The following is a 72,089-nucleotide window of genomic DNA, read 5'->3' as shown; positions in this document are numbered from 1 at the left end:
TGGAAACAACAAAACTTGGTTGTATCCCTCTTGGATATGTCTTTTCTGATTGGGGTTGGTCGTCTAAAGGAAAATGTAGTATGGCTGGCTTGATACACTTCAGCTCTGCTATCGACCAGGGTCGTGTAGTTAGTGAACCTCGACTCGTATCTGTTCTGCTTAGGACACTTGTTATCAGATGTCACCTGCTCAGTGTTTGCCCTTTTTCCTCCATTCTTACTATTACTTTTGTCATTGTTGTCGTTGGATTTTCTAGACCCACTAGTGGCTTTGGTTGACTCTTCCTTCTTGCCCTGGTCAGCCTTTGGGGACTTTCCTTCATTGGCGATAGCCTCCTCCAGCTTGATGTACTTGTCTACTCGATCCAAAAATTCTTGAGTGGTCTTGACTCGATTTTTCCGTAGGCTGCTCCAGAGGGGAGATTGGCGTTGCACTCAAGCTGTGATGGCTATCATCTTTCCCTCATCTCCAATAGTGTTGGCCTGAGCAGCTGCTCGCATAAACCACTGTATATACTCTTTGAGAGACTCTCCTTCCTTCTGTCGGATATCGACCAGCTGATTAGCCTCTATCAGATGTATTCGACCAGCATAAAATTGTCTGTAAAATTCTTTTACGAACATCTCCCATGAACTTATACTGGCGATGGAAACTAGAAGTGCCATTCCTGGGCAGGATCAGATAAAGTAGCAGGAAAGATTCTGCATCGAGCTTTTTTGGACAACTTCTGCATGTCCATTTGTATCTCAAATTTATCCACATGAGATACCGTGCCTTCTCTTCCTATAAAATTGGGTAGCACTGGAATTTCGAATTTGCTTGGGATTTCTGCCACAACAATTCTCTTGATGAATGGGGTGCCCTTTCTCCGGTCATATTCTATATGGGACATTTTATTCCCGACCAGCTGTTGCACAAGGCATCTGTTTGAGCCTGAACAACATCTGGTATGGCAGGAGCGGCCGGAGCTGGGGGGAAGTACTCATCGTGTCTTTACCTTCGGTCATTAAGTATGTCCCTTAGATCATCATCCCTATGTCTCTGCTCGCTGGCACCTAGTCGGTAAAAGACTTTGGGTTGTTTGGGCTGCCCCTAGCGCTCTAGCTTGTTGGTCAGTTGTCCATCGAAGGAGGATTTTTCAGCCCATTCCTTTCCTCTTGTTGTCGACCATTATTTCTCCTATCATAAATAGAGTTTGCTTCATTGTAATCATGGTCATTTCTGAATTGTGAACTGTGAATGTGCGACTTGCTGTATGCATTGTTCCTCTCTCTTATCCTTGGTCTGTCTTGGTAAGCAGGTGGAGGCCTACGCTGGTCGTTGGGTCCCCAGACATTGCTCTATTTTGGGAGTCCCGGACCGCAAAGCCTGAGTCCATTTGTCTGCTACTTCTTGAGGGACGTTGTCCCCTGCCAAGAGGGTTCTATTTGCCAATTGTTTGATGTCTAGGGCTTCCAGGAAGCTTCTCATCCCTATTCTGTTTGTGCTGGTACGTATTATCTCGACCAGCACGAGAGGGTGGTTACTGATCATTATTTATGTTAGGACTCTTGGTCTACCTTTCCTATTGAGCAGCTGGGTTTTGTTTTGCTTGCTATGGACTCCTTGGGTATTGTGGATTTTGAGGAGACTGGGGGTGAGGGTTTGGTGGCAGATCTGGCTGAGAGGTTGGTGCAGGTGGAGCAGGTGGTTGTCCTCAAGCCAACTGAATGGCTGCCTCTAAAACTGTTGTAGCATCTCTCTGCTAATGATCCATGTCTGCCTATCATTCGTTCAACTCTCAGTGTTGTCAGTCGATCTCCATCTGTTGCATCACCATAATTTCAGCCACATTATCTTGGTTAGCTTTTAGAGTGGCTAACTCGTCTTGCAACACTCCCAAATTTGTTAGCAAGGTTTCAGCATCCATCTCCTCCTCTTCCAATTCGACTTGTGGCTTGTCCTCCGCTGGTGGAGGAGGCGGATTTGGCACATTTCTAGATGTCTGTCCAGCTTGACCCGCTCTCCTAGAATTCTTCACACATGTTATTTTGAAGTTCTTGAGTTCAGCTCTCAATGAAAGCACCAAAATGTTGACCTTCAATTTTTTCAACGACACAAAGCCACGAAAAATGATAAGGATTACAGAAATGAATGCAAGAATTAAAACAACACAATGATTTATAGTCGTTCGACGCCAAAGATTGCTAATAACCTATGTCTACTTAGTGTTTTTATTGATGTAGACTGCAAAACCTGCGATCAGCGAACTAGGGTTCACTAAGTTTCATAAGCTCTGAAGTTGAATACCAAGATTGTGTATAAAAGCACTTGTTCTCTATGAATACAAAATATTGCGTATGAAATTAATGAATCCCATGAGTCCTATTTATAGGCTCAATGATGTACATACGGGCCTATGGGCCGTCCTTAACTTTTGTTACAAGCATAACAAAATAGTAATAAAAATAATGATATTTACATATAATAGTAATCAAATATCTTGGGAATATCTAACATATAACCGTTCCTGAGTGCTTGCCCCAGTCCTAAGAGCAGATCTAGACGCAAAAGTCAGCACATCTTCTTTTCCTGCTGCTCAGCATATTCCTTGCGCCTATCAAGCAACTCAATTTCCTCTTGATATCCTGGTCGTTGGTCGACCAGGTCTTCAATAATAACCAATCACGTGTTACCCATGGACCTCTTAAACATGCCACATCATCATGCAAATATTTTAGGGAAACATTCACATAATTAACCGCCAAGAGAATGTATAAATTACCAAAAGAATGTTGGAATGGTCCCATGAAATCTATACCTCAAACATCGAATATTTCCACTTCTAAGATGTTGGTGAGAGGTAATTCATGTCTTATAGAGATATTTCCCACTCGTTAACACGATCACAATTCTTCACATATTCATGAAAATCACGATGCAAACTAGGCCAATAAAATTCCCTTTCAAGAACCTTTTTCGTAGTCCCTACACCTCCAAAATGTCCACCAACGGGTGAAGAATGGCAATGGAACAAAATATCACTTACTTCATCTTCAGGAAAACATCTTCTAATTACAAAATCAACACATTGCTTGAAAAGAATAGGATCATCCCAAATATAATGCTTGACACCATGGACAATTTTCTTCTTTTGTTGAGAAGATAGCCCCAGTGGCAAAATCTTGCATGCTAAATAATTGACAAAATCGGCATACCAAGGGATTTTAGTTGCTATCACAAATAATTTCTCACCCAGAAATATTTCCAAAATTTATGAACCTTAATTAATATCACTTACCCCCTCAATATGAGATAAATTATCAACTACTACATTTTCATTTCCTCGGTTATCTCGAATCTCCAAATCAAATTCTTGGAGCAATAAAACTCATCTAATCAAGCGAGGTTTAGCATCCTTTTTCTCAAACAAGTACTGAATAGTTGTATAATTCGTATAGATAATCACCTTAGATCCAATGATATATAGTCGAAACTTGTCACAAGAATAGACCACCGCTAACATCTCCTTCTCAGTAGTTGTATAATTTTCTTGAGATTCATTCAAAGTACGACTCGAATAATAAATAGCTCTAAAGATCTTGTCTCTTCACTTCCCAAGAACTGCTCCAATGGCATAGTCACTAGCATAACACATGATCTCGAATGGTTCACTTCAATCAGTCACAATAAGAACGGGAGCCAATATAAGTTTCTCTTTAAGGATGTTGAAAGCTTTAAGGTATGACTCATCAAAGAGAAATGGCTCATTCTTCTCCAATAACTTGCATACTGGCTTTGTGACTTTAAAGAATTTGTTAATAAATTATCGATAGAATCCGACATGGCCTAGAAAACTCCAAATTTCCTTCACATTAGTTGGTGGTGGTAAGTTCACAAAGTGGAAATTTTTGCCTTATCCATCTCCAAACCAAAAGAAGAAACTCGATGCCCAACTAGAATCCCCTCCTTAACCATGAAGTGGCACTTCTCCCAATTAAGAACAAGATTCGTCTCCACACATCTTTTAAGAACTATTCCAAGATTGCATAAACAAGAGTCAAAAGATGAACCAAAGACTGAAAAATCGTCCATAAATACCTCCATTACACAAACCAAATGGCCATCATACACCTTTGAAAAGTGGCTGGTGCATTACACAAACCAAATGGCATCCTACAAAACACAAACGTACCATATGGATAAGTAAAGGTCCTTTTACTTGGTTCTCCGGAGAAATAACAATTTTATTATATTCCAAATAACCATCTAGGAAGCAATAGAAATCTTGGCTTGTCAAGGGATCTAACATTTGGACAATGAAAGGGAAGGGAAAATGGTCCTTCTGAGTTGCCTTATTAAGCTTCCTATAATCAATACACACTCTCCACCCTGTCACAGTACGAGTTGGAATTTTCTCATTATTCTCATTTTTGACGACAGTCATGCCACCTTTCTTAGGTACCACGTGTATTGAACTCACCCATGAACTATCTGAAATAGCATAAATAATTTCAGCATTCAATAGCTTCAATACTTCCGCCCTCACAACTTCCTTCTTAGCCGGATTAAGTTTTCATTGATGTTCAATAGATGGCTTATAAGAATCTTCCATAAGAATTTTGTGCATACAAATAGACGGATTAATGCCTTTAATATCATAAATTGACAAAGCAAAAGCAGATAAATACCTCTTTAGAGTGTCTATCTGTTGGGTTTTATGCCTTTATTAAAATACATTTCTTATATAACACTTTTGATTATCAATAAAGAAGTAGAAATTATTTTTGTTTATCAATTGCATTGTTTGCTTGTATTTATTACATGATTATTTACTTAATACAAACATATATAAAATCTCCAACATATAAATAAGTGTAATGTCCTAATTTCTCATACTATTATAAAAAACATAGCATTGGATCATAAACATAAATATTGTTCTTTTATTTAAGAAAATCAGAATAAGCAAAGAGATCCCATGTCTTTAGAAAAATAAAATAAGGTTTGTAACAATATAAAATGAGCAACATTAAGATAAAAAAAAACTTAAAAAAAAGGTTTAATAAATAGGCATGCTAGATCATTCCTCAGTTATATGGTTCCCACGAATACATCACTAAGCTCTTAGGTCCCACTCGTCACCAACCTTTCTATAAAAAATTATCTGTACAATAACATCATAAGGAGTGAGCTTCCAAACTTAGTAAGGAAAATACAAACAAGTAATCATATAACCACATAGTCATAACAAACATACCATAAGTTCATACAAGAGTTCATAACAACGCTAATTTAGACTAATCATACAAGATCATAATATATTCTAGGTCATAACGTAGGTCATAATAACTCATAATAACAAGACAGGTATAAGAAAAAGATAAGTGCTTATACAAGGGTGGTAATTAAGCCCTGGACATAAGTCCATCATACATTTCTAAACGCCTTAGGTCCAACCACACTTATCTTCTTTTTGTACCTGAAATGTTAGGGTCATACATATCACAAACTAGGTTATAAACTAAATTACCTAATTTTCCTTACCTCGAGTATGGAATGAGAAGAAAAGGAGAGATTGCTTTTGCTATAGAAAATCACCTGAAACCTTATATATGACATACACATTTAAGATTAAAGACTTATTAAAACTATACTTCCAAAAATTCTAAACCTCATATAGTCATACCTTCACCCTAGAACCAAAAGATGAAATCCCAAGCCTTCACTCTAATGCCTTCTCCAACAACGACACCAAGAGTGTTAATACTTGAGTAGCTTTCAACTATATATTGGCTTGATAGGGTGTAGTGTTTCGGCTATAGGGTTTATAATGGCTATATTGTTTTGAGGCTTTATAGAGAAAATATAAGAAAAAGAATTCCCGAGAACTACAAAGGCTATAGTGGTTCAGCTATATGGTGTGTTTGTGGGGCAACAAGATGAGAGATTTTGGGGACTATAGAATTTCAAAAATGAAAGAGACTTGAGAGCTTTTTGAGTGTGAGAAATGAATGATGAAAGGCTTTATTTATAGGCTCCAACCCCAACTCATTTCTTTAAACTTATCCACCACCATTCAACTAGTTTTTCAAATTCAAACCTTCCCTCCATTATGTAGTTTCGGCCAGCCCCTTTCTTTCTCCCTACAACATGTCCATTGATGCCACCTACACTCTTATGTAACAAAATGTAGTCAAAGTCTCCATCGGTTTCCTTCTTAGTCTCACATGCATACACCTATGCATCTTTAAATTCAATTTTTTTCAGAAAGCTTCAACTATCACCAACTTGGTTACTTAGTTTAAACTTAGAGTGACACCTATCTTTTAAGTTCAAAAATGTGTCAAAACCTAGCCTAATTTTATGCCGCACGCCTATGACTAGTTTGGTCTTCTCAACTTGGTTCTTCAAAATAACTCTTTTATATAATAAATAAATTCACAAAAATTCCACCTAATAAAACTATAGGGAATTTCGTCCATATTAGCTCATTTTAAATAATTGGGACTTAATTTAATGCCACACGTATACTTCTTAGACCACCAAATAATATGTACATTATTCTTTAATAAAACTACATTCTAATTTAATAAAAAAAAACTTAAAACTATATACTAAAAAATATCTCATAAATTACTAGCTATAATAATTATAATTTATCTAAATTATAATTATTTCTAAGCTATAATATCATACCTTAAAATAAATAATTTAAACTTAAAAGCAATCTTTTCAATTTCCACCACTCAAACTAAACTATAAAATATAATAAAAACTAACATATAGTCATAATTAAGGAGAAAATAATAACCTTGGTTATTATAATAAGTTACACTTATAGTGGCTAGGTCACAATGGATTATAAATGTAATTATATGCTTAAAATAATTAGTCCTAAAATTAAAATATTGCCCTAGATTTTTACTGTTTTGTTAATCTACGATGTGATCTACTTATACACTGGGTGAAATGTCTAGTCCATGACATTGGCTAAGTAGATAAGATCGAATGTATTTTGTTACATTGGACTAGGATCGACACTAGTTATTGATAGATAATTAAATTCACAATGTTGATCATAGTTCAAGTAGATCTAAATTCTAAGTGACAATATTTCTATTAATTATATTATGTGAATCTGTTGATTTGTTCGCTAAAAGCTTACCCTATGACATATCATATACTTACATCTTGGAGGTTCATTAGTATAATTGAATGAGAGTATGTATCATATATATGAAATCTATAGCTTCTATATGAGAAGTGAAAAGATGACTTTCTTAATAGCTTAGTCCAAATGGTTGAATGATTGGGTGCTCATATCTATGATTAAGTTGATGGATTTATCTTTTATTAGGGAGTTAGTGGAATTTAAGGATAAAATACTAATGAGGAGTAAGACGGTAAATTTACACCCAGCTCATTAGTAAGTCATCGATAGATGATTGACTGACAGTAGTGATTATAACAATGGATAGCTACTTTATGCGAGTAATATCATTCTATGAATTCAAGAGTTCAATTCTGAATTTATAGTGGAGTCATGAGGAATTAATAAATTTTGAGATAATTTATTTAATAAATAAACTTACAGAAATTTATTGAAACTTGTATTCATGGATCCATGGTCTCCATGTCGTCTCTTATAAAATTAAGTTTAATAGTCTCAAACAATTGATATAATTATCAATTATAAATATTAAATTGACTAGGTCAATTACATGATATTTACATGCATTAAGAATTTGGGAATAAAAAAAAGGGGAAAATTTATTAATATTGACAAATTGGTGTCAATATAAATAAATAATATTAAATTAAGCTTCAAATTATGATTTGTTCATTTTAATAAGGATTTAATTAATTTTTTAATTAAGTAAAAGACAAATAAACAAAAGGCCTTGAATTTAGGCTCAATTGGGATTAAATTCAAGACAAAGAGATTGGACCCAAGTACTTATGTGGGGTGCCCAAGGATCTTGGATTTTTGTTCATTACTTTAATTAATTTATTTAAAATAAAGCCCATTAAGTTTCCTATGTAAAGAATACAATGCTAGGGTTTTAAGAGATTGACACTGTGTAGTTTCATTTTGAGGAAGTGAAAACCTAGACAGTATAATCTCTTTCTCGGCCGCCCACTCTCTTGCTCTACCCTCTGTAATTTTGTCTCATGTGTTGAGAACTAGCCCACCCTTTGTTAGACTTGATTTAGAGGTAGACTTTGATAATTCATATGTTAACATATTTTGGTGCATTCTATTTTATATTTTGTATATGAAAATAGGAAGCATGCATCTAGATAAAAGATATTAGATCATACACTATCAACTTCCTCTCATCTTCCTCATTCAAGGATGTTGATATAATAATGCGTTTGGTAGATTCATTTCCAAAAAATTGCATAACAAAGATGATCGAGTAATTGCTTCAAAACAAGCCCATCACTAGTTGTATTCTTTTTCTCTGAGCTATTATCATTAGTTGGTGCCTTGTAGATATCTTCCTTCTTTTACACCTCATTTTCTTCCAGTATTGCCTCCAAAGCAAAGACACAATCAATCTCCTCTACATCATTCATGCCCAAATCCACTCCAAGGTTTTCTTTAGAAATTAGTGTTGTTAGACATAATTCCAAAGGGTCATTACTAAACATGTTCTTAAAAAAGTCTCTCAGACATGGAGTAACTACATCCAGTCTCTTACAATTCGCTTGCTCCTTAGGAAACTTCATGACATTACTAATATTGAACATCACTTCTTCACCATTCACCCTTAGAGTCAAGTTACCATCATGGACATCTATCAAAGCTTTTCTGGTAGCAAGAAAAGGTCTACCCAAGATTATGGGAATTTCTTGGTCTTCCTCCATGTCAAGCACAACGAAATCAACCGTGAAAATGATGTTGGGATTTGTGCCCTTAAAGTGCATTTTTGTATGAACGATTACTGTTAATTAAATAAAGTTAATATTTTTCACTCATACTTGTATTTAATTATACATGTCATTTATCATGAAGACCAATATTATTGATGTGGTCTTGAATTAAATATATGTATACTGAGATATATACAAGAGGATTTAATTCAAGATAATAATATAAAAATAGTTTGTAATCGTTAAATAAAGTGGGAGCTTTATTTAATAAAGATTATGAGTACAGTCTATCTTCTGTTTAAGATAGAACAATTTATCCAGACTGTTAAGTGTAGCGACACAAAAAAGGTAGAGGTACCATATAAAATATAAATTATATTGGATTGGATTGGGACACGAGGAAAGAAATAACTTTTGATAATCTTCATTAAAATATAAAAGTTCAACATTCTTCAATCGATTTTTGTTTGAGACTTGACCTTAATCCTAAAGTGAGTAATGAACTTTTATTTGTGCTTTATGACTTTTGATTTATCGGGTAAGGTCAATATTCCTACGACTGAATTCTTGATATCTTGGAGTCATAGAACTACAACTTGTTGGGAACATACTACACAGATGTGGAATATACTCCTTACTTAAATGAAAGCAGATTAGTTGTTCCTTTTAGTGTTGATTAGGGGCTTAAACATAGACCGCTCAATTTTTGGTATAGAATAGAAATTTCATTCTATAATTAAATTTATAGAATATTTTTCATTATAGGATCAATGGAACTAATTGATAAAAACATAATTAGAGAGGTTAGCGGACATTAATACCTAGCTTTTATTATGAACAACTAGCAGATGGTCATAACTCATGCAATGATTAAATCAATGGACGAATTTATAATTATAGCTTCTGTTGACGGTGAGAACTCGTCAACTAAGTTAAGTCGGAAAAATCACAGAGCTAAGATTATGCAAAGAAAAACTCTCAGAATCTAAGTATCAACTCTAAGAACAATTGTAACAGAACAATGGAGAAATCAATTTTCATTCACTAAGATGCACTTGCTACAATAAATTTTCCAACCCCCCTACAGGTGGAGTTAGAGTCCATTTTATAGTAGGCTCTAATGGCCCTGGGTACATGGTGGTTTAGGGGACTAGATGGTACACGAGTACACTAAGAGGAGAGTGGTTCCAGGGGTAGTGGTGTCGGCTCTGGTACATGGTCAGAGTCCATGGGAGCACCTCACCTTTTGTACCCGGTCATGACTCCACCACTCGCTTTGTACCGGTGTTAGAGACGTGGTGGTGGTGTAGCCACTCTTCGTACTATTTCCAACCGCCACTACTTGTCGGGCACAGGTGTCAGGCCAGTCCCCTGATCCTAGCAGGCATGTACGTACCCCTTTTGAGGTACCTTGTTCGTACTCTTTTTGTCTCTTGTGGGCCATCTCGACCACTGTCATCATGCACGCGGGGCCTTGGGACGAGATCCATTGGGGCGAGGTTGTCTCACACGTGTAGCTCTTTGGGAGAGGGCTTCATGAGATGCCGAGAGGGCGGCATGACCTCGCGGCTGGGCTATGATGAGGGCCTCGCACGGGCGAGGCAGCATGGCCTCGCACGACCGAGGCAACATGGCCTCGCCTAGGTGTGGCCGAGCGAGACGGGGCGGTGCCTTTCGCCTGGGCATGGCCGAGTGAGGTAGGGCCTCATGCTTAGACATGGCCGAGAGAGGCGGGGCCTCGCGCCTGGGTGCGATCGAGTGAGGTGGGGCGATGCCTTGCACCTAGGCATGGCTGAGTGAGGCAGGGCCTCGTGCCTAGGCATGGCCGAGCGAGGCGGGGCCTCGCGCCTGGGTGTGGCCGAGCGAGGCGGGGCGGTGCCTTTCGCCTGGGCATGGCCGAGTGAGGCAGGGCCTCGCGCCTAGGTGTGGCCGAGCAAGGCGTGGCCTCGCGCCTGGGTGTGGTCGAGCGAGGCGGGGCAGTGCCTTTCGCCTGGGCATGGCCGAGTGAGGCAGGGCCTCGCGCCTAGGCGTGGTCGAGCGAGGCGGGGCCTCGCGCCTGGGTGTGGTTGAGCGAGGCGGTTGCCAGAGGATGGTGGCCCGAGCGTCTCGCGACTCAGACACTCATTTAGGCCTTTATGGGACCTTAGCACGCGTCTTGGATCTTTTATGGGCATGGAATATTGAGCATCCACACTTGCCCCCCAATCTAGGAGAGGACCTTTAGGTGCTCTTGTAGACTATTCTCCTTGATTCTTATAAATAGGCTCTCATGCAAGGCTAATTATTTACACCTTACTTCCTTAGCTTAGTGGTATCTAGACCCTTACTCCTTTCAAGAGGTAAGTGGTTCAATCCCCCACAACCTCACTTTTGCCATAGTTTTCTTTATTTTATTTTTTCATTTGAATTTTTTTTTTAAATATGAGCTAATTTCTTGGTATGTCTATTTGGAGGCTAACACATCCTTTTTGTCTATTTTTGCAGACGTGTATTTTCGACCATTTGGTGCTTTTGGCCCTCGACCTCCTTTTTTGGCCTCGACAGCCTCTAATTTCTACATCTTGAGGTATATTCCCTTTTTCCCTGGTCTTTGTTGGGTCCAAATTAGCGTTACTCGGGATGGGGTACCATGGCCTGAGCTCGCAGTGAGTTTGCCCAGTTGCATTCCCCTCTTTTTTATACTCTATAGTGGGTCATTTAGGGCATTTGCATCTAGAGGTATTAAGCCTATTCCTTTGTGTTTTGTAGCCATCCCCTCAATTATACGTGAACCCCTTTTTGCTTTCGGGATGAGGTCTCATGGCTAGTGACGGCCCGTCCGACATACCTCCGGGGGTTGAATTTATTGACCAGTCCTCAGACCCAGAGTCCCCTGAGGAAAACCCTTACCAGGACTATGACTCCTTAAGGCAGGCCCGTATCCGCCATCTTGAGTACATGGCTGAACTTAAGCATAAAATTTGGGTGGTGGAGAGCGAAATTGACTCGGTGTCGAGAGGAGACGGAGCACCTTTCCCCCCAGACCTTAGTGACCATGTAGCGAGCCTTAGGGTGACCCTCTTAGAGTTGCAGAGGGAGTTGGAGTTTATGGAGGGACACTTTCCACCTGAGCCCTCCAGCCCATCCTCTCCTGATGACTGTCATGGGGCTGCCTCCGCTTCTCCTCAGCCCCTAGTCTCGGTTTTTCCTAGCTCAACACTTCCGCAGTCGCTCCCTCGATGGAAGACTCTTGCTAGGAAGAAAAAATGGAGGGTCAAGTGTTCTGTCTCTTCCTCACATTTTTCTTTTGATTTTGCAGATATGCTGAGGGCACGACGATAGGTGGCTTCCAATGAACTGGACGATGCTCCTTTAGTGGCAACCGAACTGGTGTCGCGTGTGTCCGAAAACAAACTGAGGGACATCGTGGATCACTATCGCGTCCCTCTGGAGTATGCATTATATGCTCCTCATGAGACATACCGGGCTGACAGTCCTAGGCCCGGCTTCGCGGCCCTCAGCGAGCACATCCTGAAGGCGGGTGGTACCATCCTGTTACACCCGTTCTTTGTTGCAGTCCTCAACTACTTCGACCTTGCCCCGCTTCAGCTACCTTTTCGTTGCATTTACGAAGCTGTTTAAACGCGCTCCTACGGCGACAGAGGTGCATTTCCTCTACAACCTCATGCCCCTTCCCAAGTCCAAGGGCTTTTACTATTTACAAAAAGCCAACAACGAGGCCTCTTTGATAGAGGGCTCGGTGTCCAACCCGGGGTCCTGGAAGCAGGACTTTTTCTTCTTGGAAGGCCCCCTCTCGGTCCGCGAGGACTTCTGGGCCACTCTCAGTAAGTACCCTGAGCATCACTTTCTCTCTTTTACTTTCTTACAACTTATTGTTTCATGACTTACGTTCATATCGACCATGGCGTGTATTATGCAGAGAAATTCGCCGAACCCACAGTTGTCGGGTCAAAAGCAAGAGACATGAGAACGTTCCTCAGCGCTGACCCTGCTATGAAAAGGGCGGTGTGCCTATTCACCGTGAAGAATCTGAACCGCCATAAATTGTCCCTTGTCTCGGACCCCAAGTTGCTGTGGATCATCTCTGGGTCCACGGAGATGAAGGGGGCCTTGGCCGAGCCTTGCCCAGATGAGGATGAGGAAGAGCCGGAGGAAGCCCCCCTTGACCGCGGGGGATCTCACCAGCTGCCTCCATCTCCTGGGGGATGCCCTCCATGTGCCTCCTATGAACCGGACATAGCCCCTCATTCTCAAGACCAGCAGGCCGTTCCGGGGTGTTATGTTTGCCCTGACCCTGAGGGCAACGACGCCTTCACTCAGGCTCCTCTCGACCCTGGACCATCAGGGACTTATTTTGCCAACCTTCCGGAGCCTCCCTCTGATCTACCAGATCCTCAGTTTTCCACTGTCACCGCGCCCCCTCCCATTTCGGCAAGCGGGTTGTCTGTCCTCATCCAGTCAGGTGCCCTTGGTGCGAATGGGGAGTCATGGGTGACTCGGATGGTGACGTCTTACGGGCAACGATACATCCAACTTGCCTCGAGCCTCCCCGTATCTGACTGGAACGGTCTTGGGAATGTTTCTCAGTCGGACCTTGGGGAAACCCTAAGGTGCACCATGACTTGGGTGAGTTCCCGCACCTCGCGTCAGCCCTATTATGTATAGGTGTTCATGCATATATTTTTTGTTTTTGTCACTTATTGTTGCTGTTGTTAACTTTCTTGTGCAGGCCTATACTGTGGCTCTGCGGTTTGCTGACTCGGCTGGCAATCTCTCCACGTCGTGCACCGACAGGGACCGTCTCGCAGCACGGGCTCAGGAGCTTGAGAGAGATCTTAATGAAACCAAGGACAAATTTACAAGGGTTCGGACCAAACTTGCCAACTCGTTAATAAAGAGGATGAAAGTGGTTGCCAAGGCCTCGGAGCTGCAGCCGCGGTTACCAAGCTAGAGAACGAGCTCCAGGGTGCCCAGGCTACTGCGGCTGCTGCACAGGTGAGGGTCTCCTTCCTAGAGATCGATCTTGAAGCTGCTAGAGATAAGGTTGCTGCGTCACAGGAGAGGGTTGCCTCTTTAGAAGCGGAGAGGGCGACTACTGAGCATAGGTCTATAGAGCACGCCCTCTATGGCGTATGGAGGCAGGACCCCAATTTTGACTTCTCCTCCTTTGGCGAGTATGCCGTGACCCGGGCGGCTGGGTGGAGCGCCCGGGGCAAGAGGCCCTGAGGTTGCTATTTCATTACCTCTGCTAGCCCGTAGTAAATGTATGCTCGCTTGAGTCGTTGTAATATTATCGTTCTTACTATTTTTCTTTTGTAAATCTTGTACTGTCTTCAAAACTTTCTTTTTCAATGTATATATACATGTGTTGCTATTTATCTCTTATTCTACTGCATTTGAGGTCCTTTTGAGCCTGTATGATGGGGTTTGGTTGGTTCCCTCTTTTATTTACCAGGCTGGAGGTCCTTTGGAGCCCATGTGAAAGGGTTCACTGGGACCTATTTTGGTGCCTCTTGATTACTTTTATAAGGATATTTTGACCCCTTGGGTCCTAGCTATCCTTTTATATATTCTTGTGCACGCTTATTATTTTTTTGCGAGAAGCGTCCTTCTCATCATTATTCATAGTACTATTTTTGCAAGGGTCTCTTTTAGGACCCTTTTTGGCTAGACGGCTTGGTGGCCGCTCTAGACTTATTATTGTCGTTACCATATTTTTTTTGTTAGTCCCTATAGCCTCCTTGATGTTCACAAGGGTAGCTAATCCTTGTGATCCCAGGGGATGCCTTGTAAGGACTTTTCTTAAGGCCCTGATATAGGGGGTCCCTCGTTAAAGGGTCCGTTTTAGGGTCATGGTCCCTTTTGGGTGCTCCTGATGGAGGTTCCTTCTTGGGATTCTCCCCTTTGTTGTGTGCTTTATCTTCACGGGCATGGTCCCTTTTGGGTCCTCCTGATGGAGGTTCCTTCTTGGGATTCTCCCATTTGTTGTGTGCTTTATCTTCACGGGCCACTATTGCCCCCCAAGTGTCTGGTGAAGTTTACTTCGGCAGGCACTTTGATTGATGCTCACGTAAAGTAAAAAAAAATGGAGTGCGAAGGTGTAACTAGTTTCATTCATAGAATTCCGGCTACAGCGATACATATAAGATTCTCATAGGAAATAAATAAAACACTTACACCTACTCAGGAGGTTATCTAAGTAACCTCTTTGATTCTTCTCTACCATACTAAGATAACATGCAACACTTTTGAAAACCTATCCTTTTAGCACTGGGCGTGGGCGCCTTACTGGTAGTACTTCCTAAGGTGCTCCGCGTTCCATGCTCGAGGTATGATGGTGTCGTCCATGTGCGCCAGCTTATAAGTGTTTGGGGGTATGCACTGAGCAACCTGGTAGGGCCCCTCCCAGTTTGCCCCAAGCACTCCTGCCCCTGGGTCTCGCCTGTTGGGGAGTACCTTCCTTAGCACCAGGTTGCCAACTCTGAAAGTTCTCTCTTGCACCCTCGAGTTGTAGTACCTTGTTGCGCGCTGTTGGTATACCGCCACCCTCATTTGTGCTTTTTCCCTTCTCTCTTCTAGCATGTCCAAGCTCTCAGCCATAGCTAAGTGGCTGGCCTCGTCTCCATACGCCTGTACCCTGAAGGAACTCACCTGCCTCTCAACTGGGAGGACGGCCTCGCACCCATATGCTAAGGAGAATGGGGACTCTCCAGTGGTCGTGCGAGGGGTGGTCTTATAGGCCCATAGCACTTTCGTCAGCTCTTCCACCCAGGCTCCTTTCATCTTTTCTAACTTGGTTTTCAGGTTCTTTTTAAGAACTCTGTTAATGGCCTCCACTTGCCCATTGGCCTGTGGGTGTACTACTGCTGAAAAACTTCTCTTTATCCCTCTTCCCCTACAATATTCCTCAAAGGCTCCCCCCTCAAACTGGGTGTCGTTGTCAGAAATAATCTTGCAGGGCACTCCATATCTACAGACAATGAATTTGTTGACGAACGAGGTGATGTGTTTGGCAGTTATCTTCACGAGTGGCTCCGCTTCAACCCACTTGGTGAAATAGTCCACAACTACTACTGCGTACTTCGCCCCTCCCCTACCTGCAAGAAGGGCGCCAATCAAGTCTATCCCCCAGATAGCGAAGGGCCAGGGGCTAGTCAGGCTAGTTAACTAATTTGGGGGTCTCCGAGTGTAGTTAGCGTGTTTCTGGCATTTGTCGCATTTCTTGGCAAAGTCGCTTGCATCTTTTTCCATTGAGGGCCAGTAGTACCCTTGTCTTATGGCCTTCCTGGCCATTGATGGTCCGCTCTCATGGTTACCACACTCTCCTTCATGTATCTCATGCAGTACTTTTAACGCCTCCTCCTTCTCTACACATCGCAAAAGCGGCATTGAGAACCCTCTCTTGTATAGAACCCCGTCTATCAAGGTGTACCTAGCCGCCTTATACACCAACCTTCGGGCCTCTTTCTTGTCCATAGGCAAGGTTCCTTCCTCCAAGTATCTTTTAATCGGCTCCGCCCACGACTCCTTTGGGACACTAACCATATGTATGTCCGCGCTTACGATGCTGGGTTTGGGTAAGTACTCCACGAGTATTGACTCCAGGATATCCCCATCCTTGGTGGAAGCCAACTTCGTGAGTGCATCAGCATGGGGATCTGCTCTATGCTATATGCTACTAACCGTCCTAGATAACCTTTCACCCTTTCCAAGTAGGCTGCCATCTTGGGTCCCCTCGCCTGATATTCCCCCTTTACCTGGTATACCACCAACTGAGAGTCGCTAAAAAAATGAAGGCGCGTCACTTTTAGCTCCTGGGCTAAACGCAAGCCAGCCAGGAGCGCCTCGTACTCTGCCTCGTTATTGGAGGCCTCGAACCTGAACTGGATCGCACAATACATCTTGTGTCCCTCGGGTCCTATCATCATGATACCTGCTACAGATCCTCCTTCATTGGACGCCCCGTCCACATGCAGACTCCATTCCTCAAGATCCCTTCGTTCTTCCTCTATGACAGGCTGCTCCCCTTCTTCACTTCTTCCTCCATTCGGCTGACGGGTGAACTCCACTATAAAGTCTGTCAGTACCTGTCCATTGATGGAAGCTCTTGGGGTATACACGATATCGAATTGACTCAACTCGATCGACCATTTCATCAGCCTCCCTGAGGTCTCAGGTTTATGCAAGACCTGCCTTAAAGGACTATTCGTGAGAACTTCAATTGCGTGCACATGGAAGTAGGGCCTCAACTTCCTCGAGGCCACAACTAATGCATATGCCAACTTTTCAATCTCTAGGTACCGGTTCTCCGCGTCCACCAAACACTTGCTGATATAGTACACGGGTTGTTGCTGCTTCTTCTCCCCTTTAACCAAGGCTGCGCTTATGGCATGTTCAGACACTGCCAAGTATAGGTATAGCTTCTCGCCTTTCTCAGGTTTCGCCAACAGGGGTGGCTTCCCCAAGTGCTCCTTCAACTTGATAAATGCCTCTTCACATTCCTCATCCCAAGCGAACTTTTTGCTCCCTTTGAGGATGTTAAAGAAGGGGAGGCACTTATCGGTTGACCTTGAAATAAATCTATTAAGGGCTGCCACCCTTCCCGTTAAGCATTGCACTTCCTTCTTGTTCTTAGGTGGGCTCATCTCTATCAGGGCCTTTATCTTATCAGGATTGGCCTCGATGCCTCTGGAGTTGACCATGAAGCCCAAGAATTTTCCTGAGGATACACCGAAGGTGCACTTGACGGAAGTCATCACGGAAGTCAACACTGAAGGTCCATGTACTCAATTTCTTGGTTCATGGCTTCGAGCCAAAAATCCTTTTCAAAACTAACCATTTCCTGTTTAAAGGACAATGGATCATCATCACGTGTGTCAGTTACTACCATATTGGTTTCGCCATCCATCCCGTAGCGTTCCGGGTTCCGAGAAACCCTCCCACTACGACGAGGCACCGTAACTGTCTGACTTGGACTAGCTGTCTGTTCTTCTTCAATGTTCTTGTTGATTTGCATTGGTATGGGTTGAGCATTTCTTGCTGATTGCATTTCTTCCAACAATATTTTACTCCGAGGTTTGAAGTTTTTCATGTAGTCGTTTTCTAGAAAAGTAGCGTCTGTGGAAACAAACACTTTCTTGTCAACTGGACTATAAAACAAACCACCCCGAGTACCTTTAGGATAGCCTACAAATAAGCAAACCTCAGTTTGCGATTCTAGCTTTCCTTCCTTTTTCCTCAGGACATGAGCAGGACACCCCCAAATTCTATAATGGCGTAGACTAGGTTCACATCCATTCCATAGTTCTAGAGGCGTTTTGGAGATAGCCTTAGACGGTACAACATTTAAAATGTTGTTAGCTGTCTAAATGGCGTACCCCCAGAAAGACGGTGATAGAGTTGAATAACTAATCATTGAACTCACCATTTCTAACAACGTTCGGTTCCGACGCTCAGTAACACCATTTTGTTGCGGAGTTCCTGGGGTAGTGAGTTGAGACAGAATCCCACATTCAGTAAGATGATCTTGGAGCTGATTATCCAAATATTCTCCACCCCTATCAGATTTCAAGATCTTTAAAGTTTTACCTAGCTGGTTTTGGGCCATTGCTAAAAATTCTTTAAACTTGTCAAAAGTTTCAGATTTTCTTTGCATTAGGTAAAGCCATGAATATCGAGAATAATCATCAATGAAAGTGACGAAATATTCATTACCACCTATTGCTTGAACATTAATCGGTCCACAGACGTCAGTATGAACGAGCCCTAGGGGTACTTTGGCCCTTTCTCCTTTTGCAGAGAATGGATGCTTGGTCATTTTACCTTCCAGACAAGATTCGCAGGCAAGTAAGTCACCCATTATGAGTTCCTTCAAAGGCCCAGCCTTTGTAAGTCTTTTAATCCTATCATAGTTAATATGACCAAGGCGAAGATTCCAAAGGTATGTCATGGGGTTGGAGGCCATAGAGCTACAATTATCAATAAAGGAGAAATCAACACATTGTTCGACAAACATTCATTCATACAAGTTTCAGAAATAGCATAACATATAAACAATGTTTAAAGATAAGTAAATACTAAAAACTTATCTTTCTATTTCTTAGGTTTTTCAACTAGACATGAACCTATGTGTCCCGGTAGGCGAGAGTCACAAATATTCACTTAGTCAAATAGAGAAACAACTCAATTAATAAAACGTCCCAGACTTTTATTAATAACCTATCCATTCGATCAAAGTAACAAAAACACATGTGTCCTGGTAGGCGAGAGTCACAAATATTTCTTACTTTATGAGTTTGACCCACGATTTTGATTATTATAGACTTAATTCCTATAGTCACCGTAGGGATAAGTCTATAGAAGGTCCATCTATCCTAAGAAATTTAACCATGTTAAGAGTCTAGTGAACACCTTCCGCAGGGAGACGAAATCAAAGCGCCATTAGGCCCCACTAAACCCTAACCTCGTTAAATCAACGGTGGAGATCGAATTCAAAATTTAAAAAAACTCATCATTTAATTTTTCTCGATTAAGTATTTTATTCTTTTGAAAATTACCAACTTAGGTTTGCCAAATTATTAAAATAATCAATAAACCATAGTTTATAATTTTCCCATTAATTCTAAAAATACCCATTGAAAATTAATCCAACAATTAGAATTAATTTGTTTCTAATCAATTATTAGGTCCAACTAAAAGGAATAACCTAATACAATTAAGTCCAACTTAGGTAAATGGGCCTTAACAATTCGAGCTTGCATGGAGGAGAGCTGGGTTCAGTATGTCGGACCCACTACTAAGGCTCCCTAACTTCCACACAAAGCCTAAAAATACAGGAATTTGAACTTTCGTTTTATTAATTGTTATTCAATTGATTAAGTCCAATCTAGTAATGCAAAACAAAATAGCCTTCACAAGTGGAACCACCCACAAGAGAGGAATTTAAACTTTACATGTTCAATTGGGCCCAAATAAAACCTAACATTTTATGAAAGTTTTATTTGATTTTTTCCCACATTTTTCAAAACAAAAAAAATGGGCCATCATTATACTTATATTTAAAGCCCAAATGCAAAAAATAACTTAATAATGATTCTAGATATTTTAATTTTCTTATTAATTGGATGGGTCTAACATGAAAACTGACATGTTACACATCTTTATGTATCATTACATTTATCACCAAAATAAATAAATTAATTGCTAAAATAAATTAATCAATCAATATCTAAAACAATCAATTGAGTTATCAAAATTAATTTATTTAATAATTAATTACCATAAAGTTTTACCCAATTGAAAACTTACCACATAATTAATTAAACATAAAATTAATTTAATTGTCATCAAAGAAAATATTTCAAATTTTAAAAATTGGATACTAAGATATTTCTTTACCACAAAAAAAAAATATCTTAACCAACTTTTATATTATATATAAATATATATAAACATATATATATACGGTAAGATTTTTTTTTTATTATTATTTTTAAATTATATATATGGTTATTTAAAAATATATATATAAACATATATATATAAAATATATATATATACGGTTAGGTTTTTTTTTTATAATATATATATATATAAATATTTATATTAAAAAAAATGGGCAACTACCAAAAAATAAAAAATTGTGCAATTTTTCAAAGAGCATTTTATCAAGCACCAATTAAGATATGAAAAGGCATGAAAAAAAATGACAACTTAAATTAGCAATATGACACATAAACATTCAAAACATTCATATCAAATTTCATGTACCATCCAATTCAACTTTTAAAATCAAACATGTCAACAAACATATATAATCATGCATTCTTAACATCTAGATCTAGGCAACCTGTCTCTGATACCAATTGTAGGATCTTGGAATTTAAATCTAGATGCATGCTTCCTATTATTTTTCCAAACACATAATAGAAACATAGAATAACATGACATACATATGAATATTAGATTCGTAAATTAACATAAACACAATGATGTAGAAACTTACGAATACGCAGCGGAACTGGAACAACTCCTTCCTTCAATCTCTCTAACTCTTGATTCCTTTCTGTAGCAGAGTATTATCAAGAGATTGAACTAGATCAGCAACACAGTCTTCCTCACCAAACCTTTGATCAACCTAGAACTAGTGTGGGCTGGTTCTCAACACATGAGATAGAGATCTAGAAAAGAAGAAGAGATAGTGGCTTAGAAAGGATTAGAGTGTTTAGGTTTTCACTTACCAAATGAATTAACTGAGACTTATTTTGGAAAACCCTAGATATCATATTCCTTATATAGAAAACTTAATAGGCTTTATTTAAATTTAAATTTTGAATTAATTAAAATAATAAACAAAAAGATAAAAGCCTTGGGCTCCCACAAATGGACTTGGGCCCAATACTTTTATTTTGAATTTAAATCCTAATTGGGCCTAAATTCAAAACCTTTTATTTATTTATTTTAATTAATTAACTAAATCCTTATTCAAATTAACTAATTATAATTTGAAACTTGATTTAATTTTTATTTATTTATATTGACACCAATTTATCAATATTAATAAATTTACCCAAAGATTCTCTTTTATTCTCTAAATCTCATATCTCTATAAATTTTCCAAAATTGACCTAGTCAACTTTAAAAAATCCTAATTGATAATTAAATCAATTAATTGAGACATTCTAGATGATTTACTCAAAGGTGATGCGGGGACCATTGATTAGTGCTCAAAAATATCATTTTATTAATCTTAAAGTGTAAAATTAATTAAGTTTTAATTAATATTTTCATGGATTTATTGTCATATATTTTATATTTGAAAATATTAATTTTAATTTATTTTGTGTTTAATTTTCAGGAAATAAAATGATTTTTGACACAAAGAAAAAGAAAGAGGAAATAAATAATTAAAATTGAAGAAATCATGAAGAAAATGGCATTTTTGAAGATGGAATGGCCCAAAATTAAGCCCAAAACAGCCAAAGCCCAAGCAAAATTCTGCTCTCCCATGCTGCCACATGGCAGCTTGCCATTCGTCCACCCGAGCCAGCCGAGCCTCCAAGCCGAGCAGCCAGCCGCCAGCCTCCCTGACACGCCTGACGCCGCCCTGCCACGCTGACACATTCTGACGCCGGGGGTCCCATCAGCCTGACGAGCCTCTGACAGCCGCACCTGCCCCCTGTCCCAGCCGCCAAGCCGCAGCCGCCAAGCCGCCACTGCCCCACCTGCCACGTTCTGACGGACTGCACCTGACGCGCCTGCTTTGTCTCCCACGACCCGACCGTGACTGACGCCTCCAGCCCAGCAGCGAACCGTAGCCCGCCACGCGTCCCACTCGTCAGCCCATGCTCCCTAGCACCCGACCACGACCAGTCCGTGTCTCCCATTTTCATCAGCTTTTTAAGCCACTTTCCCACTATTTTATACACGGTTTTACACGATTTTGAGTCCTATTTACACTATAAATAGAGTACCAAATGGTGTAAAATGACATCAGATGGTGTAAGGAGAGTGTAGAGAGTATTGGAGAGAAAAATACTTACTTTTCCTATTTTTCTTTTACATTTTCTTGAGTGAAAACAATGCCTATTTTAGGCTAAATTTTCTTGTGGAAAGGCTAGAGTGGAGTTCATGTGTTACATTATATTTTTAATATATTGATTCTTTATTTTGTTCTTCATTTCTATATATTTGTTACAATTAAATTTATTTTCTTCTCATTTTTATTCTAAATTTATTATTATCTTTTACATAAGTCTAGTCATGCTCTTCTTATGTAATTTAGGTTTTTAATTTAATTTAGAATATTTGTTATATTATATGCTTTTTACTGCATTCTGCCAATGGTATTTTGTCGCTCTAAAGTATATAATATGATAGGTTTTTAAAATTAGAAGTTAGTATAATTTAATTAAAGAACATATTTTAAGGTGAGCTTTAATATATATATTTTCCAACTATAATTAATGGTGTAGAATTATAGTTGAGTATAATGAATCAATTTTATTAAAATATATATATATATATGTTTACATGAATGAAACTTATGCCTTCCATACTTTCTTTCTGATTCTAATCCCTTGATTTTATTCATTTAATGTTTATATTCCTTTTCAAATTCACATTTTTCCAAAGTTTATTATTTTTAATTTACTAATCTTTCTTTTAATTTTGTACTTTACCTCTCTGTGGATACGACATAGCCCGATTACTACTGCGACCGCTTAGGAATTTATTGGGCGATATCAACCATGGATCCATGAAATCAAGCTCCAATAAGTTACCGTGAATTTATTTACGAATAATTTCACTACCTTATTAATTCCTCGTGACTCCACTATAGACTTGGAATTGAACTCTTGAATCCATAGAACGTATTTTCCAAACCATAAATACGTTATCCATTGCTATAACCATTACAGTTGGTCAATCCTCTATCGATGACTTACTAACAAGCTGGGTGAAAATTATCGTTTTACCCCTCATCAGTATTTTATCCTTAACTCCCACTAAGTTCCTTATAAATGATATTTCCGTGAACTTAATCATAGAAATGAGATCTCAATCATTTAACCTTTTGAACAAAGCAATTAAGGAAATCATCTTTTCACTTCTCATACAGAAGTTATAGATTTCATATCTATGAATAATACTCCCACTCAATTACATTACTAAATCTCCAAGATGTAAGTATGGGCTAGACCGTAGGGTAAGCTGGTAATGAACAAGTCAAAAGATTTAAATAATATAATTAGCAGAATATTATCACTCAGAATTAAGATCGACTTAACCTATGGTCAACGTTGTGATATTGATTAGATTCGATAACAACGATACTTATTTATCAATCAATAATCAATATCGGTCCTAGTCCGATGTAACCATTCACATCCGATCATATCTACTTCGTCAATGCCTTGGACAAGACATCACACTCCTAATGTGTAAGTAGATCATATCGTAGATTTCCTAATCAGTGAAAATCCAATGCACTGATCTAATCTAGGACTCGTTCTTTTGAACATATAATTACAACTATAATCCACTGTGACCTAGTCACTATAATTGTAACTATCCATATGCTCAGGATTTTATGAATGCTTGTATTAATTGAATAAACATGTAATAAAACAAGAGAATAATGCAATTGAATAAACAAAACGATTTCTACTTCTTTTATTGATAATAATAATGTGTTACATAAGAAATATGGTTTTATTAAGGGCATAAAACCCAACAGCTCCCCCATGGTGAGTGCCAATTCGATCATCCCTAGGGGTTGCACTGAGTCCCCCGTGAATCCGTATAGGGAAGATTAGCAGGGCTTTAGATGACGAATGCTCAGTCCCATCTTTTCCAAGGCAGGGCGATACAGGATGTCCACCGAGCTCCCATTGTCCACTAGGACCCGATGCACACGCATATTTGCCAACTGAAATGTCAACACCAACGAGTCGTTGTGGGGAAAATGTACCCCCCGCGCATCCTCCTCAGTGAATGTGATCGAGTCATTTTCCCCCTTGATGCTTTTTGGGGGTCGTTGTTCCAAACTCATGACGCAGGGTGGTGGACTTCGTCGGGCCTCTCTTGCATATCTATCTCGCCCCTTCCGAGAGTCTCCCCCAAATCCTGGACCTCTGAAAATGGTTCGGACCTCTCCCTGTATTTCTGGGGCTCGTCCTTGCGTCTGAGGTATCACAGGCTCGTCCTCTAGGTTCGGCCTTTCTCTCCTGACATAATTGCCTAGATTCCCCCTGCGGATGAGCTCCTCAATTTCCTCCTTCAAGTGGATACACTCCGCCGTGGTGTGCCCGATATCCTTGTGGTACTGGTAGTATCTACTGGGATCCCTTTTGGACCAGTCCTTTCTCATTGGTGGGGGCTTCTTGAAGGGAACTCGGTCTTCATTGGTGAGGTAAATATGCTCCCTGGTATCCGTAAGTTTCGTATAGTAAGTGTAAGCCGCTTGCCTATGATCACTCCCTCGTTTGGTCTTTCTCTGCTGATCATCTCTCGACCCATCATACGGCCTTTTCTTCTTTTTTACATTCGACCCGTCGTTGGCTGGGGGCTTCGCGTTGGACTCCTCCTTTCCTGCCTTTAGGTTTGCGTGGCCATCCTCCACACGAATGTATTTCTGTGCCCTCTCGTAGAAGTCATCTAAGTCGGTGACTTCCCTCTTCAGCATGTTGTCCCACAACTTGCTTCCTGGGCACACCCCGGCTGTAATGGCCATTTTTAACTCTCGTCAGGTTAGGCTCCCCACTTTCGTGACCTCCATATTGAACCTGTGAATGTAGCTCTTCAGGCTCTCATTTTCCCCTTGCTTCACGTTGGCCAGGCTGGTGCCTGGCATCGTGTAGTCCCGCATGACATGGTGCTGTTGGAGGAATTCATCAGAAAGCTGCTGCCAGGACCTGATGGACCCCGGCCTTAATCTTTTGAACCATTTATAGGCGGGTCCTTTCAATGTGATGGCGAAGTAGTGGCATCTGGCTCCACTACCCATTCCTCTCAGTTTCATCAGGTCGTTAAATGCGTCCAGGTGGTACTTTGGATCCGTGCTTCCTTCGTAGGGGGTCATATTGGGTTCCTTAAAGTTGGTAAGGAGCCGGATGGCCTGAATCTCCCTCACGAAGGGCGACTCATGGTCGAACTCTTCCTCAAAAGCCTGACCGCCAGAGGTGGTGATGATCTTGCTTCGCAAGCTCCTCATTTCTGTGTCCAGGTCCTGCCTCCTCTTGCTTAGAGAGTCCCTCAAAGCGGACGAGTTAAGATCCGCCTTTCCCTTGCCCTCTCGAGGCGCCATAGGGGGCGTGGTCCCTTTACCCACCCTCTTTTTATTGAGCTCCTCCCGTAAATCCGAGGGTGCTCTTTTAAAGGTGACCTCGTCCTCGTTGCGAGGAGCAGCGTTGGTTCTTGGCTCTGGTTTCTGGGCCTGCTTCGGTGGTTCAGGATGTTCGCGTTGCTTTGCTCGGGGGGTGTTACTGGTACAGTGTCAGGTCCTCCCATCATCTACTGGTACGGTGGTCTCTACCCCCTCCCGACCTTTCTCCTTCCTCTTGGGCAAGGTCACGCTTGACTTACCCTGCAATAGGCCATTCAGCACCTCTTGCATATTCTCCAGGGTGGTCTCCAACCTTTGGTTCTTACGGTGGAGCTTACGTATTTCTTCTTCATAGAATCGAGATTTCAAACTCGAGCTCACGGAATGGACCCGTGGATGTTTATTGGGCCTACGCGTAGAGGGGCCTGGGTCCTGTCGGCCGGAGTTCGGTACTTGGGGTGGTCTAGGGAGCGGGAACTCGTTAGCATTTCCCGTTGGTGCTCTTAGAGGACTCTCTACAGGCGGGATGCCCGGTGATGAGGCCTCTCTATCACCCTCGTGAACCTCAGGGTCCCTTGGGGGCTCCACCTCTCTGGGTGGAGGGGGATCCTTCATGGAGGCCTTCAGCTGGACTCCGTTAAGGTGGACCTTCACCTCTCGTGGCTCCCTGAGTCGCTTTGAACGTCTTGGCATTTCTTCTTGTTGGAAGTAATGGTAGAACAGTAGCTTGAAACTTAAGTTCCCACAGACGGCGCCAAACTGTTGATGGTGAGAACTCGTCAACTAAGTTAAGTCGGAAAAATCACAGAGCTAAGATTATGCAAAGAAAAACTCTCAGAATCTAACACTACAAGAAAAAACAGTATTCATAACACTTATAAACTGCTAACCGAGACTATTGATAGCACTTCTGAAAATGCTAACATAGCCCCTGTTATTAAAAGTCCAGTCTTTTCTATAACAGTTTTTGAATGTTATGTTCGATGTTATCTTAAGCTATTCAATAACACATTTTTAGGTGCTATAATATTCAAATAATAACATTTAGATAGAGTTTTTTGTTATAAATTTGAAGTTTAATCTTGTACTTTTTTCATAACACTTTTCAACTGTTACATTTGATTATTTTAATAGCATTTTTAGTTTGTTATATTATATAAATCATAACAATTTGTTTCGCTTATAATATGTTTTTAAATCGTAACATATAGTAATAAAATTTTGTTACTTTAGTGTGGATAATATATTTTAAATTTTATTTTAATAAGTATACTTATATGGTTTTTTTTTTAATTAAAAGATCTTCATTATTGTATTTTGATAAAAAAAACAAAATTAATCATAAAATGTAATTCTCAATAAATTGATAAACCATAAGTATTACATTAAAAAATAACTAATTCAAACCATGAATGTGTCTACTTCATAAGATATTAGTTCTAACTTAAGTTTGAAAGCATAACATAATAAAGTTTTATAATCTTGAACATTTTTTACTTCAAACTATAGTTTGGATGATGTTGTTGGTGCTGCTAATGCTATTGTTGCTGTTGTTGTAGCTGTTCTTCAGATTGTTGTGCTTGACTATGAACCCCAGATGGCGTACTAGTCCTTCGAGGGAACTTGTTCAAACTCTCTGAAAAATAAATAGAGAAAGATAAGCAGTCAGGTTTGGAGAGCTGATGCCTGTTGCCCAAGCTTTGCCATATCCCAAATCTGCACAACGTGTACCAAATTTAGTAGAAAACACAAACAATTGACATGTCACATGCAACGAAAATGTAATCAAGAACAAACCTTCAGCGATGAATCTGAAAATCCAGCAGCAACCAATGACCTGTTAGGGGGTATAGTTGAACAGTTTAAACTAGAAAAAGATAAACAGGAAGATAAGAAATTGAGAATTTTTTTTTTACTAAAACAGAAAGATAATGTTGAACCGAAAAAAAATCGAAGACAATACCCATTATGTGCATTGATAAATGTATAAAAACTAACGGATGGCAGAGCAACACTGCTCAGCTGTACACGGTTTCTCAAGTCATCAAGTATAAACTGCTCAACCTCTACTGAACTGAAGCAACAAAATAAAAGATTAATCAAATAACCTAGATCAAAAGTTAACATTACAAAAACAGTGGTAGATTTCCCTTTTTTTTGCTAGAATAAACATCATAGGTATGCAAACACTAAGACTAAATCCCTCTGAAAGACTTCGATTGGCAGAGAGAATTAAAACTGGAAACAACATATTCCATCATAAAAAGATCTATTTAAACTATCGAGAATAGTCACATTCACACAAAACCAATATACATAAACTATGTTCCTCAAGCTATACAAAAGCTAAAAATATGCGTCCTCATATCTTACAGCAACTATAAAAATATGGCAACTACTTAAATTTCCTATTACTAACAAACATATATGGGAAACTGTCATATAGAAAGAAAAAAAAAAACCTCTTTTAGGCTACTAAATAACTCTCTGTAGGTTGACCAAGTTTTAAATAATTAATTTAGAAAAGAAGAATGATGCTTATCATTCCTAAATAATTTTGAATGAAAATGAAAAAGGGAAAAACATGTGATAAATACTGAGATCAGAAGACAAATGAAAAAGGAATGAATAAAAGACATTTAGATTCCATTTTAACTTCAACATACCAACATGAATCAATGGATCATAAGTGTAATACTCAGAGCACAAAGAGGGGGTAACAGAAAAAAAGCAAAGCCGATTGCAACAAGATAACTTTGTTGACTCACCCCCCAATGTATTTCCTTCTGATTAATCTGACTGACTGCATCCTGGCTGCTGCCAGTCAATGTAACAGCCTCCGCATCATCAGAAATTGAGTTGGGCTGTCCAGGAGAAACTGCAAACCAGTACACATGCATACATTACACATCATATAAAAATAAAGGAAGCATTTTTACATAAGCGGTAAAAGAAGAAACATGTACCTTGAAAGTTGATATGCTCATTGATAATACCAAGTACAGTGGTAGATTGAGACTTATGCAGAAATTGCAGAAGAAGCTCATAAGAACACTGAGAAGACAACAAGTCATGAGTTTTTTTATATTGCTGCCTCACTGATTCAAGTATACGTATAAATAAGAATTCAGGCAAACAATGGAACCATGAAACACACAAATTTTACTAAAAGGAGCAAGAAAATTTATTGAGCTTGTGAAACAGAAGTACCAGAAGAGAAGACAGACCCAGATTTATACTAGTTTTTGTCTCCTTTCATTTATACTAGTTTTTTCAAACAACTTCGTTTTTGTCTCCTTTCATTTATACTAGTTTTTTTAAAGACAAAACAATATTTTTATGATTGAAACATACACAAAGTAATAAGAGAAGAGCAGCAAGAGCATATCCTCAAAAAAGGAACAAAAAGAAAATTAAAAAAAATTATAAATGATCCTACCTACTGAAGTAAAGAAAGTAAACACATATATTTAGAACTATTTGAAGAACAAGACACAAAGGAAATGAAGAAACAATTACATCATGTACACACCTGTAGTAGTACAGTTTTAAACAAAGTTGCTTGCCATGTTGAAAATTATTTTCCAATTCAAATAGAAAGGAAAACACAGATTCAAGCTTCATAAAATCTCATACACAAATTCAAAACATACTGAGTTTATAAAGAGAGCCAATATAAATATTAAAACTTGGTAATTTTCAATACCGAATGGTGTCGAGAAGAGAGGAATGGGCATCTGAAATGAGGATTGAGTCAAAACAGAGGGGCTTTCCACCTCACGTGCCATCTATTACTCTCCAATTAAGCAAACCACTCATTCTGAAGAACAAAAAAACTCAATCTGAATACTTTATTTTTTATGCTTATAGTGTCTCAAACCAAAGAATACAAAATGGATTATATTACTAAGCCAATGATACAGGAGAAGACAAACCAGAAAAAAAAACTAGGCTGCATAGCACACCACTATCAGAAACAAAATTCCCAAAACTAGCAGCATGTATAGCATGTTGTAAACAGTAAACACAACTAGGATAAACAAACAAACTATATACAGAAACATAAAACACAAAAACTCTAAATCTAAAACCAATATAAAAAACAGAATACCCAAAGATGATGCCTAAGAATAATGGTACAAGTTTAATCATAAATGTGATAATAGACAAATAACAGGGACTTTAATTTAAATTACAACATCACCAAAAGATGAAATAAGACTTAGCAGGCTCTCATTAAGATCTCTTTTGAATAATAAACAAACTATTAATTTGGCATAATGAAGATTGAAAAAGAAAACAGGGACATACGCATAACCAAGAGTGGCTCTACTGATGAGCCCAAGAAGCAAAGAACCTTGAAACAACATGCTTGGAACCTGCACCAGGTCTCCCGTGGCATCAGGATTAGATGAAAGCAGCAGACCAACAACAAACATTGAAAAGGACAATGCAGCACCTGTAATGACACCTTAGAACAAATAATAAAACTTATCTCAAACTAACACTTAAAAAATTAAACAAACTGTTATGAACAAAAACAAATTAAGAACAAGAAATTTTCAAACAGGTTCTTCAACACGCAGCAAGAACCAACACTTTCACAACATTTGTGCTCTCAAAAGTTTCTCTCTTAACACATAAAAGCTCTTTGCTCTTTCTTGTATTCTTGCTCAGCTAAATGGACAAAAATACCAGCAAACTAAAGCATGAAGAAAAAAATAACAACTTTTCCTCAAAATTGGGTTAAAAGATGAGCAATATTTGCTGACAAGCCAATATTGCAAAACATGAAAAATGATCACCAATCACATAAATTTGACTTTCTTATAACAACACATTTATAAAAACCTCATTTCTTTTACAGGTTAGGTATGCAAGCCACCCTTTTGAAAAGATGGTAGAAGGCTAACTTGGACTAAAACAAGATACAGATGGCTTGAGAATGCCCAAAGAGGGTGATATGATATCTTTTATGAACACTTAAAAGAAAGTAAGGAAAAAACACTGAGCAAGATACTTACCACTGAAACTGAAGTTACAAGGTCATACATCATTATCCCTGCATCTGCTAGAGCTACACTAGCGCATGAAATCACAACAGGCAAATGACCTACAACCAAAAAAGGATAAAGCCAAAGAGCATGCTAATTACCTTGCTTTCTTGTATACTGAACAGGAGCTAAATTCTGACACGGAAAGACCAAATTGCACAAGAACATAATAAATGAATCTTTACATTTCTTGCTCTTCTTATAGTACTGCAAGAACCCATTTTTTCTATGATTGCAAATAGACATTAAATTTTTTTGTTAATATATAATCTCATCTAAGCATATATACTTATTCAAACAAAAAGTAAAATTCCTATATCCCAGACATCCTTCACATGCTGGCCAATTCCTATATCCCAGCTAACACTCAGCACAATGTGGCTCATCAAAACAATAACTTACAAGTGCAACAAAAAGAATCTTCGGTGCACAAGTAAAAATTCAAATCATGTATCAATAAGACATTATAAATAAACTATCACAGGTACTTAGTAATTGTACTTTATGAAAACTAAAATGTGAGAAAGGAGGCATCATACTGTGCCTAAGCATAACATGAGTTTGGAAATTCAAAACAATTATCAAACCCATAAATGTTGTAGAATAACCTCACTAAAGTCAAACCCGTCGAATAAACCACCGTCGCAAGCACCATCGCACCCATGAGCGAGCCACGCCGTAGACCCACGAGTCAAGCCTCCCTGTCGCACGACCCAAGCCGTGGGCCTCCACCACCTTGTTACACACCTGCAACAAACAGAGAGAAAGAAAGAAAGATTGAACGATAGAGTAGCTCAGAGAGAAAGATAGAGCAAGAGAGAGTTACCGTTTAAGAATGATGTCGTCGCACTGTCCCTCTCCAAAGCTAGTTTATGAGAGAAGCCCCTGCACACTTCCATTCACCCGTCGACCATGTGAAATAAATAGAGGGAGAAGAACAGAGAGAAAAGAGATCGAGAGAGAGTCAGAACGGTTAGGGCAGAGAGGTTCCATTTCAGAAAGAGAGCTTTTTGTTTTTCTTTTGTTTTCTGATTTTACATAATCAGAATGTGAATTAAAAGGAGGGGATGAAGTAAAGGCGCCATATTACTATTTTATTTGGCGCCTGAATTTCATTTGTTGTTTACTCCGTGTTTTCATTTACTTATTCAACAATAGCGTTTTAAAAATTATGTTATATTTTACCATAATATTTACTCATATTTTTTGTAGTGTAAGTATCAACTCTAAGAACAATTGTGTAATGACCCACTACTCTAGACTTTTTTTGGACCATTAACGAAACTATACATAAAACTTACATTTTTGCGAAAATACCATAATTTATCAGAAACTTGTAGAAACAAAGTTTACTTTCATAAAATAAGTAGGATATGGGTACCCATTGTCTTTAAAACAAAAATAACTTAAAAACTAAAAAGAGTTACATAGAAAATGCGGAAATACATTTAAAACCATAAAAACATAAACAAGACTACATCCTCGAATCGAATAACGCTCGGCCCCTTGACTCCATTCACCATCGATACACATCCTCTAAGCGTCACGAATCTTTCCACCTCTAAAGCTTATTTCCTGCACATAAACAGAAAGGAATGAGCCTAATGCCCAGCAAGGAAAAATCTAACACATAGTCATACACATAAATTTCATAATAATCATAAAGACATATCATAACACATAATTCACTTATTATAATGGCCATTATTACTTGGGGTCCCATAGACTAAACAAGCTTATGCCCATGAGATTAGTGGGGTCCTACCAGCTAAATAGGCATATGCCCACAATCTTTTTGGGGTCTTGTTAGTCAAATAGGGCATAAGCCCAAGCCTACAACATACACATCAATAACATATTCATAACATATGAAAACATAACACATAAAATAGCATAAACATAAACATATAGATTCTAGCCTATTTTCCTTACCAAAGTTACCGGGATAAAATGGACTGAGTTGGGACTTTTTGGAACACTCCTAAAACCATAATGAAAGAGTGAGTCTAAAGAAAGGAGATGAAATGAAAGAGATGGAAAAAACTAAACCATAAAAACATACTTACCAACTTCTATGCTTAAGAACTTGGATTCCCTAACCAAAATAAGAATGAGGTTAGGGGACTGAGTAGAAGGTTTTGAGAAAGGAAATAACATGAAATAAATGAAACAAAGTTTCGGGTTTACCTCAAAGATTTGCAAGATCAATCTAACCTCCACCGAAATACTATAGAACTCACTTCCCAAAGTGTTTGATAAGCTTATGATGTTTAAGCTTATAGTTTTTCCCCAAACCAGGTGTTTACACTCTCACACTCACTTAACACTAGCAGCTTCTGAACTTAGAGCAAATGGTGAATAATGGCTGGGTACTAGGTCCTATTTATAGAGTTTGGAGATGAAAAGATCTTGATTTTACTTGAATAAAAATAATGGCTTTTTAGGTGAAAATCATTTGAATAATCGTTCAGCAGAGGTTGAAGACTCGTTCAAAAGATGCTGGACTTATGAAGAAGTTTGAATGGCTGAAAGGAAAAGAATTCAAAAACAATTGAACATATGCTGAAGGAGGCGATATATCGCCCCCTGTAGGCGATATATCGCCTGGGCCAGTATGCCCGAGGCGACCGTGCATCGTTTCGTGTTTTCCGTATCTACGTGCTGCAACATATCGCCCCCTATAGCTGCGATATATCGGCACTCGCTGAATATTTAAACACGAAATTACACATTTTTAGCTAAGTTTGAATGGAGTAAACAGCCTTGACTAAGCCCTCAACGTACTCAAAGCTGCTGACTGACCCTATAACATTCAAACTTTACTCCTTATTAGATTTAATCCTCCAAAATACTTAATCCTTAATTACCATTCATAACATGTGCTTCAAATCCTATTGGTTGATGTCTAAACCTTATAATATAATAAATATGATCCTTAATATCAGTCACTTTAATCAAACCTTAGGTTATACTTAATATTCTTAAACTATACATTAAACTTAGAAAATCTATAAGTACTACTATGAGTGTCCAAATAATTCCCGGTCTGAACCAAAAATCCATAGTAACAAAGATAATGTTATAAATAATATCATACTACTATCTATCTTAGCTAAGTAAAGTTCTTGACTCTACAAATTGTAACAGAACAATGGAGAAATCAATTTTCATTCACTAAGATGCACTTGCTACAGTAAATTTTCCAACCCCCCTACAGGTGGAGTTAGAGTCCATTTTATAGTAGGCTCTAATGGCCCTGGGTACATGGTGGTCTAGGGGACTAGATGGTACACGAGTACACTAAGAGGAGAGTGGTTCCAGGGGTAGTGGTGTCGGCTCTGGTACATGGTCAGAGTCCATGGGAGCACCTCACCTTTTGTACCCGGTCATGACTCCACCACTCGCTTTGTACGGGTGTCAGAGACGTGGTGGTGGTGTAGCCACTCTTCGTACTATTTCCAACCGCCACTACTTGTCGGGCACAGGTGTCAGGCCCGTCCCCTGATCCTAGCAGGCATGTACGTACCCCTTTTGAGGTACCTTGTTCATACTCTTTTTGTCTCTTGTGGGCCACCTCGACCACTGTCATCATGCACGCGGGGCCTTGGGACGAGATCCATTGGGGCGACGTTGTAATGACCCAAATACTCTAGACTTTTGGACCATTAACGAAAACTATACATAGACACTAATCTTTAACAAAACTTACAAGTGAAAAAGATTATAACTTTATTAAAACTCGTAAAAACAAATGTTAGACTTACATAAAATCTCAAGTAGGATATGGGATCCCATTGTTTTAAAAACAAAACATAACATAATGGTAATGAAAAAGAGATTACATAAATAGGTGTGGAAAAATACACATAAATCATAAATAAAGACTTCATCCTCGAAACCGAAACTCTCGACTCCTTGAATCCATTCCGCCTCAATACACATTCCCCAAGCATCCACGAACCTTTCCCACCACTATAGCTATTTTTCTGCACATATAAACATAAAAGGAATGAGCCTAATGCCCAGCAAGGAAAATCTAACATATAGCCATATACATAAAAAAAAATTCATAATGCAACATAAAAACATTCCATAACACTTATGTCACATACATACTATAATGGCCATTATTACTTGGGGTCCCATAAACTAAACAAGTCATATGCCCATTAGATTAGTGGGGTCTTGCTAGCTAAGAAAGTCATATGCCCATAATCTATTTAGGGCTTGTTAGTCATATAGGTCATATGCCCAAGTCTACAATCATACTTAACATAACATATTACATAACATAAAATCATAAGATAACATATAAAAATCCTATAATCACATAAATCCTATCCTATTTTCCTTACCAAAATAACCGGGATATGAGAACTGATGTGGGACCTTGGAACACTCCTAAAAACCATTTAAAATATGGTGAGTATATTTGAAGAAAAGGGATGAAAGTGAAGAAGGAACTATGCTATCAAAACATACTTACCAAAAACCTTGTGCTTAAGAACTTGGATTTCCTAACCAAGAATAGGAATAAGGTTAGAATGAGTAAAAGACTATGAGAACTTTAAAGAATATAATACAGAAATGGACTAGAGTTTTGGGATACCTTGAGTACTTCTATGATCAATCTAAACCTTGAACCGAAATGTGAATAAACCTCACTTCCCCAAGTGTTTGATAAGCTTATAGTGATCAAGCTTATAATTCCCAACCCAAGTGTTTACACTCTCACACTCACCTAGCAACTTGTAGCCTCTGAACTTAGAGTAATAGATGAATAAATGGCTGGGTACTAGGTCCTATTTATAGAGTTTAGGAATGAAAAAATCTTCATTTAAATTGAATAAAAATAATGGATTTTTAAGTGAAAATAATTTGAATTATCATTCAGCAGAGGCTGAAGACTCGTTCAAAAGGATGTTGGACTTATCAAGAGGTTGAAGGTTTGAATGGAGAACATTTTTGAAAACTTTCAAAATATGTTGAGAGGGGCGATATATCGCCTGGGCCAGTATGCCCGAGGCAATCGTGCAACGTTTTGTGTTTTTCGTATCTTCGTGCTGCGATATATCGCTCCCTATAGCTGCGATATATCGGCATACACAGATTATTTAAACACGAAATTACACATTTTTAGCTTAATTTGAATTGAGTAAAAAGCCTTGACTAAGCCCTCTAACGTTTTAAAAGCTGCTGACTGACCTTAGGGTATTCAAATTTTAACCTTAATAAATTTAATCCTCAAAATACTTAATCATTAATAAACCCATACATAACATGTGCTATTATCTAATTAGTTCTTATCTAAACCTTATAGTATAATAAATATTATCCTCAATATCAGTCATATTAATCAAACCTTAGGTTAAAATTAATATTCCTAAACTATAGGTTAAACTTAGAAAATCTACAAGTACTATTATGAGTGTCCAAATAAATCCCGGTCTGAACCAAAAATCCACAGTCATAAAGATAATACTATTATTACTATTATACTACTATCTAACTTAGCTAAGTAAAGTTCTTGGACACTACAGAGGTTGTCTCACACGCGTAGCTCTTTGGGAGAGGCCTTCACGAGATGTCGAGAGGGCGGCACGACCTCGTGGCTGGGCTATGACGAGGGCCTCGCACGGCCGAGGCAGCATGGCCTCGCCTGGGTGTGGCCGAGCGAGGCGGGACGGTGCCTTTCGCTTGGGCATGGTCGAGTGAGGCAGGGCCTCGCGCCTAGATGTGGCCGAGCGAGGCGGGGCCTCACGCTTGGGTGCGGCCGAGCGAGGCGGGGCGGTGCCTTGTGCCTGGGCATGGCCGAGTGAGGCAGGGCCTCGCGCCTAGGCGTGGCCGAGCTAGGCGGGGCCTCGCGCTTGGGTGTGGACGAGCGAGGCAGGGCAGTGCCTTTCGCCTGGGCATGGCGGAGTGAGGCAGGGCCTCGCGCCTAGGCGTGGCTGAGCGAGGCGGGGCCTCGCGCCTGGGTGTGGTCGAGCGAGGCGGGGCGATGCCTTTCGCCTGGGCATGGCCTAGTGAGGCAGGGCCTCATGCCTAGACGTGGCCGAGCGAGGGGAGGCCTCGCGCCTGGGTGTGGCCGAGCGAGGCGGTTGCCAGAGGACGATGGCCCGAGCGTCTCGCGGCTCAGACACTCATTTAGGCCTTTATGGGACCGTAGCGCGCGTCTTGGATCTTTTATGGGCGTGGAATATTGAACATCCACAGCTTCTAATAATATAATATTGTAGTTTTGAGAGTTCAACTATGAATTTCTAATAGAATAATTCATAGCTAATAAATTAATTAATGGAACCAAGTGTTAGTGAAATTAATTAAATTATTGGAGCTTAGAACTACGGGTCCATACTGTCATCGTACTAGCTCGATAACACAGAGGTAGGATTTTGGTATTAACAGGAAATAATAAAAAATAACAAAGTATTATTTTTAATCTCACAAATCAATATTATTTGTGAAATAATATTTAAAATATTATTTATGAAATAATATTTATTGGCAAATAAAATTATATTGTTAATTTTATTAAATGATTTTTTTTTAAAATTAACAATTAATTTAATCATATTTAATTTTGTGGTATAATTGCATACTATATAAAATAATATGATAAAGGCCCAACAAATAGCATTTTATAGAGATAAAATACCACAGGACCCAAAGCCCTGTATTTGGCGCCAACCACATTCCAAATGGAATGTGGCCCACACATAGGCCCAATGAGATTAGGGTTAGGTCTTCTTTCCATTGTTATATTAATAGAATATAACATCAAGAAAAAAAATAAGACATCAGATGCATTTCACGTTATTTTTTGCCAAGAGAGAAAAGTAGATAATTTTGTTTTCTTTGTATTGTGAGAAGAACACTCTCTCATGTGTTGAGATTCACAAGTGTGTTCTTGTGTATCCTACCAAATAGCATAGACATCCACCTGTCTCACTCTCTTTGTGTGAGTCATAGTATGGAAGATGGTGGGTTAGGAGGCTAAGACACTATTTGATCTACACGTATTCTATATCTACAAAATGTATTTGTATTTTTCTTTTTATTCAAATTCATGTTGCATGAGAAAGATCCCATTATAGTTATGATTCCTAGAGTGATTTGTTTTTATGCTTTAATAATTGTCATTATTGTATTGAAATGCCATCCCATGCTTCCACTACACTGTCAATCACGTGATCAAAAACCAACAAATGAATCTATCAATCTTCACTAAAACATCCTTAATGATACCTCTAGGATACGTTAAAGAGCGACTCACCAATTGTAAGGAAATAGTAATTGGTGTGACCTCTACAATATTGATGTTCTAAAAGATAGAGAGAGGCATTAGGTTGATACTAGCACCCAAATCACACATGGGCTTCTCAATATGTATCTCACCAATCACACATGGAATAGTAAAGCTTCCAAGTTCTTTCAACTTTTCCGGTAGTTGTCTCTTGATAATGGCACTACACACTTCTGTTAGCTTCACTGCCTCATAATCCTCTAACTTACGCTTCTTAGATATCACATCCTTCATAAACTTAGCATAGTTCACAAGAGCATCAACAAAAGAAATTTTTATATGGATTTTCTTGAAAATATTTAGGAACATCTTGAATTGCTCATCAATCGCCTTCTTATGGAATCATTGAGGTAACTGTAATAGAGTAGTAATCTTAGGTGGATTATCCATAAAAGTAATGGAACCAGGCCTAACCATCGATGGCTCTTTCTTTAAAGTATCCTTTTTTGCCTTGCCTTCTTCATTCTCGTTCTTCTTAGAGATCTCCTCAACATTTTCCTTTTCAACACTAGAAACTTCTAGTTCTTTTCCACTCCTCAAGGCAATGACATTACACACTTTTGATTTATTCTCTCTGCCACTAGGAAAAGATATTGACATTTGATTCTTCATAGTATTGGTCAATTTTTCCACTTGCGTTTCCAATGTCTTCATCGTTGCCCCCATATTAGTCAACTTGTTTCAAAGTTATTGAGGCGAGTGTCATGTTGATCAAGCCTTGTTTTAGAGTTCGCTATGTAAGTCTTTAGTAACTCTTCAAGTGATTGTGAAGGCTTCTCCCCCATTTGTCTATTTGGCTCTTGTGGTGGTTGGAGAACATTCCTATTGTTGGCATAGGAATTTTTTTTATGATTGCGGAGGCCAAGATGGTAATAAGTAGGCAAGTTTTTGTTGGGCCTAAAATTGTAATTTTAGTTGACGTATTGGCATTGCTCATCCACCAACTCATTCGAACTAGAAGCTTGAGTCGCATTCACCGTTTCTTGACTTGCCACTACTTTAGTTTCAATGAGACCTTTAATTTGATTAGTTAAAGCAAACATTTGCGCCATCGGCGACGTTATTTGAAGTACTTCAAAAACTCCAGCTGTATTCTTAACTGTTGATCTCTCACTTTGCCATTAACAATTATTCATGGCCATATCCTCAAACAAGAGTAATGCTTTCTTTGATGTCTTTGATAAAATGGCTCTGCCAAATGTGACATCAATATGTGATCTTGTTTGACCATTGAGCCCATTATAAAATAGTTGTACTTGAAACCAATCCTCTATGCCATGTTGAGGACATTTTGTAAGCATCTCCTTAAATCTATTCCATGCCTCATATAATTGCTCGGACTCCAATTGCCAAAATTGAGTGATCTGAGCCCTTAATTGTAAAGTCTTTGATGGAGGGAAAAAATTAGTGAGGAATTTATGTGCCATCTCCTCCCAAGTAGTCACATTCCTTGGAGGTATAGATTGAAACAAAACTCGGGCTTGGTCCCTCAACGAAAATGAAAGGAGCTTCAAACGAATAATGTTTGTTATGACCCCATTAATCTTGATCGTGTCATAAATCTCCAAGAAAGTATCCAAGTGAATATTGGGGTCTTCATAAGCTATACTAGAATATTGATTTTGTTGCATGATGTTGACCAAAGTCAACTAAAGCTCAAAATTGTTGACATTCACTTGTTGCCTTTGAATGCCTAAATAATTATCATTCACTACCTGCTTGAAATAATCCCTCAAGGTCTAGTTTGCTGGTGCATTGGCAGAAACATTGTTCTTGTTAGCTTGGTCCCCCATTTTTCGTGATCTAGCTTGTCGACCTCTCCTAATAGATGATAATGTTCTTTCAATTTCAGGATCAAAAGGTAGGAGATTTGAATTACGAGCTTTGCGCTTACACCATCAACCACAACAAAATTAGAAACTAAAGTTAGTAACAAAAACAAATTAAAAAATTTAGATTAAAATTTGATATTTTTATTGCTATATGAATTCTATTTAAACCTTTTTTAATCCCTAGCAACGACACCAAAAATTTGTTGCGAAAAATAAATGATATGATTGCAAGTGCACAAATCGAACAAGTAGTAAAGTAGTCATAAGATCGATATGTCTCTCAAGGATTAAAATCAATTAAATAAATTAAGTACAATGATTACTAAATCCTAACTTTATCCAAGGAATTAATTTTGAAAGATATTGAAAATCTTAAAATAAAATATGAATTTCAGAAAACAATTAATTAAACTTAAAAACTCAAGATGAGAACAATTGTTAAGGTTTCAACTTCACTCTAATAATTCCAATCCTAATCATTAATGTGCCTAAATCAATCCAATATTCTCAAGAACCTAGAGCATTTTTTTATCTCTATACCCTCTCTCGAGTGCCGCATAAAGAATGTGTAAGTGATAACCATTCTTATCTCCATACAACCATTTATCCTTACCTTCGTTAAGTTCCACTCTAAAAACAATTCTAAATATTTCATATCACGATTTCACAATCTAGAACTATTTTGACTACCTAGATCCATACTTATCTCTCGATCTCACACAATCTAAGGTGTTTTACCTGCTGCCGGATTGATTAAATGTTCCCCTCTCGAGTAAGAATTCTCACAATCTAAAATATAGCCTTAATTATAATAATATAATGCATCACAATATACAAATCACAATTATAGCATCAATAAACCAAAGTAGAACACAAGAGTAATATTGGACTAAATTAAACTTTACATTAAATCATAAAACTAGAATCATAACAAGAGATCCATCTACACTATAACAAATAAGAAAACTAGTCACTTGTGATGTGGTTTTATAAACAAGTTTTAGATTCGTTTAAGTGTATCATTTTAGGGAGTGTTTTAGTTAATTAGGTTTATTTTGTTCTATTTTACGCTTGTTTTGGTGTATTTTTAGGTTTTTGAAGGCTCAGGATGCTTTTGGAGTGAAAAGAAGGTCAAAAGTCAAGAAAAGGATGAAATTCAGGAGAAAAACTATGTTTTGAATCAGGTGACGCTGTCGCATAATGTGAGTATCACGACCGCACCAGGTGCCCGGAAAATGGGATTTCTCCGATTTTCAGAGGGATTTTTTTGGGATTTTATTACTAAACCCTAAATATCATTATAAATACTTTATTAGATGCGAATTTTAGAGGGGATTCAGACCTGTAAACTTAGAGGCTATTGTGGAGACGGAATTGGATCGACAACTAGTTATTTCTTTCTTTCTTTTATGTTTATTTAGTTATTTTCATGGATGTTGTGGATATGAACATGAACTCATTTTACTTTCTAAGGCTTTAATGGAATCTTTTGAAACTCTTTATTAATTTAATTGAAATTTCTATGATTTCTTCTTCTATATTGTTAACTATTCCAAATATGTTTAATGTTGGTGAATGCTTGATCACCATTTGCATGATTCATATGTTTTTAATTCAAAATGTGAGAAGTGAGAGTTAATTATACTATAATTGTTTAGACATAAATTTAGATATTGGACGAGAGTACATGTATGGTTTGTGTCGCTTTAGGATTGTTGTGCTTAATGTTTGCTATGTGTTTGAATTTATCACAGAGATGTAGAAAGTCCACATATATGTTCAGGTTTATATATCCTAGTATGAATATAAATTTCTTTTATTAATCTGCTATCACAATAGGGAGAAGATTAGTAGAAATTGTATTGATAAAATATTTAAGTGGATAGATGATGAAGTTAAATGCCTTAGTGTTACATCCATTAAATCAAATATTATTATTTATTTTTGTTATTTTTCTTAATTCTTGTTTTTGTTCTTGATATTCTTGAAATCAGAGTTATATTAGCCAAATAGAATTAAGAAATTAATCTTTGGTAATTAATAATCAATCTCTGTGGGACGATACTCTATTTAGTTCTATTATTACTTGTTTGTGATACGTATACTTGCATAGTCATAAAAATCCACAAGTTTTTAGCACCGTTGTAAGGGATTGTTTTATTAATATCAAAATAGTTAATTTTTATTCTAATTTGGTTGTTTTTCTTTTATAATTTTAACTTTGGTTGTCTTATTTCTCTCATTTTAGGTAGTATTAGTTTATGGGACGTCGTAAAACATCTGAGATATTATCGGTGAATCCTGAAATAGATAGAACCTGTAGAGAGAACTGAAAGAATAAGAGGTTGGAGGCAAGGATGGCTACAAACGAGGGGAATGCAATGAATAATGTCGCCAACAATGTTGGAGGGGCAGCGGTTGCTGAGGCCCAAGATCAACGAGCAAGAAATTTAAGGGATTATGTACTCCCCACTGTTACGGGAGTGTATTCATGCATCAGACACCCCACCGTTGTCACTAACAATTTCGAGATTAAGCTGGCAATCTTGAAAATGGTCTAGTCTACTGTTTAGTTTGGTGGCTAACCTATGGAGGACCCAAACATGCACATAGCTAATTTTCTGGAGCTTTGTGCAACATTTAAGATGAATGGGTTGAGTGACGATACTATCAGATTAAGGTTGTTCCTATTCTCACTGAGGGAAAGAGGCAAGAGTTGGCTAAACTCTCTACATGCCAACTCTATTAACACTTGGGAGGAACTAGCACAGAAGTTTCTTGCCAAGTTCTTTCCTCCATTAAAGGCTTCAAGGTTGAGATGAGAGATTAATAACTTCTTCTAGACTAACAGGGAATGATTATATGACTCATGGGAAAGGTTTAAATAATTATTGAGAAAGAGTCCTCATCATGGCATTGAGAAGTGGATGTTGGTCCACATTTCTATAATGGGTTGTGCACTACTACGCGCACCATCATTGATGTCGTAGAAGGAGGGACATTTATGAGTAAAAGTGCTAATGAGGCTTATGCATTGTTAGAAGAAATGGCCATGAAAAACTGCCAATAGGCTAATGAGCGAGCAACTAGTAACAAAAAATTAGTTGGGGTTCATGAACTAGATGTTATCAGTGCGTTAACTGCTCAAGTTACCACATTAACCAAGCAATTGCAGAAAAACACTATCTAAACTCAAGCCATGCAGATGCAGACATCTTGTGAAATGTATGGGGGTCCTCATCCTTTTGATCGGTGTATGGCAGCAGAGGTGAATAATTCTATTTCTATGGAGTAAGTGAATATGATGGGAAATTTTAATAGGCGAGCCAACAATCCTTTCTCTAACACTTACAACCCAGGGTGGAAGAATCATACCAATTTTTCATGGAGAAAGAATCAGGCCCCTCAACAACCCATGTCTCAAGCTCCATTTGTAGCAACATCACAACCACTGGTACCACAAGTTTCTCAGGAGAAGACAAATGAATTACATGCTGCATTTTTGACCCCATATCAACACTAAAACTCAGTTCATGACAGAAACTTGAGCTTCCATCAAAAATCTAGAGGGTCAAGTTGGTCAATTGGAAAATATGCTGAACAACCGGCCACAAAGGACTTTGACTAGTAATACTATAGTGAATCCAAAGGAACAATGCAATTTGATATATTTGAGGAGTGTTAAGGAATAAGAAGAGCAAGTTAAGAAGTCTACTCCTTCACCAAAAGTGGTTTTTAAGAAGAAGGATAAGGTAGAAGAAAAGGCTAACGAGAACCTTGAGAAGAAGTAGCCATTGGTGAGTTTTGAGCACCACATCAAGAATCCATATCCTCAGAGGCTTCAAAAGAAGATGCTTGACAAGAAGTTTTCTAAGTTCTTAGATGTTTTTCGAAAGCTTCACATCAACATTCTCTTTGCTGAGGCACTTGAACAAATGTCAAGTTATGTAAAGTTTAAGAAGGAAACTTGTCAAAGAAAAATAAATGGGAGGACTATGAGACATTTGCACTTACTAAGGAGTGCAACGTGATACTCCAATAGAAACTACCTCAAGGCGAAGCAAAACGTGTAAAAACACGATTTTCTTATTTTTTTTGGCGCTAAAGGCAATGCATCGCAGGTCATCAAGCAACGCATTGCCTGTGCCAAATGACGTATGTAACGCCTCGCGTTTAGGGCACCAGGTAAAACCCTAGTTCGGGTATTTTTCCCAATATTATGTAGTATGTCATGTGAACATTTTATGTTACAAGAAGTTGTGATGTGTCAATGCTATCCATGTTGTTGTAAGTGTGGCTTTTGTTAGAAATCGAGACCTTTGGTTGTGGACCGGGTCAAAAACCCTAATTGGGTAAAAATCTTGGATTAATTAAATAGGAAATACTATGGCATAAAAATATTAATTTTGTATGACACTGAGACTTTATAGTCGAGCCAATAAATTTAAGAAAAATTGATTGAGAATTTAATTCCAATCAATCGAGTTTAAGAATGGAAATTCTTGCCCGAGCCCTAATGGCACTTTGGTTAATTTGAGTAAATTACCAAAATTATGTGTTATGTTACAAAATTTATTTATGGTCACATTTATTTAATTAATCTTATCTTGGGATATTTAAAAACTATAGGGTAAAATTTTGGTTAGAAATTAGAAGTGAAATTACCAAAGAAACCTTGAATACCTTAAAGTGTGGTAAAATTTGGCAAGGGCATAAAAGTCTTTTCACAAGGGAGGAGGGAGAAGGGTGGGCGACTAGGCTATGCCTATGCACTTAAGTGTCTTATGACACATATCCTAGGGAAGGTTAAGAGACTACCCTAATGATTAGTGCTCTTCCACATTTTTTGTCGTTAATCCTTTTTCACCAAAACTACACACTTCCCTCAAAAATCATTTTGTCCACTGTAGAGTCCCAGAATGTTTACTTAGCTAGCTAGATAGTAATATTAATAGTTGTAGTTAGTAATAGTTTATAGGGTGATAGTTACTATCGTTTTTGGTTCAAGCCGGGACTTAGTCGAACACTCGTAGCAACGCTTATAGATTTTATAAGTTTAACCTATATTTTAAGAATATTATTTATAACATAAGGTTTGATTAATAGAGCTGACTATAAAGATGTCATTTATTATACTATAAGGTTTAGATAGAATTAATAAGATCATGACACTTGTCGTGTGTATGTTTATTAAGGATTTAAGTATTTTGATGAATAGTTTAATAAAAAAGAAAGATCTAGAAGCTCTAGAACCTTCCAGCAGCTTTAAAATCATATTATGACTCAGTCAAAGCTGTTTATCCAATTCAAATTAAGCTGATAAAGTGCAATTACGTGTCTAATATTTCAACGTATGCTGATATATCGTAGCTATAGGAGCGATATATCGCCACACGGGAGATACAAAAAACACGTCAACTTCGCACGAACGAAGCCACGATCACTCGGGACCTAGGGCCAGGCGATATATTGGCCCTAGGACCATAATTTCAAAGGTCGTAGAATTCGAGCTTGATTCATCCCTTAACCTCTTGACTTGCCTCTGAACGTTTTTGTCCGAGTCTTAAGCACCTGTTGAACCAATTCAAATATTTTTTTAATTAATATTCATTATTTTATTCAAGCTAAAAGGAGATATTTTCACTCCTTGAACTCTATAAATAGGACCTAGTACCCAGCCATTTTTCTCATTCTTCAAGCTGTGTTCAGAGCCTTCAAGCTGCTAGGGTTACTATAGAGTGATACACTTGGGTTTGGGATAAAAGATTTATCATCTTAAGCTTTATAAACACTTGGGGAAGTGAGATATAGTGTGTTTTCAATATCGAGGTGTAGATCGGTTCTAGTACATCCAAAGGTATTCTTATTCTTAAGTTCATTTATGTATGGTTCTTTAGTTTTCTTTAAGTCCTAACTCGTTATTTTCGATTCTTGGTTAGGTATTTAAGTTCTTTGAACTTAAGGTTTCTTTTCAGTAAGCTTCTTCTTGGTGGTTTAGTTCTCTTCTTTATCATCTCTTCTCTTTAGAGATACTCACCATTCTTATTGTTGGTTTTAGGAGTGTTCCAAATCTCGTCTTGTTCTCAAATATTCCGGTGTTGGTAAGGAAAATAGGATAGATTTTATGTGCTTTTATGTTTTGATATGTTTATGTATGTTATGTTTTTAGCTCTTGAGTATATGATTTGTTTAGATAACAAGCATATAATTGTTTAGACAACAAGCATATAATTTGTTTAGATAACAAACATATAACTTGTTTAGATAACAAGTCCCAATAATATATTCCTTGAGCATATGATTTGTTTAGATAACGAGCCCCATAAATTTATATGACTTGTTTAGATAACTAGCCTCGTAAATTTATGGGCATATGATTGCCTAGCAAGCAAGCCCCAAGAAGTATGATGGCCACTGTAATACTTATTTTTATTTATAGTCATATGTTTTATAGAATATGTTTATGATATAGTTTTATGCTTATATGTGTTAGTAGATTTTCCTTGATGGGCATTAGGCTCACTCCTTTATTTTATGTAATGTAGGAAAATAGATATGGAGGTGGAATGATTCTTGGTAGCTTGGCTTGTGTATTAAAGATGAAGGGATTCAATGCACTGCGTAACGATTTGAGAACGACGTTATTTTTAGTCTCTTTAAATTATGTTTTCATGTATTTTCCGCATTTAGTTTTGTAAACAACTTCATTTAAATTTAAAGTACTGTTTTATTTTTAAAAAAATGGGATCCCATACCGCTCATTTATGTATTTCAATATTTACTTTGGAGTTTTTAATAAAGTTATGAATATTCCTTATGTATGTTTTCTCAAAAATAGTGGTTATGTCTAGTAGTTTTAATGGTCCAAGGTCTTAGAAATAGTTTGGTCATTACATCCACTCAAACAAACTTTCTCTCTTCAACTCTACACTCCCAAAACTGAAAGTCCTAAGCCCCTTGGCTGCCATTTCTCTTCTCTTCACAAGCTTGGTTCACTCATTCTCCATTGAAGGAAGGAGGAGCTCAAGGGAAGACTAGTGAAGAAGTAAGTACGAAACCTTGTCCATTTCACTTCTTTTCATCTTCAAATCTGAAACCCTAAGGAGTGGAATATGTATCTTGTGTTCAAATCTGAAACCTTAAGGAGTGGAATATGTATCTTGTGTGATCTAATAGTCATGCATGGCATGTATCTTGTGTTCTAGGGTTCATGGGAGGTTGTTCTAGGAGGATTTCAAAGTTGAAGCTTTTTGGTGATCTAGTGAAAACAAAGGTAAGGGTTCTAGAGTTCTTTTGTGTTTTTCCATTCACCTAAAATCTCCTACTCTAACACCCTCTTAAAAGCCTGCATGTGAAACCTTTGGGGCTCGGTTTGAGGGTATAGAATCCAAGAAGGAAGTTTTTACAAACTAAGGACTATCATCTCCAAGCTAGAACCATCAAAGGAAGATCTTTGGTTGGTTTTGAGTTGTTTTAGGTTATTGATGTTAGATCTTATTGTATAGGTTGTTTTATTGGTTTTGAAGTTTATTTTATTCTGGAGGGATAGATTGTTTGATTTTTTTTTATTTTAATGCATGCATGTGGCTAGGGTTTTGCTAGTTGTGTTTAGTTTAGCTGGAATGTGTAAAATTGCATGCTGCCAAGTTTTCGTGGTCTGACTTCCAACGGGTCAGATTGTACCGTACTACCTCTGTTTGTGGAAATAATTTATATGTTTGCATATTTCTAGATGATTACTTGAGTTTATGCTATTTTTTTTTTTTTAAAAAAAAAGAGCTTTCAAACCGAAGTTATGAACTTCTTGGAATCTTGATGTAAATCTAGAAATTTTTTAGGCAGCATGCACTGCCCTGATTGTTTTGACTTTTGAATGGGTTTTACTATTCAAAAAGCCATGAAATTTTGTAAGATGTTAGTTTAAATGTTTGTAAGGAACAATGTGAAATTTTAAAGAAAAATATGTTAAGGTATAAGAGATATGATTTTTAAATTTTTCCCTAGAATCTAGAAACAAAACTTCTGGGCAGCAAGCACTGCCCAGATAGAATTAAACATTTGGTTAAGTTTCATTATTCAAAAAATTATGAAACTTTTTAGGATACTAATTTAGGCATGTATAAATATCTCTGTGAAATATTAGAAATAATTGGGCTACGGTGTAATAGAAATAAATTTTCAAATTTACCATAAAAACTGGGAAAAACTTTTGGGCAGCAGGCACTTCCCAGATTAATTTAAAAATTTGAATACGTTTAGCCATCCACAAAATTATAAAATTTTGAAGGGAATTATTTAAGATGTGTACAAGGACTCCTGTAAAATTTTAGAGAAAAATGTATTACGATTTAAGAGAAATAATAATTCTAAGGTTGCCGTAAAAACTGAAAGGTAGCAATTTCAAACCTTAACGAAAAGTTGATTTTTACTATTTTATAATTCAGGGTTTAATTGCCCTTCTTTTTAAAAAAAAAAAAACCATAAAGAGATATCCTAGGTTATGGGTAACAATTGGTAAGAATGGGGGTTTGGATTTTGAAGAACCTTTAAGAGAGCGATATGACATTGTTAAATAATATTTGAAACGGATCAATAAGTGATATTTTGGTAAAAGATAAAACGATAAATTTTCATAAGGACAAGTTGGTATTTTCTAAAGATATGAGTTGGGTATAACTCCTTTTTCCTAAAACTAAAATACGAGTTATCCGATAAGTGAGTTCTTCATTTAAAGTATATTAAAATGCATGGCGGTGAACGTGTTGCGGCGAGATCGATTTTCATATGATACCGTTAAGACTGAAACGAAATTCGGCCTTATACACTGTGAAGTGTATAAGATACTATAGTATAGAGTCCCTAAGAATTTATTTCATGTAGCTATATTGGAATATTAACTATAAGAATATTCCATAGTTTAATCTGAGTCACTGTGTGGTTTCACTATAATGTTATCTAAGCATGAAGGCTCGCTTCTGGATAGAATGTTTCCACAAGCAAGCGCTAAGGAATCTGGGTAAGACAACTCATGATATGTTTGGCTACAATACGTTTATGACTAGTTTAGATAACTCAATTATTAGTTAATAATTTGAACTAGTCCTAGACGGTTTAATCAAGATCGTGGTCATAGAGAATTTGCATACTCATGACTAAGGAAAGCAGTCCGACTGGCTACCGTGACAACTATGAACTCCAGCTAGCGATCGGAGAACTATGTGAGAAACTGGTTCGCCACCGATGCCTGTGTGGCTAAGTCGGTTGGCCATCGTGATATGTAAGAAGTCTGGTTCGCCACCGATGCCTTTGTGGCAGAGTCGGCAAGCCATCGTGATATGTAAGAAGTCCAGTTCACCACTGATCCCTGTGTGGCTGAGTTGGTTGGCCATCGCGATATGTAAGAAGTATAGTTCACCACCGATGCCTGTGTGGCTAAGTCAGTTGGCCATCGCGATATGTAAGAAGTTTGGTTCGCCACCGATGCTTGTGTGTCTAAGTCAGTTGGCCATCGCGATATGTAAGAAGTATGGTTCGCCACCGATGCCTGTATGGCTAAGTCGATTGGCCATCGCGATATGTAAGAAGTCTGGTTTGCCACTGATGCCTGTGTGGCTAAGTCAGTTGGCCATCACGATATGTAAAAAGTATGGTTCGCCACCGATGCATCTGTGGCTAAGCCGGTTGGCCATCGTGATATGTAAGAAGTCCGGCTTAACACCCGTGGCATACGAGTCTAGTTAAACTTCATGACACGTAAGTAAGTTAATTCCTGAATCAAATCTCTATGGCTAAGAAAGTATGCCGAATTCCTCTAGGAGTCTGGGTAACCGGTGTAACAAGTTTACACCCGTCAGCACAATTGAGATATGCTAAGATATGTTAAGCTATGTTGAAGGTTCCTCCGGAACCCTAAGTAAGTATGTATGATATGATACTAATGACTAATTAAGTATGTATGTATGATATGACTGAGTAAGTAAGTATGTATGTTACCAGTTAAGACTATATGTATGCTTTGGGATTTTATGCATGCAGGTGTACCTTCAGGTGATAAATTTTGGTTATGAGGCATGACCATATGTTTTCCAGGACGTTCTTACGTCCTTAAATTGTATGCTAGGGTTCAGTTTCATCAGAATCCTATTCTTGGTTGACTATTTTCCTAGTTACAGTTAGTTAAGTTCTTGCTCTATTATGTGGCTATGTTTGTTAAGTTATTCTTACTAAGTGTTTTGCTTACCTAGTTGTTTCGTGTTGTAGGTAAGCTCAAAGGCAAAGTAGATCAATGAGCGCTGGAGTTTATCTGGGAGGATGTACATGTGGACCGACCTTTTGGGAATTTACGTTCTGGGGATTAGAACCCACATGATAACTAATAGTTTATTTTGGGCTCGTTAAATGTTTTAAAATTATGACACTGTAATTCACTTTTAAGTATGCGCTTACTTCCGAACTATTGTATGTTTTGAAAAAAAAATTATATGGATTTTCGGTTACCTTATTTTAGAAAATGGTTATGTTTTTTGCAAATTATGTTAAGAGATTTTACGGCACGTTACAGTTGGTATTAGAGCACCGGGCTAAACCGATTCTGTAGACAAACCCACATGTACATTCTGCAAGATAGACCGGCACTCATTGTAAGTACTGTCTTTTCATATATGTTTCCTTTACTTTCTTTTATTTACCTCAATCCTATAAATTGTAGGTTATGTTTGATATACCTGAGATAGATGACCTTGTGATAGAGAACCTACCCGTGATCCCTACACCTAGGGTTGACTATTATAGGTTTTTTCACAAGGAGAATCCTCGACACTTTGAATATGACCAGTGACATCGGCAAGCCGTTTGGCGATGGACGCAGTACATGACCTAGCTTTTCGATAGGTCCAACACACCCGAGCGACAGAGAGCGCGATTTGCTAGAACGTTTTTTAGAGGTGCGGCCCAGGTGTGGTTCTGCCACCGACGTTGGCAGATGGTTCGTATCATGTGGGACGACTTCCGTATGGAGCATGAGCTGGAGTTTGGGCCATGGATTGACTTATCTCCATGGTTGATGGCGTATCTTGAGGCTGGACGGTAGATCCTTAGGAGGATACTGAGTAGCCGGACTAGGATTCTGACATAGAGCTGGATATGCAGATGGATAGGGTAGATTAGGTTTTGTTGTGAAAGTCTTGTTGATAATTTTGTAAAGACTTTGCATACCTACTAAATTATAGAACTTTTGAATAGTGGTAGCAGGTGTATGTAGAAACCCCACGAGTCATTAGGGCTTTCTTTTGTATTTATCATTCTGCTAACTAAGATTTTATGGCATGATCTATCATTATCATTTTGTATTGCTAGGTTATCGCCTTGAATGATATGACTATCTGTTTGAGTTGAATCATTATGATTTTTCTTTCCTTTTTCCTTGTGCGCGGGAAACTTGTATGCACATTTAATGCTAGGTTAGTATTCTTCCATTCTATACATTGTAGTATAGAGACTCGCAATGGTGCCTACCACTCGAGCAAGGGGAGTTCGGGTTGTTAATCCACCAGACCCGGCCGAAAGAGCGGTCGTTGACCAAGAGGAAGGTTGTGGCCTAGGCAGAGGAAGGGGTCTTGGCTGAGGGAGACGTCGCGAACAAAGAGCACAACCAGAACCAAATATCACAACTCAGATAGAGGATCTGAGAAGGATTGTGCATGAGCAGAATGGGATGAATGCTCAGATGTTTGAGGCAATGATGCGAAGATTTTTTAAAGTGCCACACTACCCCGCACCCCTAGTACCTCGGGAAGATGTTTATGAAAGACAGGAATTCCTAGTGCAAGAAGACCCACTGGTGGAAGCAAACCCACTAGTTGATGTGTCTAGAATAGAACAATCAAAGCTGATCTCAGAATGGTTTAGCAAGCAAAACCCATTTTTGTTTGAAGAGACTTCAAACCCCCTTGATGATAGAAGAGTGTGTCAGCGTGCTAGCGAGAATCATTGACTTTGTGGCGGCTACTAAAAGGGAAAAAGTAATATGTGAGGTGTATATGTTAAGGAAGATACTCTAACAACTAGAGCGGGTCTTCTGGGAGGTTTGCATTCAGAGGCAATCGAAGTATGGGAAGACCAATGGTGGAGATAATAAACGAAGAATGGAGCCACCAAGCCAAAGTTCAAACTTTAACAAGCAGCCAAGGAGGGAAAAAAACTATTGGCCGTAATGCAACAAATGCGATCAGCGCCACCCATGCGAGTGCAACAACAACAACTGCTTCACCTGTGGAAATCTGGGTCATTTCTATAGGTACTGCCCGACTCATAGTCAGAAGGGAGGAAACGACCAACCAAAACCAGTAGGAACTGCACCACGAGTCTATGCACTCAACCAGGTCGATAAAGGAGCTGGGACTTCCGACATGGTGTCAAGTCAACTTCCTATGGCTAATAACTCAGCATATGCATTAATGGACACTGGTGCATCCCATTCTTTTATTGCTGCATCTTATGTTGATAAGATAGATAGGAAGCATGAGCCTATGGAAAATGTATGTGGTGTATCCTTACATTCGGGAGAGGATATGATGGTACGGTCTTGGGTTAGAATCGTACCAGTCTGGGTAGAAGGTTGGGAGTTGACTGTGGATTTGTTAGTGTGAAAATTACATGAGTACAATGTTATTTTTGATGTATAGGCTAACCAAATACAGGGCAGTGGTAAATTGCAAACGAAGAAAGGTGACTTTTAACCCACCTGGGGAAGAACCATTCGTGTTCCAAGGCACAGCCTGTGAGAAGAATTTCACTATTATCTCCATGATGAAGGCTAGAAAATTATTGGACGATGGATGTATTAGCTACCTGGCAAACGTAATAGACAAGGATACAGAGTCTAAGCTACAATCAATTGAGATAGTAGTGGCGTGCAAATTTTTGGAAGTGTTCCCTAACGATCTCCAGGGATACCCCCAGACCGTAAAGTTTAGTTCGAGATCGAGTTGATTCCAGGCACCACACCTATTTCAATGGCACCATACCAGATGGCACCATCAGAGCTTAAAGAACTGCAAGTGCAATTACAAGAATACCTAGATAAAGGATTTATATGACCAAGTCATTCTCCTTGGGGAGCCCAGGTACTATTCGTGAAAAAAGAAAGACGACCCATGAGAATGTGTATAGACTACCGCGAACTCAACAAAGTGACAATCAAGAATCGATACCTGTTGCCCAGAATTGATGATCCATTCGATCAATTGCGTAGAGCATCGATATTCTCAAAGATCGACTTGAGATCCGGATACCGCTAGTTGAAAGTCAAGGAATTGGATATTCCCAAGACCACATTCTGAACTCGGTATGGCCACTATGAGTTCGTGGTGATGTCTTTCAGACTCACCAATTCGCCTGCGACATTCATGGATCTTATGCATAGGGTACTCGGGGAGTATCTAGACAAATTCGTGATCATGTTTATAGAAAATATACTCATATACTCACGAAACCAGGATGAACAAGCTCAACACCTGGAACTAATCTTACAACGATTGAGTGAGAAAAAGTTGTACACCAAGTTCTCCATGTACAAATTTTGTTTGACTCAAGTGAGTTTTCTAGTACACGTAGTGTAAGGAGATGGGCTTCCAGTCGATTCGGCCAAAATCAAGGCGGTGAAACAATGGAAAGCCCCAAAGAATGAATAAGAGGTCCAGATTTCTTGGGTCTGGCAGGGTATTACAGACGCTTTGTGGAAGGTTTCTCCAAAATAGTTATGCCTATGACCGCACAGGCCAGAAGAACATAAAGTCTGAGTGGACAGACAAGTGCGAACATGTTTTCAAGAGTTAAAAATCAAATTAACAACTGCTCTAGTGCTCACTATCACAAAAGGTACAGAGGGTTACGCCCTTTACAATTATGCATCAGGTCAGGGACTCAGGGAAGTATTGATGCAACACAGGAAAGTGATCGCATATACTTCTTGACAACTGAAAAAATTACGAGAAAAACTATCCAATTCACGACTTGGAGTTAGCAGTGGTAGTGTTCGCCTGGAAGATCTGGAGACACTATCTTTATGGGATCCACTGCGACATATACATGAATCACAAGAGTCTGAAATATTTCTTCACTCAGAAAGAGTAAAACATGAGGCAATGGAGGTGGTTAGAATTGTTCAATGATTACGATTGCGATATATTGTACCACCCAGACAGGGCTAATAAAGTAGCTGACGCGTTGAGTTGGTAGCCAATGGATTATGTAATTTCAGTGAATGAAATACCCCAAGAACTACAAATCGATATATCCAAATTGGATTTGGTGATAGTAGTGGAAAGATTGGCAAGGCTATCCGTGCAACCCACGATCATGGAAATGATCCAACAAGGATAGATCGCAGATCTGTGGATCCAACGACTGGTGCATGAGATGATGAAAGACATTCGACCAGGGTTTAACATCTTGGAGGATGGAATGTTGGGTTTCAAGGGTAGAGTATGCGTGCACGATGATGAGGAGATCAAGAAGCAAATATTTTATGAGGCTCACAATACTCCTTACGCTATGCATCCGAGAACCACTAAGATGTATCAGGATCTCATAAGATAATTTTGGTGGGTAGAAATGAAGTGAGATGTAGCAGAATACGTGGCACATTGTTTGACGAGTCAACAAACAAAGGCGGAACATCAGCGAACCGTAGGGTTATTACAGCCGCTAGAGACCCCTGAGTGGAAATGGGAAATGGTCACCATGGACTTTGTTACGGGGTTGCCACAGACTCCGAAGGGGTACAACTGTTGGGAAACCTTATACAAGATCTTTATTTATTTTCATGTAGATCTAATATTAAAAAAATTAATATGAGATAACCTAGAACATGTTTCTAAAATTGAATTCAAAGAGAAACAATGATAAGAATACTTACAGTATACGCAACAGAATGAATGATTCCTTCCTTCAGTTTCTCTAACCCTTGTATCCTTTCTATCGCAGAGTATTATCAAGAAACTGAACCGATCTTCTATAATCTTAACAGTCTTCCAAAGTATCCTTAGAATCACCTAGACTAGAGTGGGAAATTCTCAACACATGAGATAGATACAGAGAGAAGAAGAGAAAATAAAAAAGAGGCTTAGAAAAGGACTTGTGTTTAGAGAGAATCTAAAACCTATCAGAAAATCTAACTTGTGACTTGTGTTTTCTTCTCTCACTTAGCACTCCTTTTATAGACTCAACTAGGTCAATTAATTTAATTAAAAAATCAATAAAATAATAGTCAATTAACAGACCTAGGTCAAAATTATCATGGGGTTTAGGCCCGTGAAATTTCTCATTTGATATAAGCCCATTAGACTTAAAATCAATGTCTATATTATTTTCTATTGATTTAATTAATTAAATAATTATTTAAATCCTTTATCAAATTAATTATTTATAATTTGAACCTTGATTTAAACTTATTTATTAAATTAGATACCAATTTATCTTAATTAATAAATCTGCCCTAAAAACTCATTTCTTCTCAAAATTACACAACTCTGTGAAACTATCCAAAATTGACCAGATCAACTTTGATAATTCTAATTGATGATTAAATCAATTAATTGAGACTATCTAGATGATTTTATCCAAGGTACAATGGGGACCATGGGCCTATGAAATCAAGCTCCAATAAGTTATCATAAATCTAACAAATAAATTTACTAACTTATTAATTCCTTGTGACTCCACTATAGACTCGGAATTGCACTCTTGAATTCATAGAACTCTCTATAACGAATATAGATACGCTATTAATTATCCATTGTTACAACCATAATTTCCACTCAATCCTCTACAGACGCTCTACAATGAGATAGGACTAAAATACCGTCTTACCCCTCATTGTATTTTATCCTTAAAACACTTAGTTCCTTGTAAATGATATTTCAGTAAACTAATTTAATTACTGAAATGAGATCTCTATCATTTAACACCTTGAACCAAACTGAAAGGAAACCATCATTTCACTTCTTCATCAGAAGCTATAGATGTTCATATCTATGATTAACACTCCCACTCAATTATACTACCGAGTTCCCAAGATGTAAGTATGGGCTAGTCCGTAGGGTAAGCTGGTAACGTACAAGTCAAAGAACTCAAATAATACAATCAGTTAGAATACTAACCACTCAGAATTGAGATTGAATTGGCCTATGGTCAACTATATGATATGACTAGAATAGATAATAATGTTATGTTTACTTATCTTATCAACAGTCAATATCGGTCCTGTCCGATGTAACAAATACATTTGATCTTATCTACTTTGCTAATGATCTGGAAAGAACATAACACCACAATGTGTAAGTAAATCATATCGTAGATTGGCAAGTCAGTGTAAATCCTGTGCACGGACTAATCTTAGGACTAACTTATTTTGAACACATAATCATATTTATATTCCACTGTGATTCTGTCACTATAAATACGATTAGCTATATGCTTGAGATTTAATAGAAGTTTATATTAACCAAATAATCATGAAAATAAAACATGTGAGTAAAGTGATTGACAAAGTCAACAAATGATTTCTATTCTTTTATTGATAATAAAATGAGATTACAAAGAATTTGGGTTTTAATTAAGGCATAAAACCCCAACAAACTCCCACTTGCACTAATTGAAACTAATTCCTTAATTATACTATTCCCATTTCCTTGACATGCTTATCAAATGTAGCTTCTGGTAGTGTCTTTGTAAATGGATCTGCAAGATTGTCTTCAGTTGCAATCTTCATAACCTTCACATCTCCCCTGGCCACATATTCTCGAATAATGTGATACTTCCTTTCTATATGCTTACTCCTCTTGTGACTGCGAGGTTCTTTCCAGTTGGCTATGGCTCCTGTACTGTCACAAAACAACACAAGCGGTTTATCCATTTCTGGAATAACACAAAGATTTGAATAGAACTTCTTTAGCCAGACTATTTCCTTAGCTGTTTCTGACAAGGCTATGTACTCAGCCTCCATGGTGGAATCTAAGATTACAGACTGCTTTACGCTTCTCCATATCACAGCTCCACCCCCAAGAGTAAACACCATTCTTGAAGTAGACTTCCTGTCAATGACATCAGTCTAAAAATCTAAATCAGTGTAGCCTACTGGGTTTAGAACACCACCCTTGTAGAGTAACATATAATCCTTAGTCTGCCTTAAATACTTCAGGATATGCTTAATTGCTATCCAATGTTCTGGTCCTGGGTTTTACTGATACCTACTCACTACTCCCACTGCATAGCAGATATCTGGTCTAGTACACAACATGGCATATATCAGACTTCCAACTGCAGATGCGTAAGGAACTTTTCTCATTGCATCTTCCTATTTAGGAGTCTGGGGAGACTACTTCTTTGAAAGATGAATTCCATGGAGGGACGGTAAACGTCCTTTCTTGGAATTTGTCATTGAGAAACGTTCAAGCACTTTATCTATGTAAGCTGCTTAAGATAGAGCTACGAGTTTGTTCTTTCTATCCCTAATGATCTGGATACCTAGAACATAACTCGCTTCACCCAAATCCTTCATTTGGAATTGAGTGCTCAGCCAATTCTTCACCTCTGATAATTTCTTAACATTGTTTCCAATGAGTAAGATATCATCTACATAAACAACTAGGAATAACACTATTTGATTTGCCTTCAGTTGGTAAACACAGGGCTCAACAATATTTTGTTCAAAGCCATAGGTTTTGATTATTTCATCAAACCTAAGATTCTAGGAACGAGAAGCTTGCTTAAGTCCATAAATGGACCTATTCAACTTGCAAACTTTTCATTCTTGTCCAGCTACTTTAAATCCTTCTGGTTGATCCATATAAATGACTTCGTCAAGCTTTCCATTAAGAAAAGTTTTCTTGACATCCATTTGCCAGATCTCATAGTTGAGAGCGGCTGCTAGGATAGGAGGATGCGAATGGATTTGAGCATGGCTACTGGACTAAAAGTTTCCTCATAGTCCACTCCTTCTCTTTGGCTATAACCCTTTGTCACTAATCGAGCTTTATAAGTCTTGATTTTTCCATCAACACCTCATTTCTTCTTGTAGATCCACTTGCACCCAATGGCCCTAAAGTCACTAGGTGCTTGCACAAGATCCCAGACGAAGTTTCAGTACATGGACTCCATTTCCTGTTTCATGGCTTCGAGCCATAGTTCCTTTTCATGGCTAACAATTGTTTGTTTGAAAGACAATAGATCATCATCACTAGTGTCACCAACAACCCTATTGGTTTCACCATCCAAACCATAGCGAACTGGGTTCCTAGAAACCCTCCCACTGTGACGAGGCTCCGTGACTGTTTGCTCAGGAACAGTGGTACTTTCTTCATTTAAATTGACTTGTGTTGGTTGGACATGAAGAGTGGGAATTTCATCTTCAACTCACATTGATGATGATGGAACATTGGTTGGAGTCAATTCTTTAACCATCTCCTCTAAAACTACTTTTCTGCAAGGTTTGAAGTTTTGAACATAGTCATTTTCCAGAAAAGTATCATTCGTAGAAGTAAAAACTTTCTTGTTTGAATGACTATAGAAAAGTCCACCCCGAGTACCTTTAGGATAGCCAACAAACATGCAAACTTCAGTTCGCGATTCTAGCTTTCCTTCCTTTTTTCTCAGGACGTGGGCGGGGCACCCCCAGATTCTATAAATGCGTAAACTAGGTTCGCGACCATTCTAGTGTTCTAAAGGTGTTTTCAGGATTGATTTAGACGGCACGACATTGAGAATGTCATTCGCGGTTTCAATTGCATGTCCCCAGAACGAAGTTGGTAGAGTTGAGTAACTAAACATACATCTAACCATTTACAATAAAATTCTATTTCGTCGTTCCGCTACACCATTTTGTTGCAGAGTACCTGGGGCAGTAATTTTTTATAAAATCCAAAGTTTAGTTAAATGATCTTGGAACTGCATATCCAAATATTCTCCACCCCTACCAGATAGCAAGATCTTTAACGTTTTACCTACTTGGTTTTGAGCCATCGCTAGGAATTCCTAAAACTTTGAAAATGTTTCTGCTTTCCTATGCATTAGGTAAAGACATAGGTATCTAGAGTAATCGTTAATGAAAGTGACGAAATACTCAAAACCACCCCTGACTTGTACATTCAAAGTTCCTCAAACATCTGAATGCACAAGTCCAAGTGGTTCTTTGGCCCTATCACCCTTTGCAGATAATGGATGCTTGGCCAATTTTCCTTCTAGACAATATTCACAGATAGGTAACTCACCTAAGGTGAGTTCCCTCAAAGGCCCATCCTTTGTAAGTCTTTGAATCCTATCATAGCCAATGTGACATAGTCTCAAGTGCCATAAATACGTCATATTATCGTTATCGGTCTTTTGACGTTTATTGGTCCTAGGTTTAGGAACTTTGAATAAATCATTGTTAAGAGCGAGGGGTTCATTAGGTCGTAGAATATAAAGCCCATTTTCCAAACATGCAATACACAATTGTGATCCATTGAAGGAAATAAATATTTTAGAACTTGTGAAAGTCATAACAAATTGTTCTAATTGCAACATGGAAACTGAAATTAAATTTCTACTAAAATCCGGATTAAAAAATACATCTTCTAAAATAAGTATTTATTTATGAACTTCAGACAAGCTTTTCCTCTAGCTTGGACCGCAACGAACGCTCCATTCCCAACTCTAAGCTTTAAGCCGCCTTCGTCCAATTCCTCCCACAATTCAAGAAGTTGTAAAGAGTTGCAAATATGGTTGGTAGATCCAGAATAAATAATCCAAACAGATTTATCATTTTCTAAAACACATGTTTCCAAGATAAATGAACTATAATCCTTACCTTTGTTTTTAGCTACTAGAAACTTGGGGGAATCCTGTTTCCAATGCCTATTCTCTTTGCAGTGAAAACACTTATCTTTACCTTTCTTGTTTTTCATGTTTATCCCCTTAGGCGTTTGTGCACTCGTCTTTGCAGGCTTGGGGATGTTGTTTTGTCCACCTTTTCTCTTGTTTCCAGCTTTCAAAGATGAAGCTGGGTTAGCTTCAGCCTTAGCTGGATTAGCAGTAGTCTTATTTTCTCCTCCTTTACTAGGTCCACCCATGATAGGCTCAAAAATCTGAAGCTCGTTCATGAGCCGCGTCAGACCATAGTTGAGTTGATCACGAACGTGCGGACACAGTGCCATTCGAGCATTCATGGTGTCATCACGTATATGCGAAGACGATGCTATCCAAGCAGTTATGGTGGCATCACGAGCATTGATTGTGCCATCACGAACATGTGGACACGGTGCTCGTTCTGGGGATTCTTTAATCATGATAAACTCGGAGTTGTCACCAATAAACTCTATGTTGATATTCTGCTTCCAATTAAGGAAGTTTTCTCCAGTGCGTTACTCCATCGAAAGTTGAGAAATGATGGGAGTAGACACAGACACTACTAAACTTAAAACTACAAATTATCAATAAAATAGAAATCAATTACATTTGCTCAATAAAACTCCTATTCACACAAATTTCAAGAAATAGCACAACATATACCAAAATATGTAAGATATGAGAAAAAATACCAAAAACAATCATATCTCTAATTCTTTAGGTTTTTAACTAATCTATGATATCCTTGTCCCGGTTGGCAAGAGTAAAAAAATACCACTAGTTAAATAGAGTTGTAAACTCATTTAATAATGGACACCACTATTAACAACTTACTATTCGATCAAAATAAGAAACAAAATCTCTTATTTTATGAGCTAGACCCACGGTTTCGATAATCATAGATTTAGTCCTAGTAGTCATCGTAGGGGTGAGTCTAGTAGAATTTCACCTATAATTATCTATCTTTCAAAATTTAACCTTGTCAAAATAGCTAATGAAAACCTTCCGTAGGAGGACAAATCATAGCGTCTCGAGGCCCCATTAAGCTATTGACGTTGTTAAACCAACGATGGAGATCGAATATAATTATTAAAATAAGCTTATTATAAAATTAAAAAATAGTACTTATTATTATCGAAAATTAATGATTGGTTCTCCAAAAAGTTGTAAGATTAGAATTTTTAAAACCAAAGTCCTATAATTTCTTATTAATTCTAAAGTGTCACATTGAAACAAATTCAATTAATTTAGAACTAATTTGTTGCTAATCAATAGTTAGGTTTAACTAATATAATGAACCTATACAATTAAGTCCAACTCAGGGAAATGGGCCTTAACAATTGGGCTTGTATGGAGGAGGGTTGGGTCCAGTATGTCGTTCCCACTACAGAGGCTCCCAATCTTCCATACAAGGTCCAAAAGACAGGAATTTAAACATTCGTTTTATTAATTGTTATTAATTGATTAGGCCCACTATAGTCATGCAAAGCAAATGGGCCTTCACAAGTGGAATCACCCACAAGAGAGGAATTTAAACTTTACATTTTCTAATGGGCCCAAAGAAAACCTATCATTTTATGAATATTTTATTTGGCAAAAACCATATATCTAACAAACATATGGGCCACTATATGCATCTAAGCCTAATTGCAAAAATACCACATATAGTGCAAACATATATGTTATAATTGGATGGGCCTTATCATGTTACTATATGAGAAATTCTATGAATTTATGCAAAAATACCATAATTTATTTCATTTGCAAAAATACCACAATTAATTATCTAGAATTTATCAAAAACTTGAAATTAATTAAATTTTTACAAAAAATAAGTCAATTTAAATGAAATTTATCAACACTTAACAATAGTTAATTTAAATTTCATTTATCAACTTGGTTTTAGGTTAATTTGAAAAAAAATATTAATTTAATTTAAATAGGATTCATCAAAAATTAACCAAAGTTAATTTAAATCCCATTTATTAAAAAAAATATTTTATTAATTGGTTGAAAAAAATGATATTTTTCAAAATTTAACCAATTTTAAATTTTAAAATCAATATATTAACTGTTTTTCAAAAAATATCTTGTGTTGTTACAACTATTAGCTAATATTTTAACCATTTTAAAAAAATTAATAGTTATAACCACCTTAAATATCTCAAAATAGTTAATCAAATTCAAATATCCATAAAAATATATAACTAACAATATTCAAATTTCAAATAATTTAAATATTAAAAACTATAGAATAAAAAGATATATATATATATTCAAATAAAGATTTAATAAAAAAAAAACCAAGAATTTAAAAGAAAATATCTTAAATATCTGATATCTTAATTCTAATATCTTAATATATTAAAAGATTTAAAATTAAGTTGTTAGTCTATTTTTAAATTTGAATTTGAATCTTTGTAGAAAATATCTAATTATGTAAATCTCAACTAACAAAACTATCTTATTTTAAAAAATAATTTTATCTGATAAAACAAATCTGATATTTTTAGTTTTGATTATAAATAATTAATTTTCACATTTTTTTAATTTTCTTTAATTTTTTTTAAAAATAAAAAAATAGTGATGAACAGTACCCGCGTCAGGTACTGTTCATCGTGCTTGGTGTGCGCACAGGAATGCACAAGCTGCCGAGGGACGCAGAGAGACACTCACGCGGGGCGCACGGGGTGCGCGTGCATGCGCACACTGGTGCGCGAGCGTGTGGCAGCGAGAAGAAAATTTTGATTTTTTTTTGGAGAAATTTTCAAACCAAAACCATTTTCTAATTAATTTTTAACATGTTTTACACAAAATAAAACATATATAAAAATTAAAAGCATAGAAAACACAACAAAATAACCTAAAAAATGCTAATAATCACATAAAATCAATATGCTTCATATAAACATAAAAAACTATCCAATTATTCAAACACATCAAATAATCCAATTTTTAACATGTTCATGCATGAAAATAAAGATTACCAAAAGCTCTGAGGCCAGTTGTTGGGAAACTTTATACATGATCTTTATTTATTTTTATGTAAATCTAATATTAAACAAATTAATATGAGATAACCTAGAACATGTTTCTAAAATTGAATTCAAAGAGAAACAATGATAAGAATACTTACAGTATATGCAGCTGAATGAATGAGTCATTCCTTCAGTTTCTCTAACCCTTGTATTCTTTCTGTCCCAGAGTATTATTAAGAAACTGAACCGATCTTCTATAATCTTCAAAGTCTTTCAAAGTATCCTTAGAATCACTTAGACTAGAGTGGACAATTCGCAACACGTGAGATAGATACAGAGAGAAGAAGAGAAAATAACAAAGAGGCTTAGAAAATGACTTGTGTTTAGAGAGAATCTAAAAATTATCAGAAAATCTGACTTGTTACTTGTGTTTTCTTCTCTCAATTAACACTCCTTTTATAGACTCAATTAGGCCAATTAATTTAATTAAAAATCAATAAAATAATAGCCAATTAACAGCCCTAGGTCGAAATTATCATGGGCTTTAGGCCCGTGAAATTTCCCATTTGATTATAAGTCCATTGGACTTAAAATCAATGCATGTATTATTTCCTATTGATTTAATTAATTAAATAATTATTTAAATCATTTATCAAATTAATTATTTGTAATTTGAACCTTGATTTAAACTTATTTATTAATTTAGATACCAATTTATCTTAATTAATAAATCTGCCATAATTTCTCTTTTCTTCTCAAAATTACATAACTCTGTGAAACTATCCAAAATTGACAGTGTCAGCTTTGATAATTCTAATTGATAATTAAATCAATTTTTTGAGACTATCTAGACGATTTTATCCAAGGTAAAATGGGGACCATGGGCCTATGAAATCAAGCTCCAATAAGTTATCATAAATCGAACAAATAAATTTACTAACATATTAATTCATCGTGACTCCACTAAAGACTCGAAATCGCACTCTTGAATTCATAGAACGTTCTATAACAAATATAGATACGCTATTAATTATCCATTATTACAACCATAATTTCCACTCAATCCTCTATAGATGGTCTACAATGAGATGGGACTAAAATACTGTTTTATCCCTCATTGTATTTTATCCTTAAAACACTTAGTTCCTTGTAAATGATATTTCAATAAACCAATATTAATCACTAAAATGAGATCTCTATCATTTAGCACCTTGAACCAAACTAAAAGGAAACCATCATTTCACTTCTTCATCAGAAGCTATAGATGTCCATATCTATGATTAACACTCCCACTCAATTATACTACCGAGTTCCCAAGATGCAAGTATGGGCTAGTTCGTAGGGTAAGCTGGTAACGAACAAGTCAAAGAACTCAAATAATACAATTAGTTAGAATATTAACCACTCTGAATTGAGATTGAATTGACCTATGGTCAACTATATGATATGACTAGAATATATAATAACGACATGTTTACTTATCTTATCAACAGTTAATATCGGTCCTGTCCGATGTAACAAATACATTCGATCTTATCTACTTTTCTAATGTTATGGAAATAACATAACACCACAATGTGTAAGTTGATCATATCGTAGATTGGCAAGTCAGTGTAAATCCTGTGCACTGAGTAATCAGGACTAACTTATTTTGAACATATAATCATATTTATATTCAACTGTGATTACGTAACTATAAATACGATTAGCTATATGCTTGGTATTTAATAGAAGTTTATATTTAACAAATAATCATGAAAATAAAACCAGTGAGCAAAGTGATTGACCAAGTCAAAAAATGATTTCTATTCTTTTATTGATAATAAATTGAGATTACAAAGAATTTGGCTTTTAATTAGGGCATAAGACCCCCAACAACGACGCTATCTGGATTATCGTGGATAGATTGACGAAATCCGCTCATTTCTTACCCGTTAAGACAACAGACGGATCAGATGAGTTGGCAAACTTGTACATTGCTGAGATAGTGCAATTACATGGGGTTCCCATCTCTATAGTGTCCGATCGTGATGGATGATTTACCTCTGCATTTTGGAGAAGAATGCAAATCGGATTGGGAACTAAACTCAAGTTTGATACTACCTTCCATCCATAGACGGATGGCCAGAGCGAACGAACAATTCAGACCTTGGAAGATATGTTGAGAGCTTGCATGCTAGATGTTCAAGGTTCATGGAGTGTAAAACTTCCATGAATTGAGTTCACCTACAATAATAGCTATCATGACTTGATAAAAATGGCTCCATATGAGGCACTATACAGAAGAAAGTGTCGATCTCCAATCCATTGGCATGAGATCGGTGAGAGGAAATTCTTGGGATCAGAAGAGGTAGACCAAGCTACGGAAGACATTAGGTCAATCCGTCAGAGGCTGCAAACCTCTATAGATCGACAACGCAAATATGTTGATCGTCATCGGAGACCATTAGAATATGAAATTGGGGAAAAGATACTATTAAAAATAGCTCCACTGAGAGAAGTTATGAGGTTCGAGGAAAAAGGGCAAGTTGAGAGCCTTAGGTAGATAAGACCGTTTGTGGTTCTAGAGCACATTGGAAAGGCGGCTTACCGACTAGCCCTTTCGCCCGCATTGTCTAGAGTTCACGACGTATTCCATGTGTCAACATTATGGAAGTACGTAAACGACCCCACTATTGTGCTAAGTTACGATGAACTTAGCATAGATCCTCAGCTAAGCTATAAGGAAAACTCGATCGCGATTCTGGATCGAAAAGATAAGGTGTTAAGGAAAAAACAATAACTTTGGTAAAGGTGCAGTGGTGTAACCACAGGAGAGAAGAAGCAACACGGGAACCCGGAGACCGGATGAGATAGTTATACCCACAATTTTTCTAAGTTTCGAGGAAGAAACTTGTACAAATTGTAAGTATTGTAACGCCCTGCGTTTAGGGCACAGGGCAAAACCCTAGTTCGTGTATTTTCCCTGTATTCTGCACTCCGTAAAGTGAACATTTTATGTTACAAGAAGTTGTGATGTGTGAATGCTTGCCATGCTGTGGTAAGTTCGGTTTTTGTTAGAAACCGAGAACTTTGGTCGTGGACTGGGTAAAAAACCCTAATTGTGTAAAAATCTCGGATGAATTAAATAGGAAATACTATGGCATAAAAATATTAATTTTTTCTGACACTGGGTCTTTATAGTCGAGCAAATAAATATAATAAAAATTGATTGAGAATTTAATTCCAATCGATCGGGCTTAAGAATGGAAATTCTTGCCCAAGCCCTAAGGGCATTTTGGTCAATTTGAGTAAATTACCAAAACTATGTGTTATGTGACAAAATTTATTTTTGCTTACATTTATTTAATTAATTTTAGCTTGGGATATTTAAAAACTATAGAGTAAAATTTTGGTTAGAAATTAGAAGTGAAATTACCAAATGGTCCTTGAATACCTTAAAGTGTGGTAAGATTTGGCAAGGGCATAAAAGTCTTTTCACAAGGGAGGAGAGAGAAGGGTGGGCGACTAGGCTATGTATATGCACTCAAGTGTCATATGACACATATCCTAGAGAAGGTTAAGAGACTACCCTAATGATTAGTGCTCTTCCACATTTTTTTATCTTTAATCCTTTTTCACCAAAACTACAGACTTCCCTCAAAAATCATTTTGTCCACTCAAACAAACTTTCTCTCTTCCACACTACACTCCAAAAACCAAAAGCACTAAGCCCCTTGGCTGCCATTTCTCTTCTATTTAGAAGCTTGGTTCACTCATTCTCCATTGAAGGAAGGAGGAGCTCAAGGGAAGACTAGTGAAGAAGTAAGTATGAAACCTTGTCCATTCACTTCTTTTCATCTTCAAATCTGAAACCCTAAGGGGTGGATATGCATGCATGTGATCTAATAGCCATGCATGGCATGGATCATGTGTTCTAGGGTTCAAGGGAGGTTGTTCTAGGAGGATCTCAAAGTTGAAGCTTTTTGGTGATCTAGTGAAAACAAAGGTAAGGGTTCTAGAGTTTTTTGTGTTTTTCCATTCACCTAAAATCTCCTACTCTAACACTCTCTTAAAATATATGCATGTGTAACCTATGGGTCTTGATTTGAGGGTATGGAATCCAAGAAGGAAGTTTGGACAAGCTAAGGACTATCGTCTCCAAGCTAGAACCATCAAAGGTAGACCTTTGGTCGGTTTTGAGTTGTTTTTTGTTATTGATGTTAGCTCTGGTTGTATAGGTTATTTTGTTGTTTTTAAAGTTTATTTTATGCTTAAGAGATAGATTTTTTGATTTGCATGCATGCATGTGGCTAGGGTTTTGCTAGTTGTGTTTGGTTTTGCTAGTTGTATTTAGTTTTGCTAGAATGTGTAAAATTGCATGCTGCCAAGTTTTCATGGTCTGACTTCCAACGGGTCAGATTGTACCCTACTAACTCTTTTTGTGGAAATAATTTGTATGTTTTCATATTTGTAGATGAGTACTTGAGTTTAGGCTTTTGAAAATAAATAAAAAATGTGTTTTCAAACCGAAGTTATGAACTTCTTGGCATCTTGATGTAAATTTGGAAAATTTTTGGGCAGCATGCACTGCCCAGATTGTTTTGACCTTTGAACGGGTTTTACTAATTAAAAAGCTATGAAATTTTTTAAGACGTTAGTTAAAATATTTTTAAGGGTCACTGTGAAATTTTAAAGAAAAATATGCTAAGGTATAAGAGATATGATTTTTCAAAGTTTTCCCTAGAATCTAGAAACAAAACTTCTAGGCAGCAAGCATTGCCCAGATATCTTTAAACATTTGGTTGAGTTTTATTATTTAAAAAATTATGAAATTTTGTAGGAACATAATATATACATGTATAAATATCTCTGTAAAATATTAGAAATAAATGGGCTTCGGTGTAAGAGAAATAAATTTTCAAATTTACCATAAAAACTGGGAAAAACTTCTGGGCAGCAGACACTGCCCATATTGCTTTAAAAATTCGAATAGGTTTTACCATCCCAAAAATTATAAAATTTTTAAGGATATCAATTAAGATGTGTACAAAGACTCCTGTAAAATTTGAGAGAAAAATGTATTACCATTTACGAGAAATACTATTTCTAAGGTTGCCCTAAAAACTGAAAGGTAGCAATTTCAAACCTTAACGAAAAGTTGATTTTTACCATTTTATAAGTCAAGGGTCCAATTGCCCTTCTTTTCAAAAAACAACATAAAGAGAGATCATAGGTTATGGGTAAGAATTGGTAAGAATGGGGCTTTGGGTTTTGACGAACCTTTAAGAGAGCGATATGACATTGTTAACTATTATTTGAAACGAATCAATAAGCGATATTTTGGTAAACGATAAAAACAGTAAATTTTCATAAGAAGATGACAAGTTGGTATTTTCTAAAGATATGAGTTTGGTATAACTCATTTTTCCTAAAGCCAAAGTACGAGTTATTCGATAAGTGATTTCTTCATTTAAAGAATATTAAAATGCATGGCGGTGAGCATGTGGCGGCGAGACTGATTTTCATATGATACCGTTAAGACTGAAACGAAATCCGGCCTTATATACTATGAAGTGTATAAGAGACTATAGTATAGCGTCCCTAAGAATTTATTTCATGTAGCTATTTTGGAATATTAACTATAAGAATATGCCATAGTTTAATCCGAGTCACTGTGTGGTTTCACTACAGTGTTATCTAAGCGTGAAGGCTCGCTTCTAGATAGAAGGTTTTACACAAGCAAGCGCTAAGGAATCTGGGTAAGACAACTTATGATATGTTTGGCTACAACATGTTAATGACTAGTTTAGATAACTGAGTTATTATTTAATAATTTGAACTAGTCCTAGAAGGTTTACTCAAGACCGTGGTCCTAGAGAATTTGCATACTCATGACTAAGGTAAGCAGTCTGGCTAGCTACCATGAAAACTATGAACTCCAACTAGCCACTGGGGAACCATGTGAGAAACTGGTTTGCCACCGATGCCAATGTGGCTAAGCCGGTTGGCCATCGTGATATGTAAGAAGTCTGGTTCGCCACCAATGTATGTGTGGCTAAGTCGATTGGCCATCGCGATATGTAAGAAGTCTGGTTCCCCACCGATGCCTATGTGGCTAAGTCAGTTGGCCATTGCGATATGTAAGAAGTCTGTTTCGCCACTGATGTCTGTGTGGCTAAGTCGGTTGGCCATCATGATATGTAAGAAGTATGGTTCTCCACCGATGCCTATGTGGCTAAGCCGGTTGGCCATCGCGATATGTAAGAAGTCCGGCTTAACACCCGTGGCATAAGAGTCTAGTTAAACTTCATGACACGTAAGTAAGTTAATTCCTGAATCAAATCTCTATGGCTAAGAAAGTATGCCGAATTCCTCTAGGAGTCTGGGTAACCGGTGCAACTAGTTTACACCCGTCAATGAAATGGTGAGATATGCTAAGATATGTTAAGCTATGTTGAAGGTTCCTCAGGAACCCTAAGTAAGTATGTATGATATGATACGAATGACTAAGTAAGTATGTATGTATGATACGACAGAGTAAGTAAGTATGTATGTTACCAGTTAAGATTGTATGTATGCTCTGGGATTTTTTTGCATGCAGGTGTGCCTTCAGATGATAAATTTTTGTTATGAGGCATGACCATAAGTTTTCCAGGACGTTCGTACGTTCTTAAATTGTATGATAGGGTTCGGTTTCATCAAAATCCTAGTCTTGGTTGAGTATCTGCCTAGTTACAGTTAGTTAAGTTCTTGCTCTATTATGTGGCTATGTTTGTTAAGTTGTTCTTACTAAGCGTTTCTCTTACCTAGTTGTTTCGTGTTTTAGATAAGCTCAAAGGCAAAGTGGATCAGTGAGCGTTGGAGTTTATCTGGGAGGATGTACATGTGGCCCGACCTTTAGGGAATTTACATTTTGGGAATTAGAACCCAAATGATAACTAGTAGTTTATTTTGGGCTCGTTGAATGTTTTAAAATTATGACTTTATAATTCACTTTTAAGTATGCGCATACTTCCGAATTATTGTATGTTTTGAAAAGTTTTTTTTATATGGATTTTCGGTTACTTTATTTTAGAAAATGGTTATGTTTTTCGCAAATTATGTTAAGAGATTTTACGGGACGTTACAACGTATCTGTAGGATCTCATTTGTACACGTCTATATTCATGCTCCCTATATCACAAAATAACATACAATATAAAACATAAATACATGCATAGAAGTGATTTTCATACAGAGATTCGTAAATTACACAATAGAGATTAGAACACTTACGAATACGCAGCATAATAAGACAACACCCTTTGGATTCCCTAACATTTTGTCCTTGTTGAATGCTAGGTATTGCAAGGAATTCAAACTACTTTGGAACAAGACCACAGTCTTCCAAGTCTTTTTCTGAAACAACTTGGTGTTTGTGTGGGCAAGTCTCAACACATGAGAATAGAATTCCTAGAGAGAAAATAAAGAGAAATGGATAGCTAGGTATAGAAAATTATGATTGAATTTTTTACCTTGTATAATTCATTAACCTAATGCATTCTATAATACTAATATATATAGACAATCAGTCAGGATATAAAATAGGTTTTAATTTTCTATTTTATTTTAATTATTTAATATATAAATTAAAGGAAATAATACGCAATATTTTGTGTATTATTCCATACGTTCCCGAATACTCTGAGGAGTTAATGCCAAGTTTGAATTTTGTTTCCAAAATTTTCTAAAATCAAACCTTTATTTATATATTTATTTAAATAATTATATTAATTAAATACTTGTCAAAATTAACCATTATAATTTTGACCTTTATTTAATTCATTTTATTAATATTAATACTAATTTATCAATATTAGCAAAATTGTCTCAATTGGCTATTATACTCTCTTTTTGAGGCTTTGCAATAAAATCCCCAAAGTTTCTTCTATTTCTTTTCTCACAAAATATCAATAAAAAATTTAACATTATTTATTTCCATTGACCTAGTCAATATGATATTTTTATAATTAATAATTAAATTAATTATTCAAGACTACTAGGTTCATTTTGATAAGAGATGACATGGGGACCATGGATCCATGAACTCAAGCTAAAATAAGTTATTGTGAGTTTATTTATAAAAAATAATCCCACTAGCTTATTAATTCCTTATGACTCCACTATATACTCGGAATTGCACTCTTGAATTCATATAACACTTTACACTAAATGTAAATGCATTATCCATTGTTATAACTATGACCGTCATTCAATCCATTATAGATGATCTACTAATGAGATGAGTATAAATGACCATTTTACCCCTCATTGATATTTAATCCTAAACTCCCACTTAGTTCCGTGTAAATTATATTTCCGTAAACATAATTACAGAAATGAGTACTCTGTCATTTAACACTTGAACCAATCTATAAGGTGTTTACCGAGTTTTTCGGAAACGAATAACTAACAGAATAATAAAAAGATAAGAACTGTAGAAATGCTGAAATTTAACTAAACAAACAGTGTTTTTACGTGGTTCAGGCGTTAACAAGCCCTAGTCCACGAGTCGATGTTATTATACTTGGGAAAGGTTACAGTAAGATGGCTGGTGCACAGGAACTTCACACACTCACAGTGTTTCTCTCGGGTTCTCTTGAAGAAGATGAAGCTAGAGAGATTTTAGTAGAGTTTTTGCTATATGATTTTTTCCGTCCCTCTTCTTGTAAAATGAAGGGGTCTTTATAGCTAGGGTTTTGGATTAGGGTTTTTCTCTACGTACATGAGTCTTAGTTACACCAGCCATAAATAGGGATACAATTACTGTAGTAGCATGGCTACAAGACTCTATGTGGGTATATTTACGTGAAAGTATGGGGAACACACAAAGTCAGCCGTCTTTTCCAAGTTGTCAGCGGAACAGTAGGCGAAAAGGTACCCTTAGGCGTGCTGGGATGTGTGCGGCTTTGACCTGACGGGCGTGTCAGGCGGGATCCTGTGTCAGGTGGATATCATTCCAAATATGCCTCCCCCAGGACTCGACCGTTTGGCTTTGTTCCGTGCGAGGCACGGAACTACTTCCGCGGAGACCACTCGAAGAGCTTCTCCTGGAAGGAGCTTCCCCGAAGGATACCCCTTCGGGAGTCCGGGAGAGTTGACGAGTTTCCGTATTGTGTTTGCTTGGAAGAGTAATCCGGACACTAAACGGGAGAGGCGAAGCCTTTCTGTTCATCCGCGAGCTCTGGTCACCTACCGTGAAAGACATCGATAATTCTGCTTCCCCGAGGTCATCAATCTAAACGCTATTCGGAAATCTGGATAACATTTACCCCCCAAGGTCACGGAGCTTTGAGAGATCCGGGAGCTTGTACAATCGGTTTCTTAGACTAG

General features: G+C 37.4%; 1 protein-coding gene, 1 long non-coding RNA gene, 1 other non-coding gene and 1 pseudogene across 3 annotated transcripts; 1 reads left to right on the top strand and 3 right to left on the bottom strand.

Moving 5' to 3' along the window:
- Positions 1–27,739: 27,739 nt before the first annotated feature.
- LOC133797870 (uncharacterized) lies at positions 27,740–28,736 on the bottom strand. The gene is made up of 3 exons (XR_009875726.1): positions 28,651–28,736; positions 28,453–28,562; positions 27,740–27,758 (listed from the first exon to the last, which is right to left on the bottom strand). It is a non-coding gene; the product is annotated as an uncharacterized LOC133797870 (long non-coding RNA).
- A 9,323-nt stretch (positions 28,737–38,059) lies between these two features.
- Positions 38,060–38,707, bottom strand: LOC133816360 (uncharacterized). The gene is made up of 2 exons (XM_062248903.1): positions 38,456–38,707; positions 38,060–38,371 (listed from the first exon to the last, which is right to left on the bottom strand). Exons 1-2 carry the CDS (start codon positions 38,705–38,707, stop codon positions 38,060–38,062), a joined length of 564 nt encoding a protein of 187 aa, XP_062104887.1.
- A 606-nt stretch (positions 38,708–39,313) lies between these two features.
- LOC133813234 (small nucleolar RNA R71) lies at positions 39,314–39,413 on the top strand (annotated as a pseudogene).
- A 3,270-nt stretch (positions 39,414–42,683) lies between these two features.
- LOC133813303 (small nucleolar RNA R71) lies at positions 42,684–42,790 on the bottom strand. Its single transcript, XR_009884330.1, has one exon. It is a non-coding gene; the product is annotated as a small nucleolar RNA R71 (small nucleolar RNA).
- Between the last annotated feature and the right edge of the window lie 29,299 nt (positions 42,791–72,089).

The sequence above is a fragment of the Humulus lupulus genome, chromosome 1 (genome assembly GCF_963169125.1).
Source record: "Humulus lupulus chromosome 1, drHumLupu1.1, whole genome shotgun sequence".
In the NCBI taxonomy this organism is placed as follows: domain Eukaryota; kingdom Viridiplantae; phylum Streptophyta; class Magnoliopsida; order Rosales; family Cannabaceae; genus Humulus; species Humulus lupulus.
The sequence above is the reverse complement of the archived record's forward strand: the minus strand, read 5'-3'. Positions and strand labels throughout refer to the sequence as shown.

Excerpts from the sequence above, each read along its gene's own strand:
- LOC133816360 (XM_062248903.1), bottom strand. The coding sequence starts at position 38,707 with ATGGGGGCAACGATGAAGACATTGGAAACGCAAGTGGAAAAATTGACC. Across the intron at positions 38,372-38,455 it reads TAAAGAAAGAGCCATCGATG|GCGATTGATGAGCAATTCAA; the intron begins GTTAGGCCTGGT and ends TTCCATAAGAAG.